Source organism: Helianthus annuus, chromosome 4, assembly GCF_002127325.2.
Source record: "Helianthus annuus cultivar XRQ/B chromosome 4, HanXRQr2.0-SUNRISE, whole genome shotgun sequence".
Lineage (NCBI taxonomy): Eukaryota > Viridiplantae > Streptophyta > Magnoliopsida > Asterales > Asteraceae > Helianthus > Helianthus annuus.
Window position 1 is genome coordinate 76,742,581 of NC_035436.2, and position 72,089 is coordinate 76,814,669.

General features: G+C 39.9%; 1 protein-coding gene across 1 annotated transcript; it reads right to left on the reverse strand.

Annotated features, from left to right (window-relative positions):
- Window positions 1–41,415: 41,415 nt before the first annotated feature.
- On the reverse strand, window positions 41,416–41,889 carry LOC110883146. The gene has a single exon (XM_022130975.1). The coding sequence runs from the start codon at window positions 41,887–41,889 to the stop codon at window positions 41,416–41,418; it is 474 nt and encodes a 157-aa protein (XP_021986667.1).
- Between the last annotated feature and the right edge of the window lie 30,200 nt (window positions 41,890–72,089).

Here is a 72,089-nt window from a genome sequence, read left to right on the forward strand (position 1 = left end):
AAGAGTTTCTTGAAACTCAAGGGGTGTAACCTCCTCAACTGTTTGTGGGATAGCAGATTGAAGTGGTTCAGACACAGTCATTTGTTGAGGTGTACTCTTATTAATGGGTGAGTGAGAGGGATTGTTTTGAGTCTGAATTTCAATTGCTTCAAACAGCGGTATTATTGTTGGTGGAATTTGGGGAGAAGGTTGTGGAGTAGAAAGCGACATTGCCCTAGGAGAGGGGCTTTTAAGCATATTTTCAAATGAAAGGTCTGCTTCATGATGTGGTGTCCTTGTGCTTACAACATGATCCTTTTGTGAGGATTCATGAAGAGTTTGGATGGGTGAAGATCCTACCATCTGCTGTGAGGACGTAGCGGCAATCGTTTTAAGTGACTTTTGTGTTGTCACTGGGTTAACCTCTGGGATCTTATCTTCCAGAGGACCCTTTTTATGTTTTTGTGTTTTGGTAGGCTTTTTGGATATGGAAAGTTTCTTTTTGGGTTTGGCTGTTATGGGTTTCATAACACCGGTTGTGGTGTCATGATCGCCAGGAGTTGTAAGCTCAGCAACAGAGGTTTGAGCAACAGATGTGGATTCATCTAAAACAGGTTCATCCCCCTTTGCTTATGTTTTGGAAACCGTTGACTCTTTATCCATAAGGTGAGTAAAAGTTTCACGAGTGAGACTATTTATTTGGAAAGTTATACCTTGTTGAAAATCCTTTTTGGAAACCTGTTTTTGTAGGTAATAGCTTAATGGTCTTGGGTACATAAAAAAAACATTATTAGCCCCTTTTTGAACATTCTTCATGTTTATGACCAAATTTGAAAATAGTGCATGGGAAAAGTAGAAATCAGATTTTGTTAAAATGGCAAAACCCAAGTACTAAATTTTAAGTGGTATTTCATTAAAAGAAGTGGTCTTAGCAGAAAGACAAATGAGTAGGGTATGGAAAAAGAATTTCATTTCAGCAGGGAATTTTGGTTTAAAAATGGTGACCCCTGTTAATTGACCATCATACCTTCTCTCAATGAATTCTGCATGAAGTTCTTGTTTTTTCAAAAGAGGTCTTACCTGCCTGATCATTCAATCCAAACATTGTTGATATGGATGATGGGGAAATTTGAACAAGTGTTTCTCTGACTTTGGAAGTGATAGCATAGGGCACTTTCTTTTGTGATTGTATTTCAGCATTGGCCCAAAATTCTCGGAGTGTGTCTGGATAGAATGGAGTATTGGCAGTAAGAATTGCTTTGTATTTTGATGACGTGAGAACGTAAATTATTGAGTGAAAAGAAGTATTTTTGTTTGTTTTCTAAAAAAATGGGAAGATAGCTATGGGGATGTTTGACTGACAGAACCATGATCAGAGAAGAAATTAGAGTAGAGTTTGAAGAAGAATGTGGAAACCGCTTTTGTGAATTTTGAATTCGAGACGACAGTAAAGCTCTGTTTAGGGATGAAACAGGGTTTTATAGGGTGAAAAAGTGAATGCTGATATGGCAGTAGTTACAAAGATCTGATGGCTAACATCTGTCCATGTGGCTACCTCTGTTGGGATAAGGGATGACAATTGTTTGGAAACCACTGTTGGGCAACAACAGTGGTTGGGAACAGTGAAAGAACAGTGGCTGATTTTAGTCTATCAGTGGTTGAGACCAACAGTTTTGACCAACAGTGGGGTCATAAGCAGTGGTAAATGGAAAACAGAGGATACCTTTCAGCAGTGGATGAATTTTTAGCCAATCAGACGTTTGAAAAACAGTGATTATGGACATACTTTTAAGGATTTATGAAATATTTTCAATCAAGGATATTTTTGAGGAAGGATTTTTTATTTCATGAAAACGTTTTAATGTTTTTTATTCATGGAAAACAAAAGTTTGCCTATTAATCCACGTTTAGCATGCCAATCCTAGAGATCAAGCTTTCAAAGGTAGATGTGTCTAAAGCTTTTGTCAACATATCTGCCAGCTGATCCTTAGTTGGAACATGATGATAGCCATCCCTTACAAAGTGATGTCTGATGTCAATGTGCTTGGTGGTTAAATGGGAGACGATTTTTAATGATGTTTTCAGCTGCTTGGCTATCTAACGTTAGAGTTGTCTTTATAGCAGTTACACCAAAATCCAGCAGTTGGTTTTGAAGCCACAAAAGTTGGGTTGTACAGCTTGCAGCAGCAATGTATTCAACTTCTACAGTGGATGTGGAAACAACTGCTTGCTTTTTGCTTTGCCAAGATAATTGCCTAGAAATTGACACCCTCTTATGTGGACTTCCTTGTAGTGTTACAACCAGCAAAATCACTATCTGAAAAACATGAAAACTTGATATTCCCATTAGCAGGATACCAGATACCATGTGTGGGAGCACCTTTTATATATGTGAATATTCTTTTTATAGCAATGAGATTAGACTTCCTAGGTGCTGATTGTGATCTTGCACAAATACATGTTGCAAATATGATGTGTGGCCTAGATACTATTAGGTACAATAAAGACCCAATCATGCTTCTATACAATGTTTGATCAACCAGGTCATCTTTTTCATCAGTAGTGACAAGCTTTGTGGTTGTTATGGGTATACTACATTGTTTGCAATCATTCATCTCAAATTTTGTTAAAAGTTCTTTGACATATTTACTTTGGTGAATGAATGTTCCATTTTGCAACTGCTTAACTTGGAGACCAAGAAAGCATTGAAGTTCACCCATGGCAGTCATCTCAAACTCAGCTGTCATGAGTTTTCTAAATTCCTCACACATAGAGGTACATGTGGATCCAAAGATGATGTCATCAACATAAATTTGGACAATCATCAAATCTTTTCCTTTCCATTTTAAAAACAGTGTTTTGTCAATTTTACCTCTTGTAAAACCTATGGAAATAAGAAAGTGGAAAGAGTTTCATACCAGGCTATATGTGGTTGTTTTAAGCCATACAAAGCTTTGTTGAGCTTGTAGACATGATCAGGATAAATGGCATCTTCAAAACCCGAAGGTTGGCACACATATACCTCTTCCTGAATCTTACCATACAGGAATGCACATTTTATATCCATTTGGTACACCTTGATGTTGTGGTTGACAGCAAAGGCTAAGAACAATCTGATGGCTTCAAGTCTTGCTACAGGAGCAAATGTTTCATCATAATCTATGCCTTCTTCTTCTCTAAAACCTTGAACCACAAGCCTGACTTTGTTTTTGACAATAATGCCCCTTTCATCAGTTTTGTTTTTAAAGACCCATTTTGTGCTAGTTGGACATACATCCTTTGGAAATGGTACAAGTTCCCATACTAGTTGTCTCTTGAACTGCTGGAGCTCTTCTTGCATGGCTTTTACCCAACTATTGTCTTTCAATGCCTCTTGGTAGTTGACAGGTTGAATCAGAGATAGAAAGCTAACAAAAAGAAAGATGTTTTGAGATTGACTTCTTGTGAGAACCCCTTCACTGATGTTGCCAATAACTTGATCTGGTGGATGAGATTTAAGGAAGGTTAGACCCCCCTTGTATGGAACAATGGCATTGAGAGGTGAATGCTGCAGATGTGAATCATCTGAGCTAACATCTGTTGGCAATTTTGAAGAGCCAACATCTGTTGGAGATGGAGGGGGAGGAATAGGAGGAATGGGGGTGAAACTGTGTTGACTTTTGTCGACAGATGATGGACTTTTGTCAACAGAGGTTGAACTTGATATAGTGGCAGAGTCAACAACTATTGATACAAAAGTGGAAGAGTTTTGACAATTTTTTTTGAACATCTGCTTATCTGGTGAAGGAAGTGACTTTGTATTGTGGAATCACAATATCGAATCCTTGGTCTTGATTTGAAAATTGTGGTGTACCTGCAGGGTTAGTCTTGACAGACACATCTTCAAATGTAAATTTATCTAAGTCAAACAAATCAGTATGATTTGCTGGGATTTTTAATGAAGAAAATTCATTGAATTTTACATTCAAAGTCTTTTCCACACACTTAGTCCTTGTGTTAAACACTTTGTAGGCCTTGGCAGTAGTTGAGTATCCAAGAAAATAACCCTAATCTACTTTAGCTGCAAATTTGGAAATTGAGTTTTTTAAGTTTAAAATAAAGCATGGGCAGCCAAAGATTTTGAAGTATGAAATCAGTGGTTTGATCTTGAACAGAGTTTTATAGGAAGTCTTTTGATGCCTAGGGTTGATTAAAACTCTGTTCTGCACATAGCAAGCAATGTTTACAGCCTCTGCCCAAAAGGTTAAGGGTGAACCTGAGTCTGCAAGCATTGTTCTGGCAGCTTCAATCAGTGTTCTGTTTTTCCTTTCAACCACCCCATTTTGTTCTGGTGTTCTTGGAATACTGTACTGTCTTACAATCCCTTTTGACACACAGAATGCTTCCAACTCCTTGTTTCTAAACTCTGTTCCATTATCACTCCTAAAGATTTTTACTGGCAAATCAAATTGCTTTTCAACTTGTTTCACAAAGTCCTGCAAAATACCTGCAGTCTCATCTTTGGAGTGCAAAAAGTAAGTCTATGTAAACCTTGAAAAATCATCAACAATAACAAGACAATATCTTTTCTTTTTCATACTCATGATTTTTACAGGGCCAAACAAGTCCATGTGCAACAATTGTAAACACTGGGTTGTTTTGGACTCTTCAATGGACTTGTATGAGCTTTTATGTTGTTTACCTTTTAAACAGGAAACACAATGGTCATTACAAGTAAAAAGTTTTGGTGGAAGACCTCTTACAAGGCCTTGTTTTGAAAGTGCGGTGATTGTTTTAAGATTTATGTGTCCAAGTCTCCTATGCCAAAAGTTTGTCTCTTTGGTAGAAGCAGCTGAGAACAGACAAGCATCAGTCATTGGATTATCCTTCAACATATCAACCACATACACATTGCCACTCCTTTGAGCAACAGGTTGTGTTTTACTCCAGGCTATGATTTCCTCATCTTTTTAACCATTTCTGGCCCAACAATCTTATAAGTTTCCTTAGTGAAGAATGACCCATAGCCCTTGTCACTCATTTGAGATACACTAAGAAGATTAAATTTAAGATTGTCAATAAGATTGACATTTTTAAAATTGAGTTTGCCATCCTAAATAGTCCCTGAACCCAACACCTTCCCTTTTGAATTGTTACCAAAGGATATATCACCCCCTCCATGTTTTTTGAAATCCTTGAGTAGGGCTCTACATCCAGTCATGTGCCTGGAGCCTCCACTATCTACATACCATAAACTATCTAAGCATGCAGAAGCTCCCTGCGTATCAAGTAACAAATTAGTTTAGGTGAGTCTCCAAAGCCAAGATGGCTTTGGATGGGGTCACAGACATATCAATCTCAAGTCTATGAGAATGGTCAGTGGTTTGGGCAGTTTTTTGTAACCATTGCTGAGGACCAGTTCATGTCAGATGATGATAACCATAAGGATGCCTATTCATTTTTGGTTTAGATGGCCTTTTGTAGGCTTCATAACCATGAGGGACCTTTTGGTACAGTGGTTGACCATATCCTCTTGGGAATTGGTTTGCAGGTGGTGCATGTGTTACTTGAACCTCTCTGGGGACAGAGGTTGCATTCAGCTGTTTTGTAACAAATGTTTAGACAGGGACAAAGGTTTGTTGACTTTCGGGTGTTGATTATTGTGGACTCTTCAATGTTTTAAATGTAAACTCTTTCCTTTTCACCTCAAAAGTTTTGAGATAAACACACTGTTGAGTTTGATGATTCTTTATCCCACAAATTGTGCAATGGGGTGCAGGCACGATCACACTGGTTTTGTTAATGTCATATGCTTTTAGAAGAAAACAATCTTTAGTGACATGATTCTTCTTTTCACGGAAATCACAAAACATGTTTTTGACTTTCTCTTTCCTCTTCCCTTTTTCAACCTCCTTTTCAACAGAGGTTATAACCTACGCTGGGATATCTTTTAAGGGAATGATTTTAACCTTGGGTGCTTTGACACCTTCAATTGTTGAGAAGTCCATTGGCTTAAAATTTTCAAGAATGTCACACTCATCAGACCAGGTGGGTTTGAATTGATATTTTTCAATTTCCTTAAAAGTTGAGGAGCCTTCTGGTTTTTCTAAACAATTTTCTTACCATTTTGATCAGTGACTTTTATTTCTTGACCAGCCAAATTTGTGGGAATTATTTCAACAAAGACAGATTCATCTACAGCAGTGTTTTCAGAAACTTGGTCATTTTTTCTAAACCCAATGCCAAATTTCACATTGCTTTTGATCTGCTTTTCAAGCATCAACTCATAACCTTTACAAGATTCTACCCATTTCCCACAAGTGATTTGGGTAGACTCAAGCTCCTTTTTGCAGCTCTGGTATTTTTCTACCATAGTTTGGAGTTGATCTTTGATTATGCTTGAATCATGTTTTAGACTGCTGATTTCATTTTCTTTTTCAAACAATTTGGATTTTAACTCTTTAAATTTCTCAAATTAAACTTCATCATTTAAGATTTTGTTTCTAAGATTTTCATTCACCTCTTTGATGTTAGCAAAAGCAATAATGCATTTATCTGAACACAAGTCTTTGAGGACTTGAGGTGATACCTTAGCAGCAGCCATCATGGCACAATCACATTCACCATCACACACACTGGAATCCCATGGATCAGCAAGAGGTTCCAACAGAGGTTCTATCATCTGTTCAGCAATCTTTTATTCTAATAGTTGTTCACCAACATTTTCTTCCGTAACATCTATTTTAGCATTCTCTTTCACCAACTCAGATTTGGACTCCACTTCTTTTGATTCAAGCCCTTCTTTTATTGTTTCTAGTGCCATAAAATAGAATTCATCAGGTTTCTTATCAGAATTAGTAACTAGAGCAAATTTTTCATCAGTTAAATCCTTAGGTATGCTGCTCCAATCAACAAAGCCTTGTGTAAAGAAGCTCTGTTGACTGGCCTCTGCCTAAGCAGGTGTTTGTGCAGCTTGTGGTGCAGGTTGCACTTAGACCTGAGGTGCTAGGGCTTGAACATATTGAATTTGAGGAACAATGGTTTGGGCATACTGGACAGGAACAATGTTTACAGGATGTGCAAAATGAGCAGTGCTTTGCATCTGAGGTGCAGGGGTATATTGGGAATAATGAACAGTGTTCTGGGCGTTTTGAGGTCTTGGACTGGGATGTGTAACTATGAGACCACTGGTTTGGCTCCTACATTCCCTAGCAAAGTGACCAAGCCTATTACACTTATAACACTTTATCTTTGATTTATCCAACCCAACTTTTAAGTTCCCATGCAACCCTGGAAACTTCATACCAGTTCTTTTATAAAACTTGCTTGTTCTCACACTTAATAAGGCAAGTTGATGTAAAATGTCCATTTCTTCTAGATCTGTGGGGTCAAACTGTTGAAGGTCATTTAATTCAAATGATAATTTGTTAGAAATCTGGCTTTCCCCATTTGCTGTGAAAGCATAGTTGGGTGAGTAAGAATCAAAGTTGAATGCCCCACCAGATGTTATGTCAATAAAATGATCATAACTCTGATCCTTACTGCTACCAGATGTTTCTTCTTGACCAAAAAGTATTGTACTACCAAAAGAGTAGCCATCAGCCACCTTTCCTGACATCTGTAGCTTCTTTTTCTGGTTAAGTTCTCTCTCATAAGTGAGGAGCCTACCATGAAGCTGAGTCAAACTCATCTCCTTAAAACCCACAGAATTTCTAGTAGTGATCTAGGAAATCTACTATTCAAAGTTGAATTCGCATATTCTACATTTACCAGTTTTAACTCACTAATTAGACATCTAAACCTTTCAAACTATTGGGTTAATGACTCTCCTTTGACATGACAAAATGTTTCATATTGTTGATTCAAAACCTCTCTGTTGTTCTCAATGACCTCTTCTATACCACCGAATTGCTCTTTTAGTGGATCCCATAACTCCTTTGCACTGTTACAATGTAACAGGCCAGCATAGATATCATTGGGTAGTGCTGTAGCAACTATACTAAATGCTTTAGTATCTAACTCAATTTTCTGAAAATCCTGCTTGGAGTAATTTTCAGGTTTCTTAGGTGCTTGGACCTTGGGATCTTCTGCACTCGACACCATCGAAACATGTGGTCCGAAGATAACCGATTTCCAGCATCCGGTGTTTTGCTATGCAAGTACATGACCCATTCTATGTTGCTAGATATTATACTTAGATCTGACAAGCATAGGTGGTTTATACAGGGTGTTAGTGTTATGAGGATCTTGTGTGTTTTGAGGCATTTTGATTGTTTTACAAAGTTTCGTTTAAACTACTTTGAACGTGATTAAACTTTTAACTCTGTTTTTCAACTTCCGACGAACAAACGATATCAGTGAAATGAGCTAATCTTTAATATCAAATTGATTATTAAACCAGATTTGATTGACCAAAGCTCTGATACCAATTGTTAGGATCTGAGTTTGAATTGTTTGTAAAAGATGTAAGAAGATAACAATTATGGAAATAATGCAGCGGAATAAAGATAAACTTTAATTCACAAACAATGAGAGATTTGCTTTCATCATGAATAGCTTTAACTGAATGATTGAAATTATAAAGATTCACGTATGCATGAAATACAAATTCCTCTCAGCCTGAGATCACTCTATTTGCTCGTACAAAATGTCAAGATGAAGTGATGAATAGAACAGTGGTACAATGCAAACCTCTGAGGTATCTAAGCTGACATCACCTAGACAGTGACATTTAACAACATGTAACAACCTCTAACATCTGCTATAATTAATACACTGTTACATTGAAAACACAGATATACAACATCTGTTGAGCTCTATCATATGTTGAGCCTCATCATATATTGAGCCTCAACGGACCTTTCTTCATCGGACTTTGTCTACTTTAAACATAGGGTGATCAGACCTTTGTTATTAGCAGACTTTAGTCTTCATCAGTGGTTCACTTTGGCAGACCTTGTGAATCAGTAGACTTTAGCTTTTAGCAGACCTTTGGTTGCAGCAGTTGTTTGATGCCATTGCCATTGGGAGGAGAATGACTTCAAGCACTATTATTATGGATCAGTTAATTGTAGACTATTTTGGCTTTCAATCATCTGTTCTTTTGGCAGGGTCCACATGAGCCAACACTTAAATCAACCAAAAACTGAATTAACTGAAAACCTAAAACCCCGAATTAACCAAAAACCGGTTATCATTTTTTTTGTACTCTCGTTTAACCAAAATGAGCTGAACCGAACCGAATCATTCATATTTGCATATATTTCTTGCTTTTATACCTTCGGTTCATATATTTGATATTGTATATCTCCATTTCATATATTTACACTTTCATTTCACGTATTTATACCTCAATTTCATATATTTCTAAGCAAAAATTTTAGCCCAAGTTTAGTTTTTGCTATTAACTGAAATTAAATGAACCAACCCAAAAATTCTCAATCTAACCGAATAAACCGTAGTGATTATCCAAAAACCGATTGGTTAATAAAATAGAATAATCGATGACTTTGGTTTCGGCTTCTGTCGAGGATAATAGCCAAACCATGCACAATACAAAGAAATGGATTACCGATTACTTTGCTTTGATTTATATCTATCACAATGATGCTACAATAAATATAATATGAATAAGAAAACTACCAAAAAAGGAGGACCGCCACGGGCATCTTGCTAGTATATATATATATATATATATATATATATATATATATATATATATATATATATATGTATGTATGTATGCATAAAACATTGAATTGGTAATATAGTTTAAACCAAAACAACTTAACAATATTAGGATCAAACGAGCATACACGAACACAAAACAAATAGAAAAACAAGTAACCAACACGATAAATTTTACGTGGTTCCATCTCGGTGTGTAACCTACGTCCTTGGGAGCAACTAAGCAACTCAGAGTGGAGGGGGTTGAAGAGGGTGTGGAGTGACACATGGCTCCGAAAAAAGCACAGGGTGGAAGGGGCTTGATAGGAGGCGTTACAAAAAGAAACTAACCAATCAAAATTAAAACCCAACTCCACAACCAACCATGATTCGCCATGTCATCACCAACATCGCCCCACATTGCGTGAGGATCTTGATGCCAATGCCCCACGCCACCTCCATGCCTTCACCCGAGGTGGTATGTTGGCGTAGTTGAGTGCCCCATGCTACACCACTCTGCACAGTCTAAGGTTCTCTTATTATTGAGTGATAATGATTACAAGTACCAAAGATTATATTTATAGACTAGGATTAGGGTTAACCCCTGCTACATAATAAACTAACTAATGGGCCTTAACATTTAGCATCGGCCAAACACTTATGTTTCTTTACTAGTCCTCTGATGTTCATAAGTGTGCGCCGAAGCCTTCACATCACAACAAACAAGTCAACTCGCTTAGGCGGATTGAGATTTACATGATTCAAACTACAAAATTAGTTTTGACGGTTTGATTGGTTTGCGATTAATTTGCTGACGGTTTGGAAAGCAGGTTTATAAACTAAATCAACGTGAATAACCTTATTTACAATCTTGATACATTAGCTGATCATTAAGAAAAGATGTTTTCATATGAGGACCTTGGTTATGGATGACAAGTGTTGTACAATCATCGAAGGAGTATGTATATAGTAAGAAGGTCGTTTGACGACTTTAAAGAATGTTACATGGAGAGGATCATGATCTAAATGTGTGGAATACGTCTGATTTAGAAATCAAAATACTCAGTTAAAAGAGAAAATAGAAGAATAGAATAGGTTCTATTTTGTGTCTCATTCCAACACATAAGATACAAAATATATATACACTAAACTATTGTCGAATCAACAGATTGAGATCCATAATAAGCAATTGAACCTTTAGTGAAAGATTCTAGAAGGGATTGTTGAGTTGAACCCAAGAAAGTGTGTTTTTAGGATAAACCAAATTGCTGATACAATTTCAAAAAATACATGAAATCATTAATAAATTATTAGTTTTAACAAATCGAGATTGAGCTTGGGAATCGCCCAAAGTTTTATTGTAAAACTGATTCCTTAAACAACTTAAACAAAACAAATCTATGGGAGACATAGACATTCTTCAAAGTATTGTTCAATAAATGGATTGGGCATAGTGATCATGAAGGTTCAATTAAGACATAATAGTGAAATGAAAGGTTCATTTGAATATGAAGGGTTCATATGTGACATTTGGAAAGGCACTAAGTGTGCGTGTAACCTTCGCATTTCCATACTTTCCTTATTTAGAAAGTATTGTTGTAATTCTATTTTTTTGGAAACTTGTACTTGTGTTGTACTCTATTTCGTTTCAACTTGTAATCTGAGACTAGTGATCATAATGAAATTCAAGCATTTTATTCACATTTATGTTATATACTTGTTTACTTGTTCATACTCAAAATCAATGTTTTAAACACTATTATGCATGTTATATACTTGTACAATACACATTTATGCTTGTTACAGTTAAAAACCGGCTAAAATACACGAAAATAATCAAACTTAGACCTTTGAGAGGAAAGGAAAATACCCTTCGCACGAAAGGACTCCCCCCCTTCGTGTGAAAGGGGCCAGTCACTCCAATCCCATCCGCCCGAAAGGCCTACTCATTCCAAACTTCCCCTAAACCTAGAAATAAGCGCCTAACCACACTCATTTCACTCCCTCAGTCGCTCAAACACACTCTCAAACTCTCTGAAACTCTCTTGGTGATCAGAAGCATTTCAGTAACATTTCTTCTCATTTATTTCCAATTCCGCTACTTTTCCTTGCATTTTAATTTCATTTCATTAACTTTTTACAAAACCTTTGGTTTGAAGATAACTCATAGATGGTTCTCACGAGTTTGCTTGGGCAAACTGACGTTGAAACCTCACCACATATGAGGTTCAGACCAAGATGTATAACCTTTGATTTTAAAACATTTAGCTTATATTTTCTGTTATGAAACTTGGTGGAATCTAGTACCCACCAAGCTCACATCTTAGTTCATAGTTGTGGGTTTACGTTAGGGTTAATTTTCACCAAGAAATTACCTGATTTAGGTGAATAAAATAGTTGTTTTGACGGGTTCTGATACCCTTCGCACGAAGGGGACTGTTGTTCATGTTCTCATTTCAATTTCATTTATGTTCGATTCCAAGTTCATCAGTGCTACATGGATGAACACCCAAACAGTTTGCTAGTCACAAAGTAAGTTAACCCCGTACAGCCTCCAACATTCGGTTCACACCTTCTATGTTGAGATGGCACACCCCGGTTGTCCTTATTTGACTGTTTGGCTATTTTCACTTACTGTTTTCATTTCATATGACAACTATTATTACTGTGCAATGTTAAATCAGTTTACGATTAGGTTTTACACAAGATTTCGCATTTAAACAGACCCACCGCACGAATGGCTACTGCCATTCGCACGAAGGGCTTGTTACGTGATTTGTTTCGTACTTTTTCGTATTTTAAAGTCTGATTCAAACCCTTATCAAATCAGAATACTCACGCCTTCATTTACCTAATGTAGGGTAACCTCGATGTACCAGCCATCGCCTAATCAGCTCTCGGTTATCGTGGAAATCTATGCAAAACTATGAGTATACTCGATCCCTTTTTCATTTTATACACTTTGGGTGCAACATGTACAATTATACAAAAACACGCAACACTGTTAAACTTGTTACAAAATCACACTCTATCCACAATTAAACATGAGACTTGTTGATACTTGTTAATCTCGCATGCTATGTTTGCACATGTCTATATGCTCATTAACATTGCAAGCCTACCTTAACAATTATTGCACTATAGGACTAACACCTGCCTGTATTCTTGTGGTATTGTTAAGTAAAACACCATTACACCCTCTCCGTTTCGACGATGTTGGGTAATCACGATTGTGTTAAACTCTGGTTTGACATATAGTTTACCCTTATGTAGTATGTTAGTAACAGGATATACATTTATCATGTTAGATATGCACACAGTTGAACATTTTCATTTTTATGCTATGTATTCAAACTTGTATATTCACCAACTTTGTGTTGATCATATTTTAATACATGTAACAGGTTGATTGGTGACGATTGAAGAAACAAGTTTAGGGTGGACTTAGATACACACCTAAATAATAAAACAATTATTCAAGTCTCATGTTTCATGTTTGCTACAATTTGATTATATTTGGTTTTTGAACGAGGTATGGCATTTTAGTATTTATGAAATTTTGATTAATTAAATATTGTCACATTTAGCGTTATGATGTCTCGAGCAATCTAGTTTTTGTCTCACTCCGATGTTTCAGCCATCGGTTGGGGTGTGACAGATTGGTACCAAAGCCATAACTATAGGGAATTATCATTAATTGCTATGCGTTTGACCTAGTCTATAGTTTAGGAATATTTTCTTCTTTGTTCTTTAAAACTACTTGCGTTCTATCTTATTTGCTTCTATCTATTTCTTTGGTCTTTAAAATACATGCCTTTCCTAAGGCAACCACAATACACACTTGAAGGCTAGATGAAGATACTCTTATTCCACAATCGAAACGACCCACCAAAATAGGGGTGATTCTCACATTTGGTGATGACTTTCAATCCGCTACCATGTTATTTGCACGAAATTCACCATCAAGTCAGGAGTGTTATCCATATCTTGATGGGAATTTCCATTTCATATTCTAGTGGATCCTTACCAATGTCTCAAGATTTTATCTCGATTTGTTCGATAAGTACCAACCATACTAGGGTACGATGTTACCAAGTTAGGGGTGAAACCCGCATCTTGATAACTAGTCCCACTCTTCGATTTTCAATCTCGCCAAAGTTTTGATTTTCCAATCGACTAGGGACATGTAGTAACTGGAAGGGAAAATACCGTTAATCGCTTCTCGACGAGAGTATTTTCCTATTAGGCCAAAGCACGTTTCTCTAACTCGAAAGGATTTCGATTTACTTTGGAATAGTGTTAGTTACGATCTGTGACAACCCAAATTTTTACGTTAACTCCCTTTTATGCTATCTCAATTTTAATGTGTTTTACATTGGATACGTTTTTCATTTCAACGTTGGATGCCACGAATCTCACTTTCCTCGCAATGTCAAACATTAATAATGCTTCGTTATCATTTGTTACTGCAATGCTCCAGTGGTTCGACAGCATTGACGAGACGTTCATTAATAGTGAATGCCCTGAGAACTTGAAAACCTGTAGTGCTACTGGTGTCGTCCACGCAAGAGCACTTGACTCTTGGACGGATGAGCGTAATACTCGTTCCAACGAGGAAGCTTACGCCCTCCCTTGGGCTGAAGTTAAGGAACTGATGATGACCGAGTTCTACCCTCCCCACGAGCAGCAAAAGCTTGAGGAAGAGTTCTGGCACCTCAAGCAGATCGGTGATGACAATGTTGGTTATACCACCCGTTTTAAGCAGCTGAGGTTATTATGCCCCCATCTTGTTTCGACTCCTGAATGTACTATCAGGAAATACCTCCAAGGTTTACCCTCCGCCATGCGTGACACTATAAAAGCCTCAAAACCTGAAACCAACGAGTTAGTTTATCGCCTTGCAGCCAGTCTCAACAACAACTGCGGCAGAGATAAACAAATCACAACCCCCACTCCTACCAAGTCTGCAAACCAAGCAACCACATAACCAAAACCCAGTCGAGCGGCAACAAAGGCAAGAAACACAAGTTTCAAAGCCAAAGTTGCAATGCAATTACCCCTGCTACTACACCAAATCCTCCCACACTAGAAACCACAAGGAAGCCTTACACCGGGACGCATCCCAAGTGTAATACCTGCCACTACCATCATCCTGCAAACACCGCATGCCGCCATTGTACCACGTGCAATCGGTTTTGGCATGTTGCCGCCATATTCCATAGTGGTCCTACACCACAGGGCAACCAAGTTCAGCAACCTCCGCAAAACCCAAAACCAGCCAACAATGTTAGAGTCGGCTACAAGTGTGGAGACACTACCCATCTTCGTCCTTAGTGCCCTCAACTTAATCAAGAGCAGCCGCAACAGCCAGCACCTCATGGTCGAGCTTTCAACATCAACGTGAACCAAGCTCAAAACGACAATGAAGTCGTGAATGTTACGTTTCTTGTTAATGACTCATATGCTTCTTTACCATTTGATAATGGTGCGGATAAAAGCTTCATGTTCGTTGAATTTGAATCAGTGTTAAATTGTACAGGCTCTAAACTCCCCAAGTCATTCACAGTCGAAGTTGCCAATGGCAAGTCCATCACCGTCGATTCCGTTCTTCGTGATTGTTTTCTCACTCTTAACGATTATGTATTCCCTATCAAACTCATACCAATGCAATTAGGTAGCTTAGATATCATAGTAGGCGTGGATTGGTGTGACAACTCATACTTTAGACCTACCTTGTAACGTCACGTACTTATGTGAAGCTATATGATTGATTTGATAAATGATATATTTGGTACATGCTTGGTGTAAATGTATGTATGTATGATATGTGAATGTGTGTTTTACATGTTTGTATGAAACCCAAACCGCACAACACTACACAATCAATCACACAAGGCCTTTGGGCCGTGCCATTGTGCTCGGGTTAGGGGCAGCCCAATTAAGGGTCGACCCACTCCTCTTAATCGTGTAAACCCCATAGTTGGGGATTGGGATTATCATTTGTCCCAAAACACTTAACACAACACAACCCTAGCTCTCCTCTCTCTCTTTCGCGAACCGTAGGCAGCCAAGCAATCCCCCAACATCAAGGATCTTTCTCGCTCGGATCAAACCTTGTTCTTTCTCTTAATCGGTTAGTACTTCATGCTATGTGCTTTGTTTGAATGATGTATTGATATTATGATATGTCGGCTATTATGATCTTGTATGATAAACTAGGGTTTTGATGGCATGTTGATCATGATGATAATTGATTGAGTTTTGTTAATCGGCTCTCATGTATACTAGATATGGTTACACTAATTGATGGCCTTGTTATAAGTACCGAATGGATAGGCAATCGGCTGAGATATGGTTGAACTCGAATGATATGTGTAAGTTTTAGGGTTTGATCCAACTAAATAGTGAGGAATTAATTAGTGTTCATGTCTTGTTGTTTAGGGTTCATAAGAATTGATGATGAAATCCCATGTTTGATCGATAATATGCAGAACTGTTAGTTGTTAATTGATTGTGTGCAAGTATGGAAATTTTGTAATTGATTGGCAAGAATTATGATTGTAACCGATTGCATGATATCCGGAAGTTTGTTACCAATCGCACAAAAGTCCTTGATCGCACAAGGACCCATAACGCACAAGTTGATGATCTGTTCGCACAAGATGTTACCAGTCGCACAAGGTTCACTGGACCTCATCGGTTGTAATGTTGTTAAGCAGTGGGCCGATCAGCCCAAATAGAACTGCACAAGTCCAAATCCAGTCGCACAACTTGGACTGGATCGCACAAGATTGCTTTACTCATTTGTTGTTTGGGCCGGGTATTCTTGTTGGGTTGGACTACTCAAATCGTACAAGCCTAAGCCGGATTGCACAAGGCTTTTATGTGTTATCGGATTGGGCCGAGAATGTGTTGTTGATTGTTATGTTATTTGGGCTTCTTATTATTTTGGGCCGGGTGTCTAACGGAGTCGCACAACATGTTGTGGATCGCACAAGGCTGTGCTGAACGCACAACATGTTGGGCCGACTGTTATTGGGCTATGTCTTTCGGATCGTACAAGTTAGACATGATGAGTGCTTGACTATTATTGTTAAAGTGTTAACGTGTATTATGTGATTTGCCATGATCTATACGTGCTTTTAACATGTTAACTTACGTGATTCATACGTGCAATACTTGAACACCAAACCTGACTTGTATGGTAACCCTGTTAGGACGTGGTTGACCACCTTTAGTTCAAGAAACCCTTTTGTGTGTATCTGCCGAGCAACCCAAGGTGAGTTCACACTCTTACCAAGGCATGGGATTCCCGGGGTGTTGGGAATGGGATTGAAAGGATAAGGTTGAATAGATTCGTACTGACACTATGACTAGACTACCATATTACTATCCTCGGATGTGAAGGATACTTATACTGATTACTATCCTCGGAAGTGAAGGATACTTGTACTGATCACTATCCTCGGTTGTGAAGGATACTTATACTGATCACTATCCTCGGTTGTGAAGGATACTTATACTGATCACTATCCTCGGTTGTGAAGGATACTTATACTGATCACTATCCTCGGTTGTGAAGGATACTTATACTCATTACTATCCTCGGATGTGAAGGATACTCACGTAAGACCTGCGTCAACTTATACCTACTACTGTTCTCGGATTGTGAAGAACACTTATGGTTATGAATAGTCTAGTCAATAGAACGTACTAACGGCCCAGTAGAGCCACTTGATACTCATGAACTTACTGTTACGCATTTACTTTCTGTGAACTCGCTCAACTAGTTGTTGACTCTCTGCTGCATGCCTTGCAGGACCTTAGGTACTAATGGAGCTTGCACAAGGAGGAGCAGGTCGTTGTGGGCAGATGGATCGTGATTACTTATTAAACACTTATGACTTTTCAAACACTAATACTTATGTTGGGTTTTACATAAATGCTTCCGCTACATTTACTTATGTTGGTTTTGATAAACACCTTTCGTATTGATGGATAACTTTTACTATTTAATTACATGTTCAATATGATTGGTGGCTTGATCCTGGTCAGTCACGCTCCCAAGCGGTGATACTCCGCAGGTGGATTTTGGGGGTGTGACAGATTGGTATCAGAGCCATTGGTTATAGAGAACTTGGTTTTAATATGGGGAAAACGTTTTTATTAAAACCAGACTATAACCAGAATAGTGCTCTCAACGATCCACAACGACGCTTCGCTCCACGTGCAAGACTCGACATCCTAGGTAATAAGGATTATGTTTATTACCTGCATGATAGAACTATATAGAACTTTGCTCGCATTACACTTAGATACACATGACTTTTTACATGAGAATACCTACGTGCTTACGCTTTTCTGTCATCGCCCTACTCGCGAACCATTCTCACTTACGCTACTTTTACAATGAAGATCATGTCTGGACGAATCAACATGACTCAAGCCCAGCTAGAGGCTCTCGTTCAAGCTCAAGTTGCTGCGGCACTTGCAGCTGCTCAAGCAGGTAGTATACCCTGCAGTATAGACTCATACTAGGATCCTTAGATCCTGCATTAACTCTCGTATTTAATCTCGTCCTATTCGTACACAATAGGTCAACACGCGCAGCAACCTGTCTGCACTTTCAAGAACTTCATGGACTGTCGTCCAAGTACTTTCAGCGGCACAGAGGGGGCAGTGGGACTCCTCCACTAGTTCGAGAAGCTAGAGTCAGTTTTCGAAATGTGTGAATGCCCTGAGGCTCGCAGGGTGAAATGCGCCACTGGCACGCTAGAAGGAATAGCACTAACTTGGTGGAACGCCCAAGTTCAGATTTTAGGGTTGGCAGCTGCTAACGCCACACCCTGGAATGATTTCAAGGAACTGATCAAGAGGGAGTATTGTACTCGGGAAGACATCCATAAGCTGGAGGATGAGTTTTACCATCTGAAGATGACTGGATCGGAGATTGAAGCTTACACTAAAAGGTCAAACGAACTGGCCGTGCTGTGTCCAACTATGGTGGACCCTCCAATTAAGCGCATTGAGTTGTATCTCAAAGGGTTGGCACCAGAGATCCAGAGCCACGTTACTTCGGCTAATCTTGATAACATCCAGGATATTCAATGCCTCGCTCACCGCATCACAGACCAGGCAGTGGATCAGAACAAACTGCCTAAACGTATCAGCGCTACTGCTACCGTTACTACTTCAGCTACTCCTGCTACTCCCAGTGAGAGTAAGAGAAAATGGGATGGGGATTCCAGCAAGGGATCAGCTTCAGTTCAGTCTCAAGCCCAGCAGCAGAAGACTGACAGTTATCAGAGTCCCAGCCAGCATTCCTCAGGTAGCCACAGGCAGGGCGGATATCGAGGGAACCTCCCAAAATGCAACAACTGCGGCAGGCATCACGGTGGCCAGTGTAACAAGGGTCGCTGTCAGAGATGCCTTAAGATGGGTCATGAGGCCAAGGATTGTAGAAGCCCTCGTCCTGCGAACCAGAACCAGCAGCAGCCACAAGCACAGCAGAATCAGCAACAGGGCAACAAAGGATGCTTTCATTGTGGGGCAGAAGGTCACTTCAAAAGGCACTGCCCTCAGTTAAACAGGAACCAGAACAACAACAACAATAACAACAATCAGGGCAATGGCAACAACAACAACGGGGGAAACAACAACGGCAACGAGGCAAGGGGTCGTGCATTTGTGTTAGGGCAGGGTGATGCCAGGAATGATCCCAACGTAGTTATGGGTAAGTTTCTCCTCGACAATATTTATGTTACTGTCTTATTTGATTCGGGTGCGGATACAAGTTATATTTCTGTGAAAGCTAGTAAATTGTTAAAACGTGCACCAACACCCCTAAACACCAAACACGTCGTAGAACTAGCTAATGGTAAGAGTTTAGAAGCCACGCAAATAGTCAGGGGTTGTAGTATTGTCTTAGCTGGTCAAGCTTTCTCGATCGACCTTATTCCCATAGCCTCGGGAAGTTTTGTTATCGTTATTGGGATGGATTGGTTATCCCAGCATCAGGCAGAAATCTTATGCAGCGAAAAGATTATTCGCATTCCCCGTTCTGGTCAAGAACCTCTCAAAGTTCAAGGTGACAAGAGTGGTGCAGTGGTAGGCATCATCTCTTTCTTGAAGGCTCAGAAGTGTCTGCGGAAGGGCCACACCGCAATCTTGGCACTCGTTTCAGATGCATCAGTGAAGGAAAAGAAACTGGAGGATATTCCAGTAGTACGCGACTACCCTCAGGTGTTTCCTGAAGATTTACCTGGATTACCGCCTCACCGTCAGGTCGAATTTCAAATCGAGCTCGCTCCAGGAGCAGCACCCATAGCTCGCGCACCATACCGTCTGGCTCCATCAGAATTGGAGGAACTGTCAAAGCAACTGCAAGAGCTCTTGGAAAAGGGCTTCATTCGTCCAAGCTCTTCGCCTTGGGGAGCTCCAGTACTTTTTGTGAAAAAGAAAGACGGTACGTTCAGAATGTGCATCGACTACCGTGAATTGAACAAGGTAACGGTGAAGAACCGTTATCCTCTTCCACGCATAGACGACCTATTCGACCAGTTGCAAGGGTCGTGTTACTACTCCAAGATAGACCTACGGTCAGGGTATCATCAGCTGAGAGTCCGGGATGAGGACGTCTCCAAGACCGCATTCAGAACTCGCTACGGTCACTACGAGTTCCTTGTCATGCCGTTCGGGTTAACGAACGCACCTGCTGTATTTATGGACCTTATGAACAGGGTGTGCAAACCCTATCTTGACAAGTTCGTCATTGTCTTCATCGATGACATTCTGATCTACTCCAAGAGTCAGGAGGAACACGAGCAGCATCTACGCCTTATTCTGGAACTCCTACGGAAGGAACAGCTGTACGCTAAGTTTTCGAAATGCGACTTCTGGCTTCGTGAAGTCCACTTTCTAGGCCACGTAGTAAACAAGGATGGGATTCATGTCGATCCATCCAAGGTAGACTCGATCAGGAACTGGTCTGCACCACGTACGCCAACGGAAATACGCCAATTCTTGGGTTTGGCGGGTTACTACAGATGGTTTATTAAAGACTTTTCAAAGATTGCTCAGCCGCTTACACTACTGACACAGAAGGGTGTCACCTACCGTTGGGGCAACACGCAGGAAACTGCCTTTCAACACCTAAAGGATAGACTTTGTAGTGCACCCATCCTCTCATTACCAGAGGGCATGGACGATTTTGTAGTATACTGTGATGCATCCATCCAGGGTCTGGGATGTGTATTGATGCAACGGGATAAGGTTATCGCTTACGCTTCGCGTCAACTTAAGATTCATGAACGGAACTACACGACGCACGATTTAGAGCTGGGAGCTGTTGTTTTTGCACTTAAGATATGGCGACACTACCTGTACGGTACCAAGTGCACAATTTACACCGATCACAGGAGTCTCGAGCATATTCTTAAGCAGAAGGATTTGAACATGCGTCAACGGCGATGGGTAGAACTACTGAACGATTACGAATGCGCCATCAAGTACCATCCAGGCAAAGCCAATGTTGTGGCTGATGCCCTCAGTCGGAAAGACACTCTACCACGGCGCGTGCGAGCGCTACAGCTTACGATTCAGTCTAGCCTTCCTACACAGATACGAGATGCTCAGGCAGAAGCATTGAAACTAGAAAACGTCAGGGCTGAAGCCCTACGCGGCTCAAGGCAACGATTAGAACAGAAGGCAGACGGCGCCTACTATGTAACGGGGCGTATATGGGTCCCACTTTATGGCGGTCTACGCGAGCTGGTAATGGATGAAGCTCACAAGTCCCGCTACTCGGTACATCCAGGGTCGGATAAAATGTACCACGACATCAGAACTACCTATTGGTGGCCTAGCATGAAGGCCCACATCGCTACCTATGTCAGCAAGTGCTTGACCTGTGCGAGAGTCAAGGTGGAATACCAAAAACCAGCGGGCCTACTTCAGCAATCCAATATACCACAGTGGAAATGGGAGGAAATTTCCATGGATTTTGTTACAGGCCTACCTAGATCCCAGCGTGGGAATGATACCATATGGGTGATCGTGGATCGACTCACCAAGTCTGCACACTTCCTAGCTATAAAGGAAACGGATAAGTTCTCCACTCTCGCAGACATCTATCTTAAAGAAGTCGTTTCGAGGCACGGGGTGCCCACTTCCATCATTTCGGATCGGGATGCATGATTCACGTCAGAACTATGGCAAGCGATGCACAAATCTTTCGGCTCACGGTTAGACATGAGCACAGCATATCATCCTTAGACGGATGGGCAGTCTGAGCGTACGATCCAAACTCTCGAAGACATGCTTCGGGCATGCGTTATTGATTTCGGCAACGGTTGGGAAAAGCACCTCCCTTTGGTGGAGTTCTCATATAATAACAGTTATCACACCAGCATACAAGCCGCTCCATTCGAGGCATTGTACGGACGTAAATGCCGGTCACCTCTCTGTTGGGCAGAGGTGGGGGATAGTCAGATTACGGGTCCAGAGATTGTAGTGGACGCCACAGAAAAGATTGCACAAATACGACAACGCATGGCGGCAGCACGCGACCGTCAGAAAGCCTACGCGGACAAGCGTAGAAAGCCATTGGAATTTCAGGTCGGGGACCGGGTTTTACTTAAAGTCTCACCCTGGAAGGGTGTGGTTCGTTTTGGCAAACGGGGCAAACTAAATCCGCGGTACGTCGGACCATTCGAAATCATTGAGAAAATAGGCAAAGTGGCCTACAAGCTAAACCTACCAGCTGAACTCGGAGCAGTTCACAATGTCTTTCACGTGTCGAATCTGAAGAAGTGCCGGTCAGATGAGACCCTCATAGTTCCTTTTAAGGAACTCACTATCGATGAGCGGTTGCAGTTCGTCGAGGAACCAGTTGAAATCGCGGACCGGGATGTTAAGGTCCTCAAGAACAAGAGAATCCCTCTTGTCCGAGTTTGTTGGAACTCCAAACGTGGCCCAGAGTACACCTGGGAACGCGAAGACAGGATGACAGAAAAGTACCCCCAGTTATTCGGAACCAATGCAACCACTACTGAGGCTGAAGCTACTACTTCGGAATTTCGGGACGAAATTCCAGATCAACGGGGGGAGGATGTGACACCCCAGGAAAACCAGTGAACAATACAACTTACCTAGCTTCCTCAGTGAGTGCGTACCAAATTTCGGGACGAAATTTCTTTTTAGTTGGGGATAATGTGACAACTCATACTTTAGACCTACCTTGTAACGTCACGTACTTATGTGAAGCTATATGATTGATTTGATAAATGATATATTTGGTACATGCTTGGTGTAAATGTATGTATGTATGATATGTGAATGTGTGTTTTACATGTTTGTATGAAACCCGAACCGCACAACACTACACAATCAATCACACAAGGCCTTTGGGCCGTGCCATTGTGCTCGGGTTAGGGGCAGCCCAATTAAGGGTCGGCCCACTCCTCTTAATCGTGTAAACCCCATAGTTGGGGATTGGGATTATCATTTGTCACAAAACACTTAACACAACACAACCCTAGCTCTCCTCTATCTCTTTTGCGAACCGTAGGCAGCCAAGCAATCCCCCAACATCAAGGATCTTTCTCGCTCGGATCAAACCTTGTTCTTTCTCTTAATCGGTTAGTACTTCATGCTATGTGCTTTGTTTGAATGATGTATTGATATTATGATATGTGGGCTATTATGATCTTGTATGATAAACTAGGGTTTTGATGGCATGTTAATCATGATGATAATTGATTGAGTTTTGTTAATCGGCTATCATGTATACTAGATATGGTTACACTAATTGATGGCCTTGTTATAAGTACCGAATGGATAGGCAATCGGCTGAGATATGGTTGAACTCGAATGATATGTGTAAGTTTTAGGGTTTGATCCAACTAAATAGTGAGGAATTAATTAGTGTTCATGTCTTGTTGTTTAGGGTTCATAAGAATTGATGATGAAATCCCATGTTTGATCGATAATATGCAAAACTGTTAGTTGTTAATTGATTGTGTGCAAGTATGGAAATTTTGTAATTGATTGGCAAGAATTATGATTGTAACCGATTGCATGATATCCGGAAGTTTGTTACCAATCGCACAAAAGTCCTTGATCGCACAAGGACCCATAACGCACAAGTTGATGATCTGTTCGCACAAGATGTTACCAGTCGCACAAGGTTCACTGGACCTCATCGGTTGTAATGTTGTTAAGCAGTGGGCCGATCAGCCCAAATAGAACCGCACAAGTCCAAATCCAGTCGCACAACTTGGACTGGATCGCACAAGATTGCTTTACTCATTTGTTGTTTGGGCCGGGTATTCTTGTTGGGTTGGACTACTCAAATCGTACAAGCCTAAGCCGGATCGCACAAGGCTTTTATGTGTTATCGGATTGGGCCGAGAATGTGTTGTTGATTGTTATGTTATTTGGGCTTCTTATTATTTTGGGCCGGGTGTCTAACGGAGTCGCACAACATGTTGTGGATCGCACAAGGCTGTGCTGAACGCACAACATGTTGGGCTGACTGTTATTGGGCTATGTCTTTCGGATCGTACAAGTTAGACATGATGAGTGCTTGACTATTATTGTTAAAGTGTTAACGTGTATTATGTGATTTGCCATGATCTATACGTGCTTTTAACATGTTAACTTACGTGATTCATACGTGCAATACTTGAACACCAAACCTGACTTGTATGGTAACCCTGTTAGGACGTGGTTGACCACCTTTAGTTCAAGAAACCCTTTTGTGTGTATCTGCCGAGCAACCCAAGGTGAGTTCACACTCTTACCAAGGCATGGGATTCCTGGGGTGTTGGGAATGGGATTGAAAGGATAAGGTTGAATAGATTCGTACTGACACTATGAGTAGACTACCATATTACTATCCTCGGATGTGAAGGATACTTATACTGATTACTATCCTCGGAAGTGAAGGATACTTGTACTGATCACTATCCTCGGTTGTGAAGTATACTTATACTGATCACTATCCTCGGTTGTGAAGGATACTTATACTGATCACTATCCTCGGTTGTGAAGGATACTTATACTGATCACTATCCTCGGTTGTGAAGGATACTTATACTCATTACTATCCTCGGATGTGAAGGATACTCACGTAAGACCTGCGTGAACTTATACCTACTACTGTTCTCGGATTGTAAAGAACACTTATGGTTATGAATAGTCTAGTCAATAGAACGTACTAACGGCCCAGTAGAGCCACTTGATACTCATGAACTTACTGTTACGCATTTACTTTCTGTGAACTCGCTCAACTAGTTGTTGACTCTCTGCTGCATGCCTTGCAGGACCTTAGGTACTAATGGAGCTTGCACAAGGAGGAGCAGGTCGTTGTGGGCAGATGGATCGTGATTACTTATTAAACACTTATGACGTTTCAAACAATAATAATTATGTTGGGTTTTACATAAATGCTTCCGCTACATTTACTTATGTTGGTTTTGATAAACACCTTTCGTATTGATGGATAACTTTTACTATTTAATTACATGTTCAATATGATTGGTGGCTTGATCCTGGTCAGTCACGCTCCCAAGCGGTGATACTCCGCAGGTGGATTTTGGGGGTGTGACAATTGGCTTTGTAAGAACCATGCTGAAATTGCTTGTCATGAGAAATACGTTCGTTTGCCTCTTCCTTTTGGCGATATCTTGTACGTTTATGGAGATAAACCTTCAATGGGACTAAAGCTTATGTCATGCACACAAGCGAACAAGTAGTTACGTAAACAGTACTTTGCAAAAGGGTAAGGGAAAAGACATAAGTGATGTTCCAGTAGTGCGTCATTTTCCTGACGTCTTTCCTGAAGATCTGCCTGGTCCTCCTCCACCTCGTTCTGTTGATTTTCATAATGATCTCATCCCTGGTTCTACCCCTGTCGCTAAAGCTCCGTACCGCCTTGCACCCTCTGAAATGTAAGAGTTGTCTAGTCAAGTTGAAGAGTTGCTTGATAAAGGTTTCATACGCCCAAGTACTTCTCCTTGGGGTGCTCCTTTTTTGTTCATGAAAAAGAAGGATGGTTCATTCCACATGTGTATCGATTATCGTGAGCATAACAAACTCATTGTCAAAAACCATTATCCTCTTCCTCGCATTGATGACCATTTCGATCAACTCCAAGGCGCAACATGCTTTTCCAAAATCGATCTTCATTCAGGCTATCATCAGCTTTACATTCTCGAAGAAGACATCCCTAAAATCGCCTTTCATACTCGATATGGTGATGCGTGGTCGAAAACCGGTGCTTTATCATGTTTAATTTCATGTTTTTACATAGCTTTTAGTTTCGAGTAGCCTACTTTTGATTGGAATTGTGTCTTGCAGGTCTAATGGAGTTTAAGAAGCTATTTGGGAGCTTTACGGAGCACCGGGATGGAAGACAGATCAACCGGGAATGGGAAAATGGAAAAACAGAAAACAAGTTGGTGTTAAACATGAAGATTAGATGTGTTGTAGGGGATGTTAATAGATTGAAAATGTAGATATTGGAAGATGGCATGATAGAGGGCTGAATTACGAAGAGGTGGGTGAAAACGGTGAATAAAACGGAGCTAAAACGAAGAAGTTATGAAGAAAAAAAAATGGGATTTAGAGGCACTGTCGGCGATGCCCAAAAGGGCAGTCGGCAACGCCCTTTGGTTTGTTCCGTTGGCCAGAAACCTTCATAAACATCAGATTAAGCCGTCGGGTGAAACTGAGACTTCCAGGTGCCGTCGCCGACGTCCAAAGGGGCCGTTGGCGATGCCACATGCATTCTCACATCGCGAATTTTGAGTTCTTTTGTTTGGGGACGGTTATAACCTAATTTTTGACCAATATTCGGGAGTTACGAGTTGTGTGAGGTAAAAAGACCATGGGGGATCATCTTCTAATCATCTAACATATTTCTAATCATCCCGAACACACACCTAATCACCTCTAACCTAAAACCCGAACCAATTCTCCATCACCCCTAACCCTAATCGAATCCATCCATCACACCTATACATCAACCGAATCATCATCATCTACATCCTAACCCTAACCCTAACCAATCCATCAATCATTCTATCCATTCATCACCATCACTTCACTCCAAACCCTAATCATCATCATTCATCATTTCCAAGATTAAAGATGTTCAATCTCAAGTTTCCTTTATCCGGTGATAGCGTTCGTCCTTCCATGAGCGGCTAAATTCCTGGAGGTTTCACCCTGGTGTAGGTTTTTGTAAGTCTAGGGTTTAACATTGTTCTTGGTTTGATTTTGTGACAAGTTGCTAGTTGATTTTGAAGCTTATGACAATTGTCTTGCATTTGTATTGAATTCATAAATTGTCGAGTGAAGATTAAATTTGAATTTATGAAATGTTTATGTGCATTCATGCCTTGTCTAGGTTAGGATTTACATGTTCTTGGTAATGAAGTGCATTTTTGTCCGTTCTTTGTAACGTAGACAGATATTGGCACCTAAGCCTCGCAACACTAAATTCGTTAATCACTTTTGCAATTGAATCAAATCTAAAACGTGTAGAAACCCTTGGATTGTAATTACCGAACTGGGTGTGAACCTTGTTTACTTATCTTGTTTTAAATCATCAATTATAATTTCATGCAATTGTTTAAGTTTTTGTTAGTCATAATTAAAAACCAAACTTGTCGGTTTATTCAGATTTCTTTTCAAAACAAACAAAATTCATAAAAACAATCTAGTAAACTTCATAACTGTGACAACTTTAAGAATCAATCAAGTCCATTTGCAAACCACAAACTCTTCATGGTTCGACCTCTTGCTACCGCTAACTATTTGTTAAGGGTAATTAGCGCATATAAATATTATCTTTGACCGGAGCGCGACACTCTGATCAAATCTTGGCGCCGTTGCCGGGGAGTTCGTGCGCTTTGCGTTTGGATACTTGTTTGCATTTTTTTGTGATTGACTGTTTAAAGTGCTTAGTTCTTTTTGTACTCTTTCTTTTTCCTTGTTATGCGTGGTGTATTATTTGTGCAGGTCACAGGTAGTACATGCATACAAGGAATTCCGGGCGAACATCACCGTTAGTCTACGAACTAGAAATCGAACGGGTAGCAAGAAGAAACCTAGCAAGCCAGTTAGAGGCAACAGTTGTCTCTAATCAAGTCACCCAAAACTCACAATCCACACCATCCATTAAACCTAGTTCAATGGATCCTCAAAATTCCAATCACCTAAACAACCAACACTAATTCCAATACTGAGGAACCTTTCGCCCAAACCAAAATATCCAACAAAACATTCCACAAGATCAACCGGACGGGGGTAACAACCCGAGACCACCTACACCACCGTTTCAAAACCGAGGTCCCAACAATAACCAAAGAACACCTCCATAACAAAACCTCAACCGACACAACTCCTTACCCACCAACCTCGATGATTGGAATGTTAACTTCGATAGTAGATGCGACCGAAATCGTGGCAATCCCGCGAATGAAGACCTGTTCTTGAATATCGATGATTTGAGGAACGCAATCCCCCACGATGAACCATATAGTGTTCCTGGCTACCGATCGCAGGAACACGTGAGTATTCACTCGGAACACTCGGATGACGGGGGAAATTAAGATGAACGGGTAGAAGACGATGGTTGGGGGTATGTGAATTTGGATAACGCCTACAACGCAAGGGGGTTCGATAATGACGAGTTTGGCTATCAAAACGCCAATTATGTGGGCAACGATAATTATGGTTATGGGAATGCTCGGAATGATGGTTACGGAAACAATCGCAACCCACGAAACAACAATCAAAGGAACCGGAATGACGGTTACTACAACAATAATAACAATGCTAACCATAACCGGATTCCCCGATTTGTGGGAGGTGTCACACCCCAAAAACATCACAGCGGAATATTTAAACGTAGTGGAGACGGAAGTTGGTGCCCATTTATATCTTGTCGAGCGATGCAATTTATTGATGGACATATTGGTTTACTTTAAACATAAATTATTAAACATTACGTTTTAAGACATGACATAACTACATAGTTAAGATGTCCTTGACCCTTGCGGATCTTATTACAAAAGTCCTAGAAAGTTTAAAAGTTGTCAAACATTTTCAAACAAACAACATGCATCATTCAAACACAAGATACGCCATGATTTTCCTGAAGCCGAATTCAAGTACCTGTAGAACACGTTAAAATCAAGTGTCAACACAAAGGAAGGTGAGTTCACTTATTCATTTACTAACAGATTTTATTCCAAAGAAAACTTTCTGTTTAGGTGTCTATATAAAAAAACATCCTTTTACTTCTTAGAATGTCCATGGGCTTTCCGTCGGTTCATTACTCCAACAACAGTAATATTGCCCAGGTTTTGTATATTAAATTATTGTGTCAACTTTCAGACTCGTATGTTAGCTAGACGATACGAACTATATATTAACCATGCATGGATAATCAATGCTAGACAATAAACAATAATTCGTTGTTTGACATTGACATGGGGTGACCCGTCATGACGGGGTTGTCAACCCGACAGATCTACCAACAATTCCTCGCGTACCATACTTAACTGATTAAACGACATCATGGGCGCAGGGTTCTTTCTCGAAGAACAATATGATGTCTGCCTCACGTACAATATATATGTCCTACTAATATGACAATTTAATATACTATGATTTACGAATTCCCCTGTTACTCAAATGTTGAGACTCAGTCTGGAATTCATCCCCAATTCGTACGGTCTCGTTTCACTTAAGAAATACCGCACTTATAATGTTCATTCTTCAAAATCGTTTTACATCAAAACGTATAACTTATCAAATTCATATATTTTCAGCGGAAAAATATATATTTTATATTAAAAGGTATGTTTTATTTTGAAAACATTATTAAACCCTTTTAACGACGTGTTCCACCCCCAAAATATATACAAAACAGTAAAAAGAGGGGTTTAGTGACACTCACCTTTGGGTGCGTATTTTAATATCGCAAATCCTAGAAATTGATATATATATATATATATATATATATATATATATATATATATACACGTCCTAATATAGGAACAATTCTAAATCAATATACATATTTAACACAAAAAAAATCCTAAGTTTCTCCGTTTCTTAGAATTATCACATAACTTTGAGATTTTCTCGAAAAGTTTTCATTTTTGTTTATGTTGGCATGTTAATATATATATATATATATATATATATATATATATATATATATATATATATATATATATATATATATATATATTTATGATTTTGTGATTTGAACGATATTGGTGACCAATATTGTGTAAATCCATTAACTCTCCCGTTTCTATGCAATATATCTACGATTTGCGCGTCGTAATATATATACGCATAAACGTTCACATAATTTAACACCGAAACATGCGAAACATTGCTAACTAAACTATTTTGTATTTTTTTAAAGCAAATATACATAAAACATCTCACAAGTACCAAATTTCATGCTCGACAAACAAGTTACACATTTAACGCAAAATTTACCGTTCCTACCGCACAAAACGTACATGCATACATGCATAGTCTAAATTACTCATTGTCAAATTAACACTTAACATTTTATCACATTTACACGTTCAAATTACTTAATACATTTTATCACATACGATTCACTCAAAATTCACCCACACTAGTGTTCATTGAAAAATGCGTATTTTAGCGATTCGGTAATGTTTTCAGACGTCGGAAGTCACATATGACCAACCAAACACCAAGTAAACTTAAAATTTGTTAAAATACTTGTTTTTAAACTAAAACAAACACTTACACACACATATATACCTACGGCCATACATACATATGTACACACATCCATTTTTAATCTCTTTGAATACCCATTTGTTATTTGTTTTAAGTTAGTGTTTAAACTCAAGAACAAGAGAAACTTCCATCATTATTTAATATCATCAAGAATCAAAACAAGATTTATGAAATAATTTGATACCTTCAAGATTTTAGATGGGTTTTTGAGAATAGATGATGAGATGGAGGTTGTTCTTACTTGAAATCACTTCCAAACACCCTTTTTAGCTTGAAATCATCTTGAAAAACTCTTGAATCTTCATGGAATGTTTAAAATTTTTGAAAGTGTATGTGTGAGAGGGGGTTTAGGTCATAAGGTTCAAGAGGAAGAGAGAGAGAGAGAGCTTGTTTGATCTTGTTTAAATGAAGTTTGAGTGTTTTAAAAGCTCAAATCATTACACACACTTCACAAGACCCACATGTCCATTTCTCACAATTCCAAGGTGGGTGGTGTTATGGGCCATTTTCTGTACATATATCTTGACTAATATTCTGGTTTTGATTGTTTATTTGTGATCAGGATATTGGTAACATCCTGATGCGATATCCTGGTAATGACTGATTTAACCACGTGCAGATTAGAAGATGCAAGTCTCTAATGGTCAAGTGGACCTCTTCTCCTTAAGACTCGGGCAAACCAGTTATATAAGAGACGTTGAACCCGGAAGAAGTGGACTACAACGTTCACTTGAGGAATATTCAAAGCATCCCGGTTTAATAGGATAGTTAGTTACTTTCGTTTTACTATAAATAGATTGATCGGATCAGGCTAAGGCACACACTCACTTCCGCACACTTTGCTCTCTAGCTACTAGCAATCACTACACACAAGTTGATCCGCATCATATCCTGCACTGTATCCTGATATTTGAAGTAATAGAAGAACAAGGCAGCTGCGATTGTCAGCTCCCAAGGTTTTGTGCCGACGATCTAGATTGATCAAGGGCTTTCCTCGTACATCCTGTGTCACCTTTTACATTTTTTGCTCATTGTTTGATCATAAATACAACTCTATATCCTAAGCCGTATCCTGAAACTGTTTTTGCAAATAACTTAACTAGCATATTTCCAACACACATTTCTAGCATACTACCTCACTTAACTAATTTGATCACTTAATTGCTTCGGTAATTTTTGACCAAAACAATTTGGCGCCCACCGTGGGGCAAGTGGTGCTATTTCTACTAAAAGCTTTTGCAAAATCATTACTTGGTTTCCTATTTTCAAAAATTTTTACCACACTATTTTCAATGGCCTCGAGATCAAACATGAGCTCTTCCACTGTGTCTGCTACAACCTCTGCAACAATTGGTTCGGTGCTTCCACCACCTCCTCCGAGATCTCAAGCCTCTTCCCAAGGAACTGAAATGCATGTGGCCCGGGATGTTATTCCCGCTCGCAATATCCAGGGATCTGGTCCTGTTTTGGCTTCTAATGAGGAAATTTTAAATTTGTTTGGTAGTGTACAGGAACTGATGAGGCAGCAGCAGGAAACTAATCAAATGTTGATGAGAGAGATGCAACTCTTGAAATCTGGCTCGAGCAGGCCTGCTGAAGATACTGTCACTCCCTTGCAACCCAGGGCTTTGAACTTTAGTTCTGCAGTTTATACTGAGGATAACCGGGGAAATATTGTGCCTAGCCATTCCCAGAATCATACTCCTGAGATACCCTCTTCAATTAGAGTGTCAACTTTGAGAAGCTCAGGATATGCTTCAGGATATGGCCAGAATCCTCAGATCGGTAATGTATCCAATAATAATAATAATACTCTTGCCACTAATGGTGTTGGATCTTTGCAGGATGCAGGTCTGACATCAGCATTATCTAGGGAGCTTCAGAAGCTAAAGGACATGATATCCAGTGTGCCTGGGGTGGTCCAGCCAATTCCAGAAGTGTCCCAGGATAGTCACAGGATATCCCGGTTTGCGCATCCCAAAAAGATTTCAGACCCCTAATATGAAGCTCTATGATGGAACCACCGATCCTGAGGAGCATATTGCCCAGCATAGGGAAAGGATGGAAATCAACCCTATCCCTCCAGATCTCAAGGAAGCATGCCTGTGCAAGGGTTTTGGTTCTACATTAACAGTATCGGCCTTAAAATGGCTCTTAAACGTCCCTCCTCACTCAATTACTTCATTTTCTCATTTGGTTAATTTATTTAATAGTCAATTTTCTTGCAGCTGAAGTTTTGAGAAACTAACCAGTGATCTTTACAGGATAACTCAAGGACCCCAGGAATCCTTGAGGGATTACGTGAATAAATTTAGTCAGGAATCCTTACATATCCCGCATCTTGATGTTGCTACAACTGTGCAGGCTTTCAAGATGGGGTTGCAAAAAGATTCTCAATTTTACCAGGATCTTGTAATGAATCCATGCAGGAACCTGGGCGAAGCTCGCAACAGGGCTCTGAGATATATTCGGTTGGAGGATGATAAAAAGATGCAAGAGAGGATGAATTCGTCAACAACCTATGAGCCGACCAACAGGAAATCAGAATCCTCGTGTAAACCATATCGCTCTAAGCCATATGGAAGAAATGACAGCAAGAAAGTGAATACTGTTGAAGACGAGGATCCTGAAGAATATCCTGAATTATCTGAATAATGTTTTTCTGTTAATATACCCGAACTGATGTATGCAATGCAGGGTTTAGGAGACAAAGCCAGGTGGCCTCGGAAGAATCAACAAAAGGCTGATTGGAAGGATAAGTCCAAATGGTGTGCCTTCCACGAGGATTTCGGACATGTCACTAAGGATTGCATCGCTCTAAGGAAAGAAATAAGCTACCTCCTGGGCAAGGGGTATCTAAAGGATCCCGAACGAGCAGCATCACCTCCTGCAGATGCCAAAATAATTAACTTTATTTCAGGAGGATCCGACATTTGTGGGACTTCATATTCTGCGGCCAAGAGACATGCAAAGGAGGCTAAAGCCGAAAGAGGAGAAAAACCGACCAGGATGACGACCCTCACAACTGACAAAGTGATCACTTTTGATAGTGATGACAGGGATACTGTTTAGGATCCTCACCATGATGCTCTAGTAAGTACATTATATGTCGCTAACCATTTTGTACGTAGGATATTGGTAGATAACGGCAGCTCCGTTAACATAATTCAGCTGGAGACTTTGAAGAGAATGAATGTATCCCCAATGAATATTACTTCGAATCCACTATGCTCGTCGGTTTCAGTGGAGAAGCCAGGAATACCGTAGGGGAGATAAAATTGCCTGTATATGTTGAAGGGGTTAACTCAATGCAGCGCTTCTGTGTCATGGACTCCTTATCCTGCTATAATATTATATTAGGAAGGCCTTGGATCCATGATATGAAAGCTGTGCCATCAACCTATGATCAATGCATCAAGATACCTACCCCTTGGGGAGTAGTAAAAGTGGAAAGTGACCAGCAGGAAGCAAAAGAGTGTTGTTCTTCTTCGATGAAGTCCTCGACGAAGCCTAATGCAGCATAGCTGTAAAACCCGATTAGGATCTTTCAATGATATCAAACTATGACTTATGTAAGTGCGGAAATCAAAGACAAGTTGATTCAAGTTTATTAGTAATTGAAACCAACAATAATATAATCAACACAAACCAGAACTTGCATTCACTGATTGAAACGTGACTGATACAAGAGAGCTTTGAGACTTCAACTATTAGTTAAACATTACATAATCAACCCTAAACTTTAGTATTTCTCTATGAATAAACCTCAAGGTTCCAACAATCTCCCCCTAGGTTTATACATAGAGAGCTTTGAGACTTCAACTATCACGAGCACCACCCAGACGATCTTTGAGCCCACCAAATCCTTTCGTGCGAATGTGAATGGCTGAAGCAACAGCTGCAGTCCATCCTTTGGCAATTTCTTCATACTTTTCAGTAGCTCTAATTTGATTCTGAGCTAACACCTCAAGATCCTCATAAGCAAGATTCAGTAAATCAACTTGATCTACCAAACGAAAGTTCACATCATCATCACACACAATCACTACCTGCCCTAGACGCTCATCATAAGCCCAAAAATGGAAAGACTTCAAAGCGCCTTTTGGAATTTTTCTTACTAAAGGAATCACTTTCTCCTTATCAGTAGCAGGCCAGTGAACAATCTTCATTCGCTTGTTCGTATATGGATCTCGAACACCTTTAGCTGGTACAATAAGAGACTCTGCAGTATGCGTAGAAGGAAAACCACGAAGAACCTCCCTCTTTAATCTCTCGTAAAACAAATAACCACGACCTCCAGGCTTATCATCCACATAAGGTGCATTAGACAAGTTTGTCAAATCAACCTTTGTAAATGTTTGAAACTGAGCTGGAGCCTTGTACCATTCAACGGGACCAACTTTTCTCTTAATCCACCATCTTCTACGATCATGATCAAATCCCCAGCTAACAACACCAGATCTGTTTCCAACTTTATCATAGTGAGTTTCACCAACATCCATTAAATGATGAGTAGCTTGAGCATCATCATCATCAGGATTGAGATTCTTGTTCTTCAGTATAACAAACTCCCTTTTCTTCTTAAGTCTCTCAGCCTTTTCCTTTTCTACAACTGGATCAATTACCCTTTCAAAATATTTTTCCATAGCAGCACTACATTCAACATCATCTCTATCAAAGGCTTTTCTTCGGTTTTCTACATCTGTCGGATCAGAAAATTCATTCCCAAATTTCTTCTCCAGCTTTCCACGTAAATCATACACCATATTGAACAACAAACTGACATCTCCTTGAAGATGTTCAACCTGTTGATCTTTCTTCACTATAGTATCTTCAAGTTGGATAATCTTGGCGTCTTTGTGAATCGAATCTTGCTCAAGCACAACCATTCGTCTCTTCATCTCCCTCATGCTAATAAACTCATCCTCATCACTTGAATCATCATCAAATGGCATTCTCAAAGGCTCTTCAGGTCTTTTACCGCTTGAACTACTGGGCATATCATGAATAACTCCAGAAGGACCTGCAGAGCCAGAGATAGCAAGTGGTACAGTATCAATAATAGAATCAGAATCAACATTTGTAACTTAAACATCAGCAGTGGTGGTTTCCAGTACAGTTCTTTGAGCATCAGTGTTAAACTCAAAGATATCTTCAGTAGAGGTGGTGGTATCAGTAACACTTTTTTCAAAATCGAAGTCATATAAACCATCATCATCTTCAGCAGTGCACATAGGTTGATCTTTGTTTTGCTCAACATACATTCCGAGTCGAGGATCCCTCATTTTATGCTTCAAAGGCAATGAATCAGGATCCTTTGGGTTTTCATCAGGCTCTTCATTCGATAGTGTAAGATCGGAAGGAGGATTCCCCATCTTATCAGTCACTGATTTTAACAACAAAGCCAAATTTTCAGCAGTAATCACCGATGGAACAGTAGAAACAACATTCTCAGCTTCATTTTCAGGAGGAAGCTCTTCATCATCACCTGAATCACACATAATCTCTATGCCCTCATCGTCAGAGTTGATTGTTAAAATCTCTGTCTCAGGCACATCATCAACAGCACCCTGAACATCATGCTCTTCAGCAACCATTGCATTTACAGGAACGGGTTGCACTATTACCGGATCAGCAACTACATCCTCAGTTTCAGCAAACTGACCAAATTTCTCCAGAGGAATTAAACCTTCAAACTTCTTTTCAGTACCCTTTTTCGGAGTAAGAGCTCCAAAGCAAGCAGGACCCATAGGCTTCAATTCCAAAGTATCTCCAGATCTCACCAAATCTGGATAACGAGCATTCAAAAACATCTGCAAAAATCTTGGATACATCAAAAACTTGTCCTTTCGAACTCCTGTCACATTTCTTTTCATGCCTTCGAATATGTACTTCGAGTAATTGAACGGTTCATTGGTTATAAGACAGATAAAAGCAGCGGACTGAGTAATGTTCAATTGATCAGTGCCTCCTCGATTTTCTGTCATGCAGGAATGAACATGTGCACCAACAGATGCCAATAGGGATGCACAAATTTCTTCACTAACGATGGGTACTTTCCTTCATAACTTAATCTTGGCAGAATCGCTTCCACAGTTCCTGCTGGTAGCTCGATCGGATCAGTTTCCTGGTTATTGAACTTTAACATCTCCCTTATCATCTGCTCAGTTACTGTAATTGTTTTCTTTTGAATCTCAGCAGTTAAAGCTCCTTTGCCTTCTGCTCCAAGGGCATCAAAACTAGCAGTCTTCCAAAAATCTCGAACTAGACGCTCATAAACAACAGGATTTTCTCTCAATGCATGAACAAGTCGGCTGTTGCACCGTGTTCCGACCCTGAATAGTCAGTAGAGAACATTCATCTTCACATACGAAGGCGGAATCAAAATAAATGAAGTTACAACAGCTTTCCTATTCAATTCCTTTCCTTTTATTGCTTTCTGATATTAATTTGACAGAGTTTCGGTAACAAAGCAATGAGACAGGTCCGCTCCAACAACACGAATGAACGATGTGGTTTCGCTTATGTGAACTATATATAGGACCTGGAGATTCACTTGAAGGGACATGCCTTATAAGCGAACCTACCTCTTAACCATATAAGCGAACCTCCTGGAATGACACATAAGTGAACCTGTTTAATACCCTATGAGCGGACCAGCTTCTAAACAATGTACATATAAGCGGGCCTATCAACATAATACATGATTTTGGCTTTCAATACCCTATGTTGACCTATTTTGACCTAAGACCTAATGCAGACGTAGTCAACAGACATTCCATTCATGTCTTGTTGAACTTCTTGACAGTAGGAACCCTGTTGAGCGTATAGCATGCGGCGGAAACAGCTTCAACCCAAAAATTAATTGGTAACTTTGAATCTACGAGCATAGTTCTAGCCGTCTCGATTAGTGTCCGGTTTTTACGTTCTGCGACTCCATTCTGTTGCGGAGTGTACGAAGCACTAAACTCATGCAAAATACCTCGTTCATCACAAAATTCTTCCATCTTACTCTTTTTGGATTCAGTACCATTATCACTTCTTATTCTACTAATAGGACTCTGGTACAGATTCTCAATTCTTTTAAACAACGCCAATTAACTGTCAAACGTTTCGTCTTTCATTTTCAAAAATGAAACCCACGAAAATCTGGAATAATCATCAGTTACGACCAAACAGTAGTAATCTCCAGTAATACTCTTGACATTCACCGGACCAAACAAATCCATATGAAGCCTTTCCAAAGGTCTCGAAACTGAATTGACTTGCTTTGTAGGGTGTGACTTTTTCTTCTGTTTGCCTTTGACACAACTAATGCACTCCCCTTCCAGATGAAAACCTTTGACATGAACTCCTGTCACCAAATCATTATGCACCAAGTGATTCATCTTCCTTAGGTGAATATGCCCTATTTTCCGGTGCCACAATCTTGATTCTTTTTCCGTTGCTCTGGACACAAAACAATGAGCCTGACCCGTGGTTGTAGTAGCTACGCTCATGTCCAACACGTACAGATCATTGACTCTTGGTGCCCTCATGATGATCCATTCCTCAGGTATCACAAATCCCGGTTTCAAGATCAAACATTCTTTGTCAGTGAAGTGAGTAGTATACATCCTGTCGCAGATCTGGGAGATACTCAGCAGATTATTCTCCAGCTCAGCGATGTAGTTAACTCTCTCAAACGTTACGATTCCGTTGGATAACATTCCTTCACCTATAATCCTTCCTCCTTGATTACCAGCAAAACCTACGTAACCACCATTTATATTTCTCACATCATACAATAACGCAGTCTTCCCTGTCATATGTCTTGAAGCTCCACTATCCATCTGGATACAAGTTTTGGAAGATCCTGCACATAACAAACTTTGACTTAAACAACTTCTAGAAAGATGCCGATTCATGCTTCGCAATCCGGCAATTCAAACTGCTTAGTCAAACATGGTGTCCACCCAGGCCTCATCAGCCTTAGGTGTAACCTTGACTGTTTTACCTCTCGCAACTTGAATTTTTAAGTTTTCAGCCTTCAGAGGTGGAAAATTCGCATCATAATCAACTTGAATTAATTCCTCATAAGATGAAACCTTTTTCTCAGTTTTGGGTTTCCAAACTTGTTGAGATAATGCAACCCGTTTGTAAAATTTTTCATTTTTATTTACCGACTTCTTTACGGGTTCATTTTTCACTTTGAAGTTGTCACTTTTAAAACTCTTTTTCTCAACAACGATTGGTGCTTTACCCTTGTTGTCAACTTTCTTTTGTTGAATCTTCACAATTTCAGTCTTAGGCTTCTCATTGGTACATTTTCGTGTAATGTGACCAACTTGATTACATCTGAAACATGTTCGAGTATCAGGCACTCGACTAGTGCCTTCAGACTGAGACTGAGAAGCTCTTTTCTCAAAGAACTCTTTGTTTGATTTTGAAAAAATTTCTTTCTCTTCATCAGCAAGTGAACTTGAACTGTTCACAAACCTTTTCTTCTCGACAAACCTCTTGTTTGGAACATTTCTTTTCTGATACGATTTACCCCCCTGATAACCACCCGACCAATTGTTTCTGTTGTTATTGTAAAAACGCGATGGATTAACAGATTTCTTGTTGTAAACTTTTTCTTTCTCAAACTTCATTTTACTTTTCTTTTGACTCAGATTGTTCACTGCTGACAACTCGACTTCGACCAGTTTGAAAACATTTGTCAATTTGTTCATGTTTACATTCTCGATTGGAAACTCTGAATTCGAAAACAACTTATCCGAACCCAACATCTTGTACATGACAAGATTTGATTCTTCATTTAAGTTGTTCTTGGATTTTTGTTTCGGAATGTAATTGTCCAAGAAACACCCATCTTCCTCAGTAGTGTCACTATCCGTTTTAAGCACATTTTCAACAACACCTTTTACAATATCATTTTGGACACCATCATCACTGGAAGATGTGAACGTGACATCAATGTTCTCCGGAAGTTTAACTTCACTTTCTTCCTCAATTTCAACCAACCCAGATTCCTTTTTCGTGTAATTATTCAAAATCGGCGGTGGAACTTTGTGAAAACCCACCCCGGTTCCATCAGAATACACGTCTTCGCCAGCTTTGTTTTTGCCTATGGGTTTTGGAACAATATGTTGCAAAACAAAGCTTGCGGAGCTATAGCTGTTAAGCTTCAACTGGATTCGCTCGTTTTCAATTTCAGCCTCTTGAACATTAAGTTTCAAATTAGCGATTTCATCCAGTTGTTTGTTGATTGATTCTTCTTTAACTCTTAGCACTGCTTTTAAATGTTCGTTTTCTTTAAAAGTTTTACCATTTCGATCATCACTATCTTTTACTGTGCTTTTAAGTTTTTCAAACTTTTCAGAAATCTGACGGTTTTCAAGAATTAACCTTTCATTTTCTTGTTTAACTTTTTCATGTTCAATTTTATCAGTTTCAATTTGAGCAGTTAATTCTCTTATCCGTTCAGTTGAAGCTTTAACTGTTTTGTCACGACCAAGAATCTGATTCTCAACGCTTCTGACTTTTGCTGTCAGATCCTCAATTTTCTTCCCATTGAGATACGTGACAGTATTACAAAATTTGCACTCTTTGTTGCAACTTTTGCAATCCACGTTTCCTTCAATTTTCTTACCTGACGCATTTGTTGACACGTTTGAACTGACCTGGCTTTTTGACTCAGACACGGAGTTAGAGTCTACCTCAAGTGCCTTAGCAGCCAGCACTTTGTCAGCCATTTTTCTTAAGTTCTCAGCAGTCAACTCCTGCGTTGTATCAATTACCCCAGTATCAATCTTCTTTGATTTCTCTTGCTCCTCTTTCTCTTTTTCATCACCAGTTCCCCACCACTTATTCTGCCAGTACTCATCTTCTTCTTTGTATTCCTTGATGATGGCTTCGATATCAAGTGTTTTGTTATCAATCGCAATGTTTCCATACGGATCAAGGTAGCATTCCCTGTCCGGATCCCATCTTTTCGCTCTTCTCGCTTCCAGATAGATACCAGAAAGTCTAATAATTTTGTTTTCAGCAATCATTTTTCTGTACCTATACTTCTGCTCTTCAGTACGATTATCTTTCCACGGAATAGGTTCATTCTTCGCCATGAACGCGTAACCAACCGCGTCTTCCTCCGGTAGAACCTCTTTGCTCCAATCATAACCCTCATCATCATAGATCACAGCAAGTGCTCTAGACTTTTCTTTGGTGTCTTCAACCTGCTTCAATCTAGGCGGCTCAGATTTATTCTAGTGATAAATCGCCTTCTTGTCATAATGATCTCTGAAAGGGTTCTCCGACTCATCAGCATAAGCGTTTCTGCATTCACGTTTGAAGTGACCTTTCTGCTTACACTTGAAATGTCACCTTGGACTTATCAAAACCCAATTTTGTAGACGGACCACCAACCGATTTTCTGCCCGTTATTTACATGAAACGCTAAGCACGACGAACAGCACTAGCCATAGCCCAACGAATATCGATTAACTCCATTTCTTCAGGATCTATTTGATCATAGTCCTCTTTCGTCAGGTTTGTGTTGCCGATCTTCCTAGCTACTAACCCTTCATATGATTCCAACACCGACGCTAGAAAGATCATCTGCTGTTTGGCAGACTCCTCGTCAAAATTCTGAGCATTCTTCAAGTCTATTGCAATGTTGCATTGAAAACGATTCTTTGCATCAGAATGACTTGCAGAGGATGAAGATCCGCTGTGATAACCACAATGATTTTCACTGCTCTGACCACTTTGACTTTCTTTGCTTGCTGTGGACACACTCTCAGCAGAAAATGTAGTCTTTGGTGAAGTTGCTTTTGGCATCATGCTCTTTGGATAATAAAGATCCAGATTCTGCTGGTAGGATGAGTGATTAACTTTGAATGTCTTCTTCAGCTCCAACTCATGACTCTCGAGTTTTTCAATCAACAGATCTAATGTCAACTTCTCTGGTGCCTTGATGGTATTCTTTAGCATTAACGCATAATATCTCTAGTCCATCTCGTCTGGTAACGAGTCAAACAACTTGTCGATAAGATCTTCCTCAGAATATCTGATGTCATGCCTTGCCAATTCCAGCTTCAGATGACCAAATCGTTCTATCATTTTAAAAACCGACTCGTTCTTTAGACACCCAAACATGTCAAACTCTTTCCTAAGTAGTTTCATTCTGTTTTTCTTGATCTCTTCACTACCTATACATTTCTTTTCTAATTTCTTCCAAAGATCTTTTGCATTTTTATAATCTATCAGTGATTTTATGTCTTCACAAACAGACTGAAATAACAACGCTATACACTTCTGTTCAGCTACAAATGAATTAATCTCATCAGCTGAGGTCAACATTTCACCAGATTTATCTCCATGTTCATAACCATTCTTCAAACTCTTCCAACTAGCAAATGCAAACGCCATCAACCAATCTTCAAACTTTCTCGACCATCTACTGTACTCTTCGATAGCCATTAGCTTTGGGGGTTTGTTGAACGTTCCAAAAGCACTTTCCGATTCCCAAGCTACCTTTTTCTTCACAACCGTTGGATTTTCATTCACATTGCTCGATGAAGTATCATCGTTTCTGGAGTTTCCAGCAAACGCATACATGTCACTGAACGGGTTCAAGAAAATATCATCCATCTTGAGTGTACCTGCAAAATCAATCAACACTTAGAAAAATTTTCAAGTTTTTGAAAAATGTGACAAATAAGCGAAACAGTGTATGACTGAATAAGCGAAACTATATTTTGACAGATAAGCGAAAGTAGACTTGTTCGTATAAGCGAAAGTGTGCAAATGTCTGAATAAGCGAAACACTTATGGTTCAAACAAGTGAAACTACAAATGTTCGTATAAGCGGAACCTATGAGCGAAACTGCACAAATAAGCGGAACTGCTTGTCCTTTTGAGCAAAACCTACAAGCGAAAGTATGTATTTCAAGCGGAACCTATGTTTTTCAAGCGGAACCTCGATGTCCGGACAAGCGGAACCTAGTTCTAACCAGTTTTCACCATGTTTTAGTCCGAATTACTTGAAACTTTCTAGGGTTTGTTATTACTGTATTTCACACGTTATAGTCAAAATTTAGGCCATTTCAACCGTAGAAACCAGTTCAAACTGAAAAAGTATGAGAGAAAGTGAGTAGAAATGAGAGAATTCTGTAGATTCAAGCTGTAGTAGTATGAACTCCTCGTCCTGAGCTCTGATACTACTTGTTGGACCGTGTTCCGACCCTGAATAGTCATTAGAGAACGTTCATATTCACATACGAAGGCGGAATCAACATAAATGAAGTTACAACAGCTTTCCTATTCAATTCCTTTCCTTTTATTGCTTTCTGATATTAATTTGACAGAGTTTCGGTAACAAAGCAATGAGAGAGGTCCGCTCCAACAACATGAATGAATGATGTGGTTTCGCTTATGTGAACTATATATAGGACCTGGAGATTCGCTTGAAGGGACATGCCTTATAAGCGAACCTACCTCTTAACCATATAAGCGAACCTCCTGGAATGACACATAAGCGAACCTGTTTAATACCCTATGAGCGGACCAGCTTCTAAACAATGTACATATAAGAGGACCTATCAACATAATACATGATTTTGACTTTCAATACCTATGTTGACCTATTTTGACCTAAGACCTAATGCAGACGTAGTCAACAGACATTCCATGCATCAACATCGGCAAGTATTCAACCCTTTAATCAGTGACGTATATAATCTCCTGTGCTTCTCTAGATGAGCAGCTAAGTATCCAGCTTGATTGTGCATTGAAATAAACTTTAAATCCATATCCTATACCAAACAGAAACAGTAAGCATAAGACATGAGAGTAAAAGTTTAGTCAACTTAATTCAAAGACAGATCACATTGAATTAACACTCAAACATAGACTGTTGATAACACACATGAATCGACTCGAGACCATGAGGTGTTGAATCGAGACCATGAGATTTCGAGTCGAGACCTCAGTCGACACTGGGTTAACTTAAATCGAGACCTCAGTCGAGACCATCAAATTTGAGTCGAGACCTCAATCGAGACCATCAACTTTGAGTCGAGACCTCTGTCGAGACAGACCAGGTTGCGACTCGCAACTTTAGGTCTCGAGTCTTCACATGTGTCAGCCGCAATCCTAGTCGAGACCCCACAAACAACTTTAATCAACAGAGTTTTGGATCAAACGCCATAAACATCCTATGATTTCTTTGAAGACCAACATAATGTCACAATTAGGGTTCTTCATCTTGTTCAAATCTTCAATAAATCTTCAACAACTCTTCAAACAATTTGCAAGAAACACTCAACAACAAATCATAATACCTTTGAATCTTGATGTGACGAGATCTGAAAATGTTTTGAAACGCGTGAAAATCACCGGAATTAACAAACAAATCGCCGGAAAAAGATAGAGAATCTGTGCAAGTCTTTAATGATTTCGAGAACAAATGAGGTCTCGACTGAGACCACCATTTATATATCAGACAATGGGTCGGGCTTCAATACCGATACGAGATCCGTAGATTGGGCCCAAACCACAGTCTCGATTCGAGACCTAAAAATTTGATTTATTAACAAAATTTAATTTTATCAGCAATCCAATTAGAATTCAAAATTTTCAATATGACCCTTCAACTTCCTGAGCATGTTATTATGAGAACAAAAACCTACAACCAAAAATAAATAATATCTAAATATTATTTACAAAAATAAAATAAGGAAATATCATAATTGCTTAGGGATCAAATCACAGGTTTCGGGCTTGACAACACTTATCAACACTTATCTACTAATGAATGATCTGGACGATTACCAGTTTATTTGTCCTTTTAAACTCATTTCCCTAGACCCTGTTCATATAACTGCATGTAACACATTTTATCATGTTTTGATTTCTTAACAATGAACACTCAAACAAATACTAATCAGATCCCGAAAATATAAATAGCACACTCTATCATGCAAGTATCTTCCCTACTACATATTTCCCAAGTCCAATCCAGATCTCTGAAATTTTAACTGGGAACATAATAGATCTTAAGCAGAGATGATATAATATACAAATCAAATGAGATTTTCTCAGTTTGATATAGGTTTCTTGGGTTTCTTTTGGGCACTTGAGGGCCTCTTTCGGGTGTTCAATTGATCTACAGCGCGACAACGTACAGCTAGGTCAGCATGTATCTGGATGCAGCAGAAGCTGACGTTGCCTAGCACCTCCAGATCAGCATGTATCTGGATGCAGCAGAGGAGATACACGACTTTTTCAGAGAAAATTTCAGAGGCAGATCAAAATTGTGTGTATCGGGACAACATACAAACATTCGAATAGAAATGAGCTAATTCCAAGTGATTTTCTTTCCTGAGGTCATGTATTAATTTAGTTCTGAACAGAAACAGTCAATGCCTCCAGTCTTATGGATAGAGCCTACCGACACATCATACTAGAGTCAAACTATTTCGATACTTGTCTTACATGAGTCAGCCCTCGACCATAATGTGAAAATTCATATCATTTCCCATGTCATGCAAAGCTTCTTTTTGTATTTTTCATTTTTTATTGTTTTTGTATTTTTCATAAATTTCTCCCCCTAAATTTGAGCATAAATAAAAACTACCTAAGAATAGAAAACATTATGAACAAATTTACCTATGACATAAAACAAAACATGCTCAGTCAGTAAAGCGGATCATTTTCAGAAAATCCACAAGCACCTGAAATTTCGAACTGCTAACAGGTTTGGTGAACAAATCGGCAGCATTTGCATCTGTATCGATTTGCTCTAATTTAATAAGACCTCTGTCAAAGCAGTCGCGTATAAAATGAACTTTAATATCAATGTGCTTGGTTTTGGAGTGGAAAACAGGATTTTTCACAATTTGTATGGCAACATCATTATCACAGTATATGGTAGTCTTAAGATAAGTCAAACCGTATTCCTGCAATTGATGTTGCATCCACACCACTTGAGAGCAAGACGCCGAAGCGACGACATATTCTGCTTCAGCTGTGGAAATAGCTACCGTTTGTTGCTTCTTGCATTGCCAAGAAATGAGCCTGTCACCCAAAAATTGACATCCAACAGAGGTGGATTTCCTGTCCTTGTCAGTGCCTCCAAAATTACTGTCAGAAAACGCAAACAGGTTAAAATTCGAATCCCTCGGATACCACAGACCAAACCTAGGTCGACCTTTAAGGTACCGAAACATTCGTGTAACAGCAGTAAGATGAGAAGTTTTAGGATTAGCCTGATATCGTGCGCAATTGCAGACAGCAAACATGATGTCAGGACGACTAGCTGTCAGATACATCAATGATCCAATCATAGACCGATAAAGTCATTGATCAATAGGGGATCCTTCAGCATCTTCAGTTAACAACGGTCTTTCTGCCATTGGAGTTTCTGCCGGTTTAGCGTCAGTGAACTTGAATTTCTTCAGCACATCGTCCACATATTTCCCTTGATGAATTAGAATGCCCCGTGAATCTTGTTTAATTTGCAAACCCAAAAACAATGTCATTTCACCAAGAGCACTCATCTCGAACTTCTTTTGCATAACTCTCTCAAACTCTTTGCAAAGCTCCTCACTTGTAGACCCGAAGATAATATCATCGACATAAATTTGAACCAAGATTTGATCCTTGCCCATTCTCTTGATAAACAGAGTCTGATCTATTGTGCCACGTGTGTATCCATGCGCCAGAAGATGTTCTGTCAGAGTAGCATACCAAGCCCTAGGTGCTTGATGCAACCCATATAATGCCTTGTCAAGCTTGTAGGCATATTCTGGATGGTCTGGATGAATAAAGCCCGGCGGTTGCTCAACAAAAATCTCTTTCTTCACTTCTCCGTACAAAAATGCTGTTTTGACATCCATCTGGTAAACAGTAAATCCCATGAAGGATGCGTATGCTAAGAAAATTCGGATAGCTTCAAGTCGGGCAACCGGAGCATATACTTCATCGTAATCCAGACCCTCTATTTGTTTGAATCCTTGAACCACTAATCGTGCTTTATTTCGAACGATAACTCCTTCAGAATCTTGCTTGTTTCTGAAAACCCACCGAGTTCCAAGCTTGCGTTTTCCTTTTGGCAACTCCACAAGTTTCCATACTCCTAGCTTCTCGAACTGGTTTAGCTCTTCGTGCATAGCATCAACCCAGCCTGGTTCCTGCAACGCTACATCAATGGTTTTAGGTTCAATTTGAGAAATGTAGCTAGAATATAAGCACAAATTAATAGTTCCTGATTGGCTTCTGGTCTGAACTCTTGCATTCACAGGACCTATCACATTCTTAATAGGATGATTTCTTTGAACACTTGTTGGAATGGCAAATTCAGGTATCGTCTCATCTAGAGATGTGTGTATGTTGCTAGACTCCCCCTCATTAGGTGCTACCGGGCTGTGACTCACAGGAGTGGTCACAGTACATTCTTCAGGAATAGGATCAGCAAACAGTTCTGATCTAGCTGCATTAGTTGAAATTCCACTGAATTGTGCACCTTCAGGAAATTGATGAGATGTTTGTTGAGACAAAGGTTGCTGTGTAAAGACCATTCCTGGCGGGTCAATGGTATAATGTCTGAAGCTCCCTTCTGCATGTTCTTCTTCCTCAGTATCATCAAAAGACAATGGCTGCTTTGGCGTGGACACACCTGCATCTGAAGATACACTTGACAAATTGTTAAATGATTTAAACAAATTTGCATAATCATATAACCAATCTGGTCCGACTCTAGCATCGGTAGCATTTTCTTCGAGCCATTCAATGTTGCACGACTCGACAACCTTTTTAGTTACTTTATTGTATACTCTATAGGCAGAGCCTTTTGCATATCCAACAAAGAAACATTCGTCCCCTTTGACTTCAAACTTTCCATTAGAGTCCATAAGTAATAATACACATGGACATCCAAAGATACGAAAGTGTGAAACCGAAGGTTTACGTCCTTCCAGAATCTCATAAGGAGTTTTCATATGACGTTTATATACTAAAGCATGATTCTGGACGTAACAAGCCGTGCTAACTGCTTCAACCCAAAAGAAACTTGGAAGCTTCGAGTCAGCCAGCATAGTTCGTGCAGCCTTGATAAGAGTACGATTTCTTCTTTCAGCTACTCCATTCTGTTAAGGAGTTCGTGGTGCACTATACTGACGATCAATTCCCTTTTTAGTGCAGAATGTATCCAACGTAACGTTCTTGAATTCTGTTCCATTGTCAGATCGAATAGCCTTTACGGCAGTTTCATTCTTGTGACTGAGAAAATACACCCAGGTGTAACGTGAATAATCATCCACGATTACGAGACAATAAGCTTTCTTGCCAATACTCAACACATTCACTGGACCAAATAGATCCATATGAAGTAATTCGAGCACAACTTTCGTTTAGGGTGCAGGTTTAGCCTTATGAGGTTTTCGATGAGCCTTTCCTTTCGCACAAGCAACTCATTTTTCAACCAACATGAAATCTTTCATTGGAAGATCACGGACTAATTGACCTTTAGCCAGTCGGTTCAGATTCTTCATATTCACATGTCCAAGACGACGATGCCACAGTAGACCATCATGTTCTGAAATCTTCGAGAATAGGCAAGTAACTTCTTCACACGGTTTCTTGTTCATATCAATCACATAAGCGTTTCCTCATCTCTCTTCTGACATCAAGAACCAATCTTCTGGAATGACAACCCAAGGTTTAAGTACATAACATCCTTTCTTCGTAAAGTGAACTGAATTTCCTCGATCACAAATCTGCGAGATGCTCAACATATAATGTTTCAGTTCTGGAACATAGTTAACATTCTCGAAGCTTAAAACACCGTTTTTTACTGTTCCTTTCAATGTGATCCTTCCTGATTCTCCTCCCGCAAATGAGACATATCCACCATTAAATTCTTTGACATTTATCAGTTGGGATAAGTCTCCTGTCATGTGCCTAGAACAGCCACTATCCATGTACCAGAGGCGCACGGTAGTCCTCCACAGCTGTTCCTGCACGATTTACCGGGATCAGTTAGATTTTGGAACCCAGCCCATAGTGGATCTGGGTTTTCCTTGTGCATCAATGTAAGTCACTCTCTGCCATACTAAATTGTCTTTATTTAAAAACTTCGAAGGGTATTTAATGGCAGAATTTTGATGAAATGTATGAGACGGATTGGATTGCGTGGCCTTAGCTTTCGGTTTCCAATGCTTGTTTGACCATTTAGAAGTGTAGTTGCCAAAAGGTTTATATTGATTTCTTTGAAAAACATTTTGTTGATTTTGTTTTTTACGTTTGGCAGCATTCCTCTCTTGATCAGAAGGTTTAGTCTTACGATAGTTGTTTTTCATTGTCTTAGACTTTTCAGTCGTCATTGACTCTGAACAACGATATCGATTAGACTTAACCTTTTGATCTTGTACAAACTTCTTCCTGGACTGGACACTTGGGAGTTGAACACAGTTTCTGGCAATGTGTCCAGCAATTCGACAATTAAAACATGTTTGCCGTTTCATTGTGTGAGTATTTTGAAAATTTTGATACTTTTATGAGGAATCTTTGTTTGGTTTTTTATGATTTGTCGTTCTGGTTTTCCTAGTATGTTTTGCTTTTGGCTGTTCTGAGCGTTTTGATGTCTACTGATTAGTATCTACACATTCATGTAATGTAGATGAACAATTTGACACCCCTTTCTTTACCATGATCATCATTTGAAGTTGATGTTTTAGTTTCAAAAACATTTTCTGATGACTCTTTATTTAACTCAAAACCCTTTTCTTCTTTACCAGATTCAGTTTCAATATTTGAATATGCAGAAGTCTCATCAATATGCGTTTCATCAACACATGTATCATGTGAAACTAATTCAGGTTCAATTTTCACTAGAGTTTCCAATGGGATCCCACTAGATTCAACATTAGGGATGCCCACTGAGACAGGTTCAGAAGAAGAATCACAGAACTCTTGATTTTCTTGTGAAGTAGTTTCAGTGGTTTCACTAAATGTGTCATGAGGGACCTCACCTGTAACACTGTCATCAACCAAAAGTTTAGAATCATTACATTCACAATCATTAGCTGAAGAAAATTCATCACCAGACTTATTGTTCAAAGTTTCACCACAAACATTATCAGTTTTTCCCAAAACATTAGGCTCACTAGACGAAACATAAGCAGAAAACGACGCAAACAAAGACCGAAATCAGATTCAGTTTGTTCAAAATAATTTTTAGAAATATTAGAATGAACAACTGGTTCACTCCCAAGAACATCTCCACACTTTACTTCAGAAAATTTATTTGCACATGAAGACGAAACGTTAGGATCAATCGAGCCTTTAGAAACAAAATTTGTTTGTATAGACCTTTGTTTCTTAATTTGTGACTCTTTAAATGATGACTTATTGTTTTTAGGACGATAAGTCATGTTGCTTTCATTTATCATCTCCTCCTCAGTCATTGGTAAATAAGTATAATTATCATTGTAGGGAGGAGGAGTTTGATTATAACCCAAACCACGCCCTTTCTTTTCCTTGAATGCAAGCTGTTGATTACACAAATTTTTGACTAATTTACTGGAAGAATCAAATTTCTTTATGTTTAGCTCATTTATGTGATATCTATCTCTGATATCTTCCAGTTCCTTAGTTAAAATACATACTTTCTCCTGAGCTTCTAGGAAGTGAGCTGTTTTTACACTTACATCATCTTTAAGTTTGATGATGTCTTTTCGCTGAGCTTCAATCTTTTCTTTATAAAGTTTTTCGTTTTTCGATAGTGTGAAATTTTTATTTTTTAATATCTTGATAATCTTGAATGAGCTCAGCATTGTGTATTCTATAAGCTTCAACCCTTTCCCTACACTCAGGAGTACAGGAAACAGAAAGTACCTCTTCTTTGGTGAGACCTTTGACTGGAGCTGAAAGAATTTGAGTCATAAAAGCAAAGTTTTCAGCTGAAGTCTCCTCTTCTGGTTCAGAAGCTTGATTGGTTGAAGTCATGAAAGCAATGTTGTTTGACTCGTACTTATTATCTGGAGCTGAGATGTTCAGTCGCTCAATTTCCGAACTCCAATCAAAGTTGATATCAGGCTGAACCACAAAGGCTTGAGCTAATCCCAAAGGTTGAGGACTTCCACTAGCAGCAGCATCATCTGTTATACTTGATGTGGTCACAAGAGCTCTTTCTCAATTAGGTGTGAGGGGCTGAGCAGGAGGTTGTTCTCTGTTCATCAGTGGCTTTGTGTAGTTTCGAGCAAAGTGTCCTTCCTCATGATAGTTGTAACAGCGTAAGTTAAAAGGCACCGTAGAAGCTCCTGTAAATGAAGCACCCCATTTGTTTTTACCAGTTCTTTTCATAAACCTCGTTGTCCTGAATGCAGCCATAGCCATCTGCCAGGTGATGTCCATTTCTTCAACATCGTCAAGATGAAACTGATGTAAGTCATCGCCACACCATTTAGGTGGATCAATTTTTCCTGCAACGAAAGCATTCAAACAATTTATAACAGAGGCTGCGATATCCAAATGTTCTTTAGACTGTTGTGTAAAGAAGGAAATCATCTCATTTTTCACAGTGGAAGCAGGAGCAGCAGTGGAGGCATTCACAGCGGAAGCAGAAGCAACTGTAGAATGTGATGGAGTAACTTGAGTAGAGGACCCAGAGCAATAGACGTTTGTTGAAGTAGGGACAGCCTTAGCAGATGCTGCGTTGCTAAACATTTGAAATCCTCCTTGAGACAAGAGAGCTGCGTTATTGTTATTTGATGAAGTGGGAGCAACAGAGAATCCTGCAGCTAGCATGCTATTCTTATAGTTGGTTTCTCTTTGTTTATCATCTAATTCACATGCTTTAATATGAGAGATCATCTCTGACAAACTGCACCTAGCAAGATCTTTTGTTTTCTTGATCATAGCAACATGATGATCCCAGCTTTTTGGCAATGCATTTAGAAGCTGTCTATTTGTCGAAGCATTTGATGTATGAAATTCTTCCATCTGCATTTGTGTGACCAGCTTGACGAACCTCTGAATTTGATTATCAACAGTTTCGCCATAAATATGGTTGAAATTGTTGAAATTTTGTCTCAGCAGATTTCTTCGACTCTCCTTCATATCTTCATTCCCTTCATAGACATCGATCAAAGATTCCCACAGTTCTTTGGCTGATTTGCAGGTGCGAAAGCCAATAGCAATGTCTGGACCCAATCCCATGGTCAAGTAGGACAGTGCTCTTTCATCTTCTTCAATTTAGATCATCCTCAGTATATTGACTTTTGGGTTTCTTTACTTTAACACCTGGTTCATTGGAACTATCCATCATGATCTCCCTTGGACCTCTCAAAATGCTTCTCCAAAGTTTATAATCCTTGACCTTCAAGTGTTGTTCAAAACGCCATTTCCACTCAGGAAAATCATTTGCATCAGTCAACCTTGGAATGCGTGTTGTGGTTCCAAGCTTTGAATCCAGTTCTTGTTGTTTGTTAAGGGCAGCCAAGTCAACATTATTTGACGACATGATTAATTAATCAATTAATTATTTTAAGTCCAAAGATTTTGTTCAAAGTTCAAAGTCCAAGGTCCAAATCACGCTGCAAATGTCGTTTCGAGTCGAGACCACGGTTGCGAATCGAGACCAAAAAGCAGACAACTCGACACTGAAAATGCTTGCGAGTCGAGACCAAAAAGCAGACAACTTGAGACCAAGGCAGATTGCGAGTCGAGACAACAAGTGAACAACTCGAGACCAAGGCATGTTGCGAGTCGAGACAGCAAGTTCACGAGTCGAGATCCTGATTTCGAGTCGAGATCCTGCAAAACAAACAAAGTGATAAAACCAGTGGAAATCCCTGATTATCAGCAGCTTCCAAAATTCAAAGATTTTGAAATCTTTGAATTTTTATCCTCAACAAACTTCCGAAAACCCAGCAAACAACTCACTAAAATCACACAAAGCAAAATCAGTAAATTCTTTCAATAATTTCTAAGAACAGTTTGAAGATTGAATGATCCAAAGAAACAGAACATGCAATCAAAACTGTTATCACTGCAAAGCAAACACTATCAAAACTGGATCAGTAATAGTAATATAAAATATCCTTGAATATGAATGATATCAAAACCGAACCAAGAATTGGTTTCTTGGCTCTGATACCAACTGTAAAACCCGATTAGGATCTTTCAATGATATCAAACTATGACTTATGTAAGTGCGGAAATCAAACACAAGTTGATTCAAGTTTATTAGTAATTGAAACCAACAATAATATAATCAACACAAACCAGAACTTGCATTCACCGATTGAAACGTGACTGATACAAGACTTCAACAAGGTTTCGGCTCCCCCTAGTTCTTCACAACTGATCAACCCCAAAACAACTAATGAGATTTTACTATATACTAACCACTATGGGCCGTGAACCCACTAAAGCCCAACCGAAACCTTATTAACCCAAACATAGTTTTCGACCCAAAACACTAATTAGTTAAACATTACATAATCAACCCTAAACTTTAGTATTTCTCTATGAATAAACCTCAAGGTTCCAACAATAGCAATTAAAGATGCGGGCCCAGGATATTGTGGAGGCTTCTGAGCAGGATGTAAAGAAAATTATCCTGGATCAGGATAACCCAGATATCTCGGTGCTCGTAGGAAATAAATACCCCTCAGGATATTGAAAATCAATTGACTAACTTTTTGAAATGCAGGATGTCAACATTCGCATGGAAGCATGAGGTTATGAGAGGTATTTCCAAGGATATTGTAACACATAAGCTTGGTATTGACAGGTCATTCAAGCCTGTCCAACAGAAAAGAAGGAAATTTGCTCCAGAGCGCAATGTGATCATCCAAGAGGAAGTTGAAAGACTACTAAAAAGCAAGATGATTAGGGTAGTAAAGTTTCCTAAATGGCTGGCTAATGTAGTTGTGGTGCAAAAGAAAAACGGGAAATGGAAAGTATGTGTGGATTACACAGACTTGAACAAAGCTTGTCCAAAAGACCCGTTTCCTCTACCTCATATTGATTCAATGGTGGATGCTACCGCTGGCCACGAGATGTTATCCTTCATGGATGCCTCTTCAGGATTCCAGCTGATCCAGATGGAACCCTCGGATCAGGAGGATACTGCTTTCATGACACCAACAGGTATTTATTGTTATACTGCTATGCCTTTTGGTTTAAAAAATGCAGGTGCGACATACCAAAGGTTTGTGAACATGATGTTTAAAGACAAACTGGGGGACACCATGGAAGTATACATTGATGATATGGTAGTAAAATCCAAGAAGGCTGAGGATCACCTCCAGGATATTAAGGGAGCATTTGATATCCTGGACCAGTACAACATGAAATTGAATCTTGCTAAATGCCATTTTGGAGTGGGGGCAGGAAAGTTTCTAGGATACATGGTAACGAAAAGAGGGATAGAAGCAAGCTCCGAGCAGATTAAAGCTATCTTGGATATCAAGTCACCCTCAAATATGAAGGATGTTCAACGATTAACAGTGCGAGTAACAACATTAAACAGATTTATCTCGAGATCCATGGAAAAATGCAAGGAATTTTATGATATCCTGAAGAAGAATAAGAAATTCGAATGGAGAGAGAAGCATGAGACAGCCTTGCAGGATTTAAAGTAGTATCTCTCAACTTCACCCCTGTTAATAAAGCCTGAGGATGGTGAACCACTATCCCTATATCTTGCAGTATCAGGAAATGCAGTAAGCGTTGTCCTTGTAAAGGATCATGAAGGTCAGCAGTATCCTGTCTATTATGTTAGTAAAAGTTTATTAGATGCTGAAACTAGATATTCTCATTTAGAGAAATTGATATTAGCCCTAGTTATGGCATCAACAAAAATTACACATTATTTTGAAACACATAGGATTCATGTTAAAACCAACTATCCTGTAAAAAATGTGCTTAGGAAACCCGAGATGTCAGGCAGAATGGCTAAATGGTCAGTGAAATTAAGTGCTTATGATCTAGTATATGAGCCTAGAAATGCTATAAAGTCTCAAGCTTTAGCTGACTTTGTGGCTGATTTCAGTAGTGATATTCAAAATGAAGTAGACCTAGAAGTACAACAGCTAGGAGAAAACTTAGAATCATGGATATTATATACTGATGGTGCGTCTAATGTAAGAGGTGTAGGTTTGGGTATACTACTAAAATCGCCACAGGGGGACATATTACCCCAGGCTATTAGATGTGAGTTTCCTACTACCAATAATGAAGCAGAATATGAAGCTTTAATTGCAGGATTAGAATTGGCTAAAAGCATGAATATCAAGAGTTTACAAGTATTTGTTGATTCCTTGTTAATCACTAATCATTTTAATGGATCTTATGCAGTAAAAGGTGAAAAATTAGCTGAATATCTTGAAATTGTCAAAAAAATAGCAGGATATTTCGATAATACTCGAACAGGTACCAAGGGAGGATAATGCTGAAGCTATTACATATCATGTATCCTGCGACGGATCCTCAGGATAAGGAAGTAGTGAGTGTTCAGGATCCTGGTGCTGAGTATCCTGAAGAGGATCCTAAATCCGGGATGGCTCCAATCATAAGATATCTCAAGAAAGGACACATCCCAAAGGATGAGAATCCTAAGGCCTTCAGGATGAAGGTATCACGATTCACTATTATAAATAATGTTTGTATAAGAAATCTCTTGCAGGACCATATCTGAGGTGCTTGGAGGATCCCGAAACCAAAGAAGTACTTCAGGATATACACGAAGGGGATTGTGGTAACCATACTGGGGGCAGGTCGCTATTCTCAAAAGTATTAAGAACAGGATATTATTGGCCAACCATGAGGAAAGATGCTATAGAATATGCTCAAAGGTGTGACGCATGTCAAAGACATAGTAATATATTACATCAGCATGCTGAACCACTGTATCCTATTGTTTCCCCTTGGCCGTTCATGAAATGGGGAATGGATATAGTAGGAAATTGCCAAAGGCTCCAAGAGGAAAGGTCTTCATGTTGGCAATGACTGATTATTTCTCTAAGTGGGTTGAAGCTGAAGCATTTGTTCAAGTTAGAGATCAAGAAGTGGTATCCTTCATAAAAAGGAATATCCTGACTAGGTTTGGTGTACCAACTGAGATAATTTTTGACAATGGATCTCAATTTATAAGTAAAAGGACTACTGACTTTTGCAAGAGTTGGGGAATCAAAATGATCACATCCACACCAGTACATCCTCAAGCAAATGGACAAGCCGAATCCTCAAACAAGATAATTGTCAACAATTTGAAGAAAAGGCTTGAAGCTAAGAAGGGAAGATGGGTAGAAGAACTACCCTTTGTTTTATGGGATGATAGGACGAGGGTGAAAAGTGCAACTGGCCAAACCTTGTTTTCCTTGGTATTTGGAGTAGAAGCGGTGATCCCGACTGAAATGGTAATACCCACAGCAAGATCCAGCCTCCGGGATCCTGAGCAGAATCCTGAAGTCATGTGCCAGGAATTGGATACTATTGATGAGACAAGAGATGCAGCAAGGCTAAGGATGGCAGCATATCAACAGAGGATATCTAAAGCATATAACAAGAATATAAGGACTAGAAGGTTCCAGGTTGAGATTGGGTATTAAGAAAGGCTTTTCAGAATACCACTAATCCTGCAGATGGAAAGTTGGCTCCGAAATGGGAAGGACCCTACGAGATTGAATCGGAATCAGGAAAAGGAGCATACTGACTCAAGAATATGGAGGGGGATATGTTAACAAGATCCTGGAATGCTATACATTTAAAACTTTATTTCAAGTGAGTTTGGAATTTGAATTCTAACTCAGGATGGTATAGATTCTATCTTTTTTAAATATGTTTAAATATTATTGTTTTGAACACATTACTAACTTAAGCATCGGAGGGGTGTTAGCCAGGTTAACACCCACCTTAGCTTACAATTGTTTTGCAGTATATGCTTCGGGATATAGCTCCAGGATACACATTCAAGATACTTCGAAAGATTAGAGGATTGGCCCCCTCTCTCACGTTTAAGGGATCCTAATCCCTTCACAGGTTTAAAGGTATTCACCTTTCTCACGAATTGGGTTTGAAGACCCCGCCTGGAGCGCAAGTTATCCAGGGATAGTTCAAGGTGGCGGGACCAGTTCATGTAAAAGTGGCTGACAATTTTGTCATTGTTGGCTATATCCTGGATCCTTAAGGTATATGAGGATTGATCACCCTCTCTCACGAAAGGGTGTTTTCATACTATCTAAGGTTTAAAGGTTTTCACCTTTCTAAGTCTTGGAGTTTAAACACTCCCGCCTGTAGCGCATGAAAATTTGGGATTTTCCCCAGGATATCTATGGGTTTATCCCCAGGATACAAAGGAATTATCTGCAATATTCTTTAGGGTTTACCCCCTGTAACATAAGAATTTTTCAGACGATTGAAACTAATGTTCAAAAAGTTTCTAAGTGTTCGAAGACTTTATCCACAGGGGACAATCCTCCTAAGGCGATCGTGTAAGGCTCAAAGAATCAAATTTGAACCTAGTATACCAAGACTGGGGACATCTTAGTGGAAGAAGTTGCAAAAGGATTGAAGTTCGATACAAGGGTTACACTCTATTCCTGGTATGATCTTTCCTTTGTGAACCTTACATAAGTTGTTTGAACTTTTGAAACTATGTTTAAAGTTTAAATATCCTGATTGTTATGGGCCATTTTCTGAACGTATATCTTGACTAATATTCTGATTATGATTGTTTATTTGTGATCAGGATACTGGACGGGGATATTGCTAACACCCTGGATAATATCCCGAGGTATATCAAAATTAATCACGTGCAGGTTAGAGGCTGGAACTTGCTAACGGTCAATTGGACTTCTTCTCCTCAAGACTCGGGCATATCTGTTAAGGGAGAGACGTTGAACCCGAAAGACTGGGTCTACAACGTTCGGCTGAGGAATATTCGTTGGATCCCGGTTTTAGAGGATAGTTAGTTAGTTTATCTTTACTATAAATAGGTGGGGGCGGATCAGTTTAAGGCACACAATCTTTCACCAACACTCTCGTACACTTTCACTCTCTAGCTTACTGCAAACACCACACTTGTATCCAAATTATATTGTAACACTTAGTCGATCCACACCACATCCTGCACTGTATCCTGAAATTTGAAGCAATAAGAAGAACTAGGCAGCTGCGATTGTCAGCTCCCGAGGTTTTATGCCGGCGATCTAGATTGATCAAGGGCTTTCCTCGTACATCTCGTGTCGACCCCCTTTACTTTTTGCTCATTGTTTGTGTTAGGGCTGGATTTTTACAATACATGATCCTCACATGTGATCCTAACCAGTGATCCTTGTTTCTTTGACAGATAGTGATCCTCAGCAGAGTTCCAGGATCAGGATCACGGACCATCATAGGATCCTCATGCTAACAGTTGCTTTCGTTGAATTTAATGTTGTTTTGCAGGACATCTAGCAGGATCCGCTCTTAAGCATCACAATTAAAGGACACGTCTTTACAACTATGGCATGTGCTTAATCGGAGATGGACGTTGTGAAGGATATGGAAACATGGCATGATTTAAGGGCGATAATTTAGGCTAGATTTACTTTTATTTCTAAAGGGGTAATGAGCTGATTATTAGTCTTTTTACCTAAAATAGGTCACCTACACTTGTATATATATAACACTCTTCCTCATTCGAAAGAACACGCAACACAACTCTCACACGCTTAGACACTCGAAACTATAGTGATCCTTGTACTCAGCTCACTATCATCCAAAGTTGTAACTATTTTTCTTATATTAAAGTTTGGTGATCGGTAGTTGCCATCACCCGTGGTTTTTTATGCCGGAGATCATACATTGATCAAGGGCTTTTTCCTCGTATAAATCATTGTGTCTTTGCATATTTCACATTGAAGTGATCCTTTACTTTTTCTACAAACCAAGCATCATACCCCATTTACATAAAGTTTGGTTGCATTATCCTTGTGTGATTTTTGACCAAAACAGTTTGGCGCCCACCGTGGGGCAATTGGTGCTTCATTCATAAGAAAACTTTCTGTTCGAAATCATTTCAAAGAATTACATGGCTTCATCATTGAAAAACATGTCCACGACGATGTCTGCAGTCACCTCGTCTCAGAACACTCTGCCTCCTCCACCGGCAGGATCCCAGAAGAATGCTGAGAAGAGACAAACTCCTACTAACTCTAAACCTCCATCTTCTTCTGCTATGAATTCTTATATTCCCAGTACTAGTGATGTATTTACTTTGATTTTGCAGATGAAGGATCGTATGCAGCGGCAGGATGAAACTAATGAAAGGATCCTCAGGGAAATTGGAGATCTCAAAAGACAAAGGAGAACGGCAGAGGATCATTCCCCACTGATGCCCAAATCCTTGAGCTTTGATACTCCAATGATCACTTCTCAGCCATCGGAAATTCCAGACGTGCAAATTATGGGAGAATCAAGAGGATTGCACCTCGGATCAACAGCAATGACTCAGACATCAGGCTCACACTTTCAGCCGGCAGGATCCTATCCCCAGCATATGGGATCCTTCATGAAATCAGGAGCCTACCCGGGAGCGCAGCAGTTTCAAGGATCCTACTTTGTTCCAGGATCATCCCAGGTTCAAGGATCCTCCTTCGTTCCAGGATCATCTCAGATACCAGGATCCTTCCAGATACCAGGATCCTCCCAGATGCCAGGATCCCTAAAGAGTTTGCAAACAGGAAGTCTAGATGTCCATCAAGGGGACTTCATTCCAATGCAGACCATTGCTTCCACTGGTCCCTCCGTTATTCCAGAATCCCAGCAATATGGATTCACTAACTTGAACCCAATAGGAGGTAACACTTTAAATAATTATCTTACCACTAACCATGGATTCATGCAGGATACAGGTATCAATCATGCTATGGCCAGGGAGTTGCAGAAGCTAAAAGATATGATCTCAAGTGTTCCAGGGGTAGTCAAGCCTATCCCAGAGATTGCAGATGGAAGCCACAAGGTATCTCGCTTTGCACCACCAATTTGTGATGCAGAGGTACCCAAAAGGTTCCATATCCCTACTATGAAGCTGTATGATGGTACAACGGATCCAGAGGAGCACATAGCACAATACAGGGAGAGGATGGAGATCAATCCTATCCCAGAAAAGTTGAAGGAAGCATGCCTATGTAAAGGATTTGGATCCACTCTTACTGGATCAGCTCTTAAGTGGCTGCTAAGTCTTCCCCCTTACTCTATTACTTCATTTGCTAATTTAGTTAATTTATTCAATAACCAATTCTCTTGTAGTAGAAAATTTGAAAGATTAACCAGTGATTTATATAGGGTAACTCAAGGTCATAATGAATCATTAAGGGATTATATAACTAAATTTAGTAAAGAATCCTTGGACATTCCCAACATGGATATGGCTACGGCTGTTGAAGCCTTCAAAATGGGACTGCTTAAGGATTCATTATTCTATGATGATCTTGTTATGACACCATGCAGGAATCTAGATGAAGTAAGAACTCGGGCACTCAGGTTCATCCGACTAGAGGATGACAAGAGGATCCAGGAGAGACAAGTAGGATCCTCAAAACAGGAGAAGCAAGGATCCTCCTTCAAGAACAACAAATTCAAATCCTACCATAGAAATGAGAACCAGAATGTGCATGCTGTTGACCAAGAAGAGGATGATGAAGATTATCCTCCAATCTCAGAATATTGTTTTTCCGTTGATAATCATGAACTGATCCTTGCAATGCAGAATCTAGGTGAAAAAGCTAGGTGGCCCAGGAAGAATGATAAACCATCCGGGACTAAAGACAAGTCAAAATGGTGTGCATACCATGAGGATTTCGGGCATCTAACTGAAGAATGCATAGCTTTAAGAAAAGAGATTGGATATCTGTTAAGCAAGGGGCACCTAAAAGAATTGTTGGGAAGAAAAAAGCAAAAAACTCAGGATCCTGAAAGGATCCCTGAAAAGGCTCCAGCACCTCCGGCAAATGCACAAGTGATCAACTTTATTTCTGGAGGATCAGACATCTGTGGTACATCCTTCTCGGCAGCCAAAAGGCATGCAAAGGAGTCAAAAATGGATAATGGAGAAAGACCTATTAGAACATCAAGTGTATCAGAAGGGAAGATGATAACGTTTGATGAGGATGATCGCATTAACATTCAGGATCCTCATCATGACAGTTTAGTTATTACTCTCTTTATCTCTAACCATTTTGTCCGCAGGATCCTTATCGATGGAGGAAGCTCAGTGAACATTATCCAGCTTGATGTTCTGAAGAAAATGGGTATTCCAGAATCAGACATCACACCAAGATCCTCCGTGCTTGTAGGATTCAGTGGAGAAACGAAGAAAACTCTGGGGGACATCAAACTCCCAATCTACGTGGAAGGATTACATAATTATCAAAAATTTTGTGTTATTGACTGTTTATCTTGTTGCAATGTTATCCTTGGCAGGCCCTGGATACATGATATGAAAGCAGTCCCATCCACCTATCATCAATGTGTGAAACTCCCTAGCCCATGGGGGATAATCAAGATCGACAGTGATCAGCAGGAGGCTAAGGATTGTTATACATCATCCATGAAGCCAACCTCGAAGCCAAGGGAGCAATAGCAATTACAGTATCCTCCGAGGAATGTCTTGGAGGCAAGGGAACAAGATGTGGATGAAATACTCTTGGATCCTAGTGATCCTGAATCAAAAATCTATATCGGATCAGGGATCCTTGGCAAGATGAAAGAAGACATGATATCCTTCCTCAAAAGAAGAAAGTCTACCTTTGCATGGAAGCACGAAGATATGACAGGTATATCTAAGGATATCATAACTCATAAACTTGGCATTGATAGGTCTATCAAACCAATCCATCAAAAAAGGAGGAAGTTTGCACCAGAAAGGAATGCCATTATCCAAGAAGAAGTAGAGAGACTACTTCGAGCAGGTATGATCAGAGAGGTAAAGTATCCAAAATGGTTAGCCAATGTGGTCGTTGTCCAAAAGAAAAACGGAAAGTGGAGGGTATGTGTCGATTTCACTGATCTGAATAAGGCATGTCCCAAGGATCCTTTCCCATTACCCCACATTGACTCCATGGTGGATGCAACAGCGGGGCATGAACTGTTGACCTTTATGGATGCATCATCTGGATTCCAACAAATCCAGATGGAACCATCTGACCAAGAGGATACAGCCTTTATGACCCCAACACGTTTGTATTGTTATATTGCCATGCCTTTTGGATTAAGAAATGCAGGTGCAACATATCAAAGGCTGGTGAATATGATGTTCAAAGATCAAATTGGACAAACTATGGAAGTATACATAGATGATATGGTAGTCAAATCAAAGAAAGCTGAGGATCACCTAAGGGATTTGGAAGAAGCATTTGATATCCTTGATAATTATAACATGAAGCTTAATCCTTCAAAATGCCACTTTGGCGTTAAGGCAGGTAAATTCCTAGGATATATGGTAACTCAGAGGGGCATTGAAGCATGTCCGGAGCAAATTAAAGCACTAGTGAACATCAAGTCCCCTGCCAACGCTAAGGATGTGCAAAGGCTAACAGGCAGGATAGCAGCTCTGAACAGGTTCATATCAAAATCCTCAGAAAAATGTAAAGAATTTTACGATATCCTAAGGAAGAACAAGAAGTTTGAATGGACTGAGAAACATGAGAATGCTTTACAAGCCCTTAAAGAATATATGTCCTCAGCACCAGCATTAACAAAGCCTGAAAAAGGAGATGTGTTATCCTTATATTTGGCGGTATCCTCAACCGCTGTAAGTGCTGTCCTTGTTAAGGATCACGAAGGTACACAATATCCTATCTACTATGTAAGTAAGAGTTTACTTGATGCCGAATCCAGGTACTCACACCTCGAAAAACTTATTCTTGCATTAATCATGGCATCAACTAAGTTAAGGCATTATTTTGAAACCCATACTATTGTTGTTAGAACTAACTTTCCAATTAAGAATGTCCTCAGGAAACCAGAGATGTCAGGAAGAATGGCTAAGTGGGCAGTAAAGCTTAGTGCCCATGATATAAGATATGAGCCAAGAACAGCCATTAAATCCCAAGCATTAGCTGACTTTGTGGCTGATTTCAGTAGTGATCTACAAAAAGAAGCAGAATTGGAAGTCCAGCAGCTGGATGAGACCAAGGATCCTTGGATACTACACACCGATGGATCCTCAAATGTCAAGGGCACAGGGCTCGGGATACTACTAAAATCGCCACAGGGGGACATAATACCCCACTCCATAGCCTGTGAGTTCCAAGCAACTAACAATGAGGCTGAATATGAAGCCTTAATTGCTGGCTTGCAAATTGCTAAGGATATGGGGGTGAAGTATCTTAAAGTATATGTAGACTCATTATTGATCACCAATCACTTTAATGGATCCTATGCTGTTAAAGGTGAAAAACTAACCAAATATTTAGAGATAGTCAAGGAATTGGCACTCTCTTTTGTCTCTTTCAGCTTAACACAGGTACCAAGGGAGGATAACACGGAAGCTGATGCATTGGCCAACTTAGGATCATCCTTAAAGATTCCAGAAGATATAAGTATCCCTATCATCCATATCCTGGCTCCTGCTATTGAAAATCAGGTAGCCATGGAAATAGAAGAGGATACTGCAGTAATCCCTAGTGAGGAAGCTCAATCTTATGCAGGATCATGGATCTCACCAATCGTAAGATACTTGCAATACGGGGAGATCCCGATGGGAGAAAATCCTAGAGCCTTCAGGATTAAGGTATCTCAATTCACAATCTTAAATAATGTGCTATATAAACGATCTCTTGCAGGACCATATTTGAGATGTATCGAGGATCCTGAAATTGAAGAAGTGTTGAGAGACTTCCATGAAGGAGATTGTGGAAACCACACTGGGGGCAGGGCATTGTTCTCAAGGATCCTTAGAACAGGATACTACTTGCCAACCATGAAAAGCGATGCTGTAGAATATGCTAGGAAATGTGATCCTTGTCAAAGACACAGCAATATCCTTCATCAACCAGCTGAATTGCTACACCCCATACCATCCTCTTGGCCATTCATGAGATGGGGGATGGATATAGTTGGCAAGCTCCCTAAAGCACCTGGTGGAAAAGTATTTATGCTTGCCATGACTGACTACTTCTCTAAGTGGATAGAAGCTGAAGCTTTTGCTCAAGTCAGAGAAAAAGAAGTTATATCCTTTATCAAAAGAAACATTATAACTAGATTTGGCATCCCCTCTGAAATTGTATGTGATAATGGTTCCCAATTCATTGGAAGCAGAACCTCTAACTTTTGTGACAGTTGGGGAATTAAGATGATAACTTCAACACCAGTTCATCCGCAAGCCAATGGCCAAGCAGAATCATCCAACAAGATCATCATCAACAATCTGAAGAAGAAGCTAGGATCCAAGAAGGGAAAGTGGGCAGAGGAGTTACCTTATGTGCTATGGGCTGATAGAACAACTCCCAAGAATGCCACTGGTCAAACACCTTTTTCTTTAGTATTTGGGGCAGAAGCAGTGATCCCAACAGAGATGGTGATCCCAACTACTAGAACAAGTGCTCGTGATCCTGAAGAGAATGCTACAATCCTGGCACAGGATTTGGATACTATTGAGGAAATCAGGGATCTGGCTAGGATAAGGATGGCAAGCTACCAACAAAGAATGGCTGGTGCTTACAACAAAAATGTTAGGATAAGGAAGTTCCAAGTCGGAGATATGGTGTTGAGAAAAACATTCCAAAACACTATTAATCCTGCTGACGGGAAGTTAGCACCAAAGTGGGAAGGCCCTTACTTAATTAAAGCTGAAGCAGGAAAGGGGGCATACAGATTGCTAACTATGGAAGGAAACTTGTTACCAAGAGCCTGGAATGCTGTTCACTTAAAGAGATACTTTATGTGAACATGACCCTTCAAGCATGTGATCCTTACACTGAAGTATCCTCGAAGGATCCCGGTGATGTCAGTGATCCTTACTCTGGTAATGTCCTTATCTTAAAACATTTACATTTCCTTACTTTTTACCAAAGGATAAGGATCCTGTATCCTTCATCCTCTTCTCACGAACCATTTGAGTTATGATAGTTCAGGTATCTACAGCATATCGTCAAAGATCTTCAAAAGCAACGCAGATCCTTGGGCTTGTCCCCAGTTATCCTTGGGATTATCCCCAGTTTCCGCCAGCAGCGCACGATGATCCTGATATAGTTCACGTCTTTGGGACCAGTACCCACTTCCGGGGCTGACAACCTCATCGTACTTGCTATACCCAGGATCCTACGTATAATGGTAGACGTACCATACATCCGTTCATAAGGTTTCTAACGTTTTCACGTTAGCTAAGGTTTTGACATTTTCATGTCACTAAGTTTGGATAGTCGCCAGTAAGGGCCATACTCCAGTTTACATACGATCCTTTGGGCTTGTCCCCAGTTATCCTTTGGGCTTGTCCCCAGTTTTCCTTTGGGCTTGTCCCCAGTGATCCTTTGGGATCATCCCCCGTTATCCATTGGGCATGTCCCCAGCTACTAATTTATCTTTTACATTGGCTTAGTCCCAAGTTATGTTCCATTTTTCAGGTTCTCGAAGCTAAACAAATAAGGATCCTTAATCCTTGTTATCCGTTAAAATTTCACTTATGGTTATCTTGATCAAAGGTTAGGATCCTAACTTGGATCCTCAGGTATGATCCTTGACTATTTTGATTATACTAAACAACCCTTACACTTTGACAACTAAACCTATGATCCTTGAAATTGATTGCTTCAAAAATTTTCAGTATCAGGATATTTGATCTAAGGATTATATCCTAAGTTTATTAAACATGGTTTGCTCAACTCTTGTTACTCTAACAAATAGGTTTCTAAAATAAACTGGAAGATAAGAAGATAAATAAAGGATAACAACACGAGATAAGCCAGAAAGATTAGAGTTATATTATTAACAAAAGGATCTTAAACCCTTTCAAAAAATTGTCAAAATTGCCAACCCACATTTCTACCAGCAAAACGTGGCCCGTCCACATGGGTTGGCAAAGGGTGTCCATTGTCTATGCGGTCTTAGCATGTGCAGGAAATTAAAGGCGGCAGGATCACAAAGGCTTCATCCCCCAAACAGAGGATCCCTCCACCATTTGCGATCCTACCTATTGTTCAAAGGATCCAGGATCCTTAACCCCAAAAAACTATTGTTCAAAGTACAAACCATAAAATTGTTTCAAACATCAAACCACTACCAAACTCAAAAAATTGGGCTCCGGCCTAGTCTCGAAATATCCATCATCGCCCAATCCAGCAGCTCACACCTTTGCTGCTCCATCACCACCAGCTTCTCCACCCTGATCCTTGTCAGCATCACCGCCCTCCAGCATTGGGATCTCCTCAGCCTCGTCCTCGTCCTCCAGCTCTGCCAATCTTGCCTTCCAACCCTCCACGTCCCATGAGCTTTTGTCAAAGGCAGGATCCTGAGCCTCCGCAGCCATTTGTAGTTGTATCTTGTACATAGCAGTTGCGGCAGAGACCTTGGCATCCTGGATGATCTCCTGTTTCTCGCCATCCATGTCAATCAGCCTTTGAGCAGCCTCATCCTTTGTAGCCCGGAGTTCCTTCTCAAGATCGGCTATCTTGAGATCCTTTAACACGCCCATTTGTTGGAGGTCGGCGATTTGGCTCTCCTGATCCTCGACATGGCCAAGGTAGGTCTCAATCTCAGCAAGTTTCTGCAAAAGAGAAAAAAGGTAAGTTCAGGATCAGGTGATCCTCAAAGAAGCAGGATATACAAGCAGGATATTCGAGAAGGATAACCAACAGGGGCAATGATCCTTACCTCATTGACATAGTCGAGGAACTATTGGCGGATCAGGGGAAATCCTTGGAGATCCTCAGAGGTCTTCCTCTTCTTCCCCTTACCTCTAACAGGTGCTTTAGGAGCAAAAGCAGAAAAAACAGAGCAGGAAAAGGAAGAAAGAAAGGAAGAGAATACCTGATCAACCTTCGGTGGAGGTTATAAAGGGAGTATATCCTGAATTTAAATGCAAATCGATCCTTACCCTATCTCCTATTTATAATCATGATTTGCAGGGATGTCACTTCAATAACGTAATGATCGCAACGGCTAGTCCGGTTATAACGGCTAGTTACCCGAGTTGTCCGTTGAAGATAAGATTAGAACAAAATATAACTCATTTATTTACAAAATCACTCCTTATATTTTGGGGGCAATTGTTAGGGCTGGATTTTTACAATACATGATCCTCACATGTGATCCTAACCAGTGATCCTTGTTTCTTTGACAGATAGTGATCCTCAGCAGAGTTCCAGGATCAGGATCACGGACCATCATAGGATCCTCATGCTAACAGTTGCTTTCGTTGAATTTAATGTTGTTTTGCAGGACATCTAGCAGGATCCGCTCTTAAGCATCACAATTAAAGGACACGTCTTTACAACTATGGCATGTGCTTAATCGGAGATGGACGTTGTGAAGGATATGGAAACATGGCATGATTTAAGGGCGATAATTTAGGCTAGATTTACTTTTATTTCTAAAGGGGTAATGAGCTGATTATTAGTCTTTTTACCTAAAATAGGTCACCTACACTTGTATATATATAACACTCTTCCTCATTCGGAAGAACACACAACACAACTCTCACACGCTTAGACACTCAAAACTATAGTGATCCTTGTACTCAGCTCACTATCATCCAAAGTTGTAACTATTTTTCTTATATTAAAGTTTGGTGATCGGTAGTTGCCATCACCCGAGGTTTTTTATGCCGGAGATCATACATTGATCAAGGGCTTTTTCCTCGTATAAATCATTGTGTCTTTGCATATTTCACATTGAAGTGATCCTTTACTTTTTCTACAAACCAAGCATCATACCCCATTTACATAAAGTTTGGTTGCATTATCCTTGTGTGATTTTTGACCAAAACAGTTTGATCGTAGATACAGCTCAATATCCTGAGCCGTATCCTGAACACTGTTTTTCCAAACAACATAACTAGCATATTTTCAACACACTTTTTAGCACACTACCTCACTTAACTAATTTGATCACTTAATTGCTTCGGTAATTTTTGACCAAAACAATTTGGCGCCCACCGTGGGGCAAGTGGTGCTATCTTTACTAAAAATCTTTGTGTAATCATTAATCGGTTTTCTGTTTTCAAAACTTTTTGCCACATTATCTTCAATGGCCTCGAGATCAAACATGAGCTCTTCTACTGTGTCTGCTATGACTTCTGCTACTACTGGTCCGGTGCTTCCACCACCTCCTCCAAGGATCCAATCTTCTTCACAACCTCAGGATATTATCCCTACTTGGAATGTTCAGGGATCTGCTCCGATTTTGGCTTCTAATGATGAAATTCTAACCTTATTTGGAAGTGTGCAGGAACAAATGAGGCAGCAACAGGAAACAAACCAGATGTTGTTGAGGGAGATACAACTCCTGAAGTCCGGCTCAAGCAGATCTGCCGAGGATATCGTCACTCCACTACAGCCCAGAACTTTGAACTTTAGTTCAGCTGTGTATACTGAGGATAATAGGGGGAATATTGTGCCCAGCCTTCCTCAGAATCATACTCCTGAAATACCCTCCTCGGTTAGGATGTCAACCGTGAGGAGCTCAGGATATGCTTTAGGATATGGGCAGAATCCTCCGACTGGTAACGTGTCTAATAATAATACTATTGTCACTAACAGTGTTGGATCTTTGCAGGATACAGCCGTAACATCAACATTATCCAGGGAGCTTCAGAAGCTAAAGGATATGATATCCAGTGTACCTGGGGTGGTTCAGCCAATTCCTGAAGTATCCCAGGATAGCCACAGGATATCTCGGTTCGTACGTCCTATTTGTGATGCTGAAATCCCAAAAAGATTCCAGACTCCAAACATGAAGCTTTATGATGGAACCACAGATCCTGAAGAGCATATTGCCCAGTATAGGGAGAGGATGGAGATCAAACCTATCCCTCCGAAGCTCAAGGAAGCTTGCCTGTGCAAGGGTTTCGGTTCTACTCTGACAGGATCAGCCTTAAAATGGCTGTTAAATGTTCCTCCGCATTCGATTACATCATTTGCTCACTTAGTGAATTTACTTAACAGTCAATTTTCTTGCAGTCGGAGTTTTGAGAAACTAACCAGTGATCTTTACAGGATAACTCAAGGGCCTCAGGAATCCTTGAGGGATTATGTGAACAAATTCAGTCGAGAATCCTTGGATATCCCACATCTTGATGTTGCAACAGCCGTGCAAGCTTTTAAGATGGGGTTGCAAAAGGATTCTCAGTTTTATCAGGATCTTGTAATGAATCCCTGCAGGAATCTTGACGAGGCTCGTAACAAGGCTCTAAGATATATTCGATTGGAGGATGACAAGAAAATGCAAGAAAGGATGAATGCATCCTCAACATACGAATCGACTAACAGGAAGTCACAATCCTCGTACAAACCATACCGCTCCAAGCCATATGGCAGAAATGATAACAAGAGAGTGAATGCTGTCGAAGATGAGGATCCTGAAGAATATCCTGAATTATCTGAATATTGTTTTTCTGTTAATATACCTGAACTAATGTATGCTATGCAGGGTTTGGGAGATAAAGCCAGGTGGCCTCGGAAGAATCAACAAAAAGCTAATTGGAAGGATAAATCCAAATGGTGTGCCTTCCATGAGGATTTCGGACATGTTACGGAGGATTGCATTGCCTTGAGGAAGGAAATAAGCTATCTTCTGAGCAAGGGATATTTAAAAGATCTCTTGGGAAAGAAGAAGAATAAAGGTCAGGATACTGAGAAGGATCCTGAACGAGCAGCCTCACCTCCCGCGGATGCCAAGATAATCAACTTCATTTCGGGAGGATCCGACATCTGTGGGACTTCGTACTCGGCGGCGAAGAGACATGCAAAAGAAGCCAAAGCTGAGAGGGGAGACAAACCTGTCAGGATGACTACCCTCACAACTGACAAAATGATCACGTTTGATGCTGATGACAGGAATACTGTCCAGGATCCTCATCATGATGCTCTGGTAATAACTTTATATGTGGCTAACCATTTTGTACGCAGGATACTGGTTGATAATGGCAGTTCTGTCAATATAATCCAACTGGAGACTCTGAAGAGAATGAATGTGTCTCCGATGGATATCACTTCGAAGTCTACTGTGCTCGTTGGTTTCAGTGGAGAAGCTAGGAACACGGTGGGAGAGATAAAGTTGCCGGTATATGTTGAAGGAGTCAACTCGATACAACGTTTCTGCGTGATGGATTCTTTATCCTGCTATAACATCATACTGGGAAGACCGTGGATTCATGATATGAAGGCCGTACCATCAACATATCACCAATGCATCAAGATCCCTACCCCTTGGGGAGTTGTCAAAGTCGATAGTGATCAGCAAGAGGCGAAAGAATGTTACTCATCCTCAATGAAATCCTCGACCAAATCAAGTGCAGCATAGCAATTAAAGATGCGGGCCCAGGATATCGTGGAGAATTCGGAGCAGGATGTGAAGAAAGTTATCCTGGATCAGGATAATCCTGATATCTCGGTGCTCGTAGGAACCAATATCCCCCAAGATATTGAAGAACAATTAACTAACTTTCTGAAATGCAGGATGTCAACATTCGCATGGAAGCATGAGGATATGACAGGTATATCCAAGGACATTATTACTCACAAGCTTGGAATTGACAGGTCATTCAAGCCTATACAACAAAAGAGAAGCAAATTCGCCCCTGAGCGGAATGCAATTATCCAAGAGGAAGTTGAAAGATTATTGAAGTCCAGGATGATTAGAGAAGTCAAATTCCCTAGATGGCTAGAAAATGTGGTAGTGGTTCAAAAGAGGAATGGGAAGTGGAGAGTCTGTGTAGACTACACAGACCTGAACAAAGCTTGTCCAAAAGACCCATTCCCTCTGCCTCATATAGACTCGATGGTGGATGCCACTTCCGGTCATGAAATGTTGACCTTCATGGATGCATCCTCAGGATTCCAGCAGATTCAAATGGAACCTTCAGACCAGGAGGATACTGCTTTCATGACACCAACAGGTATTTACTGTTATACTGCTATGCCTTTCGGCTTGAAAAATGCAGGTGCAATGTACCAGAGATTGGTGAACATGATGTTTAAAGACTAACTGGGGGACACCATGGAGGTGTACATTGACGATATGGTGGTTAAATCCAAGAAGGCTGAGGATCATCTCCAGGATATTAAAGGAGCATTTGATATCCTGGACCAGTATAACATGAAACTAAATCCTGCAAAGTGCCATTTTGGAGTGGGGGCAGGAAAGTTTTTAGGATACATGGTGACAAAAAGAGGGATAGAGGCAAGCCCGGAGCAGATCAAAGCTATCCTAGATATAATGTCACCTTCGAATATGAAGGATGTTCAACGGTTAATAGGGCGAGTGGCAGCCTTGAATAGATTTATTTCAAGATCCTCGGAAAAATGTAAAGAATTCTATGATATCCTGAAAAAGAATAAGAAATTTGAATGGGGTGAGAAGCATGAAGCAGCCCTGCAGGATTTGAAGCAGTATCTCTCAACCGCGCCTCTATTGATTAAGCCTGAGGATGGTGAACCATTATCCCTGTATCTTGCAGTATCAGGGAATGCAGTAAGTGCGGTACTCGTAAAGGATCACGAAGGTCAGCAGTATCCTATTTATTATGTTAGCAAAAGTTTGTTAAATGCTGAAACTAGATATTCTCACCTAGAAAAGTTAATACTGGCTCTAGTTATGGCATCAACAAAGCTTAGACATTATTTTGAGACACATAGGATTCACGTCAAAACTAATTATCCTGTTAAGAATGTGCTTAGGAAACTGGAGATGTCGGGTAGAATGGCTAAGTGGTCGGTAAAATTAAGTGCCTATGATTTAATATATGAACCTAGAAATGCAATAAAGTCTTAGGCTCTAGTAGACTTTGTGGCTGATTTCAGTAGTGATATTCAGAATGAAGTAGACCTAGAAGTGCAACAACTAGGAGAAAACTTAGAATCCTGGACATTATATACTGATGGTGCATCTAATGTAAGAGGTGTAGGTTTAGGTATACTACTAAAATCGCCACAGGGGGACATAATACCCCAGGCTATTAGATGTGAATTCCCTGCTACTAATAATGAGGCAGAATATGAAGCTTTGATTGCGGGATTAGAATTGGCTAAGAATATGAATATCAAGAATTTGCAAGTATATGTTGATTCCTTGTTAATTACTAATCATTTTAATGGATCCTATGCAGTCAAGGGTGAGAAATTAATCGAATACCTCGGTATTCTCAAAAAATTAGCAGGATATTTCGATATTTTTACACTTGAACAGGTACCAAGAGAGGATAACGCCGAAGCAGATGCACTGGCAAACTTGGGATCATCAATCAGGATACCAGACGGGACCCCAATACCAATATTACATATCCTGTATCCTGCAACGAATCCTCAGGATAAAGAAGTAGCAGGTATTCAGGATCCTGGAGCGGTGTATCTTGAAGAGGATCCTAAATCCTGGACGGCTCCAATCATGAGATATCTCAAGGAAGGACGTATCCCCGGAGATGAAAATCCAAAGGCGTTTAGGATGAAGGTATCACGATTCACTATTATTAATGA

Bases quoted from the DNA above. Each gene is read 5' to 3' on its own strand.
- LOC110883146 (XM_022130975.1), bottom strand. From the start codon at position 41,889: ATGGCTATCGAAGAGTACAGTAGATGGTCGAGAAAGTTTGAAGATTGG.